The 68536-nt window shown below is 42.8% G+C and overlaps 8 protein-coding genes across 10 annotated transcripts; 6 read left to right on the top strand and 2 right to left on the bottom strand.

The window, feature by feature from the left end:
- Positions 1–17840: 17840 nt before the first annotated feature.
- On the top strand, positions 17841–20743 carry LOC125008429 (selenoprotein H-like). Its single transcript, XM_047585659.1, has 5 exons — positions 17841–18004; positions 18395–18515; positions 19145–19287; positions 19776–19890; positions 20462–20743. Exons 1-4 carry the CDS (start codon positions 17989–17991, stop codon positions 19886–19888), a joined length of 393 nt encoding a protein of 130 aa, XP_047441615.1. The 5' UTR covers positions 17841–17988; the 3' UTR covers positions 19889–19890; positions 20462–20743.
- A 925-nt stretch (positions 20744–21668) lies between these two features.
- On the top strand, positions 21669–23754 carry LOC125008430 (selenoprotein H-like). Its single transcript, XM_047585660.1, has 5 exons — positions 21669–21695; positions 21971–22091; positions 22278–22420; positions 22600–22714; positions 23359–23754. The coding sequence occupies exons 1-4, from the start codon at positions 21680–21682 to the stop codon at positions 22710–22712; spliced, it is 393 nt and encodes a 130-aa protein (XP_047441616.1). The 5' UTR covers positions 21669–21679; the 3' UTR covers positions 22713–22714; positions 23359–23754.
- A 146-nt stretch (positions 23755–23900) lies between these two features.
- On the top strand, positions 23901–27152 carry clp1 (cleavage factor polyribonucleotide kinase subunit 1). The gene is made up of 6 exons (XM_047585658.1): positions 23901–24057; positions 24778–25052; positions 25208–25315; positions 25425–25544; positions 25947–26084; positions 26188–27152. Exons 2-6 carry the CDS (start codon positions 24780–24782, stop codon positions 26872–26874), a joined length of 1326 nt encoding a protein of 441 aa, XP_047441614.1. The 5' UTR covers positions 23901–24057; positions 24778–24779; the 3' UTR covers positions 26875–27152.
- Positions 27153–28192: 1040 nt separating this feature from the next.
- On the top strand, positions 28193–39235 carry zdhhc5b (zinc finger DHHC-type palmitoyltransferase 5b). 2 transcript variants are annotated; one of them, XM_047584730.1, is made up of 12 exons: positions 28193–28320; positions 29760–31266; positions 31704–31825; positions 31958–32115; positions 32983–33155; positions 33258–33360; positions 33521–33612; positions 33872–34004; positions 34434–34542; positions 34719–34825; positions 35620–36548; positions 37021–39235. In XM_047584730.1, exons 2-12 carry the CDS (start codon positions 31118–31120, stop codon positions 37124–37126), a joined length of 2181 nt encoding a protein of 726 aa, XP_047440686.1. In that variant the 5' UTR covers positions 28193–28320; positions 29760–31117; the 3' UTR covers positions 37127–39235. The 2 variants fall into 2 exon arrangements, 1 of the variants encoding a protein (XP_047440686.1); XR_007112812.1 differs by lacking the exon at positions 28193–28320 and having other exon boundaries at positions 35620–36652.
- A 21-nt stretch (positions 39236–39256) lies between these two features.
- Positions 39257–43018, bottom strand: tmx2a (thioredoxin-related transmembrane protein 2a). Its single transcript, XM_047584731.1, has 8 exons — positions 42743–43018; positions 42550–42610; positions 42038–42151; positions 41178–41254; positions 40712–40818; positions 40364–40429; positions 39853–39982; positions 39257–39748 (listed from the first exon to the last, which is right to left on the bottom strand). Exons 1-8 carry the CDS (start codon positions 43016–43018, stop codon positions 39569–39571), a joined length of 1011 nt encoding a protein of 336 aa, XP_047440687.1. The 3' UTR covers positions 39257–39568.
- A 53-nt stretch (positions 43019–43071) lies between these two features.
- si:dkey-6i22.5 (polyamine-modulated factor 1) lies at positions 43072–45661 on the top strand. The gene is made up of 5 exons (XM_047584732.1): positions 43072–43310; positions 43968–44073; positions 44435–44535; positions 44743–44938; positions 45490–45661. The coding sequence occupies exons 1-5, from the start codon at positions 43072–43074 to the stop codon at positions 45553–45555; spliced, it is 708 nt and encodes a 235-aa protein (XP_047440688.1). The 3' UTR covers positions 45556–45661.
- An 82-nt stretch (positions 45662–45743) lies between these two features.
- Positions 45744–49402, top strand: med19a (mediator complex subunit 19a). The gene is made up of 6 exons (XM_047585009.1): positions 45744–46109; positions 46536–46658; positions 47431–47564; positions 47741–47837; positions 47924–48018; positions 49038–49402. Exons 1-6 carry the CDS (start codon positions 45890–45892, stop codon positions 49101–49103), a joined length of 735 nt encoding a protein of 244 aa, XP_047440965.1. The 5' UTR covers positions 45744–45889; the 3' UTR covers positions 49104–49402.
- A 71-nt stretch (positions 49403–49473) lies between these two features.
- On the bottom strand, positions 49474–68013 carry slc43a1a (solute carrier family 43 member 1a). Of its 2 annotated transcripts, none has more exons than XM_047585007.1 (15): positions 67682–68012; positions 63117–63278; positions 62307–62490; positions 61692–61747; positions 60696–60772; positions 55158–55250; positions 54835–54968; positions 54624–54745; positions 54046–54192; positions 53911–53946; positions 53689–53824; positions 53418–53547; positions 53254–53327; positions 52507–52630; positions 49474–51666 (listed from the first exon to the last, which is right to left on the bottom strand). In XM_047585007.1, exons 2-15 carry the CDS (start codon positions 63268–63270, stop codon positions 51478–51480), a joined length of 1656 nt encoding a protein of 551 aa, XP_047440963.1. In that variant the 5' UTR covers positions 63271–63278; positions 67682–68012; the 3' UTR covers positions 49474–51477. The 2 variants fall into 2 exon arrangements, with proteins under 2 accessions (XP_047440963.1, XP_047440964.1); XM_047585008.1 differs by having other exon boundaries at positions 51524–51666; positions 52426–52630; positions 67682–68013.
- Between the last annotated feature and the right edge of the window lie 523 nt (positions 68014–68536).

Below are 68536 nucleotides of genomic sequence, written 5' to 3'. Positions count from 1 at the left end.
TCCCTTTATGACCTACGTTACTGTGACGTCACAATGTTAACTGGAGGCAAAACAGAGGGAAGCTTGAGACAAACACTGTCACTTTCAACCATGAACCATTGCTGTATTTTTTGGTGCCAAAACCAAAAAATCAAAAATACTAACTTGAAGTTTTAAAAGAAAGGATTGGAGTGAGACAATCAGCAACGTGCACACACGTCAGGTTAATATGTAATGCATTATCAGTTTCAGTCTGGAAATTGTCAAGTGAGTTGAGATCTCAGCCGACCAACAGCTTAAGAACACGGTACTAAGTGTATGATCGGGACTTCGAATAAGAATATAATACTATGATTGAAGAATGATTCTGATTAAACCTGTTGATTTTCAGTGAAGTGATTATTATACACAGAATGTAAGACGAATGCTAGTTGAAACAATGTAACCAATGGTCGTGAAATCAGGAGCAGAGTAAGAAAAACAGGATACAGATGGCCTACAGCTTGAGTAGTGCTATCACTGAGTTCGGTTGGAGTAATACTCTGCTGACCTGAAGCCATAACCCTATATAAACGGAGAAGCTGTTTTACCTGTTACCTGTTCGGGGATCTAACAAAATGTTAAAGGTTAGACTAAATCATGACTGAAATTACTTAAATTAATGCTTATTTAGGATTCTTGTTACATGTTAATTCTAATACTAACCGCTAGGTAACGCAACGTTAGTTGAAGCAGAAGTTACATTTGCTACGTTACCCTCCACAGTTTTTCAACTTACCTCTTGTAATATCTTTGTTAGAGAGGCCTCAATTGATAAAGACAGACCAGACTTCATCCCCTTGGTGTCCTCCTTTGATCAAATCCGGTGAGTGAGAGTGTAGAAATACAGTCCCATTAGTAGTCCCATTATAGTCAACTTTTTAAAATGACACTCACGGTCTGAAGGAGTGAGTCTATTAGTATATTCTCTAAAATATGCGTTTCCCTCGCCCATTCTTGCCAATACAGTCCATTGAAATATGCTAACCACAAGCTACAGTATTTGAGAAGTCTTCAATCAGTTAAGCATCGCCCCTCAAAAAACATCACATTGTTTACAAACCGTAAACGGGTCTATTGGTTAGGGTCATATGAATTTATTAATTCACTGTGATTTTAATGTGAAAATGTTAAATATGAATGAAAGCCTTGATTCAAGATTAGGGTGCTGTGAGATATATGCTTTTTTCCCCGCAACATTTCTACCGTCTATGTCTATGTGTAGCTCAATAACTCAATTCATTGGTTTCTGAAACTTTCATGTTTCCCTTAATGCTATAATTAATGAAAAAAATCCCCAGTCAGAAATTTACCTACAGGCAATTACAACATATGTACTTTTCAACTGTGCATATAGACATTGGCCTAGTCAAAGAATAGTACATACATATTTTACAAACATTTTTAAGCTTATGTTATGTAAAATTATATTAACAGTGACTCATACTTTCACTGAGTTGTGGAGATAATGGCATTGGGCATCCCCGCTCAGTTTTTCATGCCACCTGCTGAAATGCACATCAAAAACTTTTATCGTGACCAATTTTGGTTACCCCTTCCCACGTTTCTGAGCTCCTTTTCTGTGGCGGAACTGTAGGCGTTTGCCCTCCGTGTCTGAATGTAGCAGCCTGGGTGGTCATGGGACATATTCAGTCCTTTTCCGGTGCAGGAACACAACCAAGCCATTAGCAGAAAGTATTTCTCTGAAGCCGTCACACTTTGATAATGCATAACCCACGCATTCTCCCACAACTCTCTGCCTTGTTTTAGTTCCCTCTTCTTCTCTTTTATGTGTTCGCTCGTCTTTTATTTGCTGTCACTAAGTCTTTGTCTGATCCCCTACCACTGCAGCACGTCTCTCTCCCGATCACAGTCTCCCCCACATGCTTATGCTTGTCTTGGCCAAGCCTGCGTGTTAGCTATGAGTTGGCGTGCTTCGATGTCTGCGTGTCGTTGGCGTGTTTACTGACGTTCACCAGACACGTGTTGTTTGAAAAGGGATGAACCGAGACTCACACCCTTACGTCAGAGAGCCCAGAAAGGAAATAAAAAGGCAGAGAGATTTTAAAAGGGATGAAATGGATATATTCCCTGCCAGAGCATGCTGAAGGAAGAGGGAGAACAGAATAGAGTAACGGACAGTGTAGTGGTGCAGTCAGTGTGACAACTGACCTATCACATTCATAATTGATGAACGTCATTTGCAGCACCGTTGCACTGGCCGGCATCCATTGTCCAGCATGAGAAAACCTGAGCCCCGGGGGCAGCGAACCTCTGCTTTTGATAACTCACCAAAGGGAAGAGAAAGGCCAAACAGAGAGATGAGGCGATCCTTGCACTATCTGAATAAATCATTCAGTGTGGAAACACTGACTATCCAAGGAAACAGTGAGACTTTGAGATGAGAAGCAATGCCCCTATTGCTTGTAAGACTGTCAGTAGTTGAAGCGCTACCAAAATGGTGAGATGGGCATCAGAGGGAAATCTCCCAAATAATTACTAAATGTCAAAAAGAGATGTTTATTGGGCAATTTTTCATACAACTTGGCTTTGAAATCTTTTTTTATAGGAGAAATTGTAGAGGCTCTGGGGGAGCACACAAAGAATGTAGCATTAAACTACATAAACTTAAAATTTATAGTTTCTAAAATGATTTTATTGATTATTTGAACATTACACTGAAGAGTTTCATCAAATCTTACTCTCTGTAGAAGTACAATAAGCAGACTAAGTTGTTAAACCTCTACAGAGACTCTTGTTGTGTTTGATGGCAGACAGCATGGAAACTTGCTGATTGCAAGTTTGCTGACTTGTTGATACATAAAATATGTGAAGAGCCTCTTCGTCCTAATCCTGGTACATAAGTGGCTCCTGTAGGAACAACGAAACGTAAGCAAAGTCAAGTGAGCAGAGTAATAAGAGAGACAGTAGTTTGGCCCCTTCAATTGAATCAGTTGAACCAGTGGAAGAGTGCATCCTTTAGGGAGATCACGGTGATTGACTCATAGCTCTCAGCCTGCTACGAGCTCTGTGGTTAGCAGTGATGCTTCCCAGCGAGAATGTCCGGGTTTGAGTCCGCCTCTGGCCTTTCTGTGTGTTTTTTCCGACTATTTTAAAGACATGCTCATTAGGTTAATTAGTGATTCAAAATTGACCCTAGGTGTGAGTGCTAACGGTCTCTGTATTAGCTCTGCGATTGACTGGCTATCTTTATGTTTTGGACTTGGTGGATACCACGTGAATGTCTTTACTTGGGGCCACGTCTTTACTTGTCTTTACTTGGGGCCACAGACAATCTAGGATTGCCGCTGCATGCTAGTTGGCCACTGTGATCAAGAGCAACTTTTTAGTTCATGGTATAGCAAAGTTTATGATGTACAGGTGGAAGGTCTAGTTTTCGTGTTTCTTGGTTGCTCCGAGGGGAGATTCAGGCTGGTTAATTTTTTTTCCCTACTCTATCTTTTTGTATGTATGCATGTAGGTACATGTAGCCTGTATGTTGTGTTTACATGGAGATAATATTCTGATTTTTGCAGTTGCAGTTGGTTTGTTTTTTCATTAATGTGTCGCATGTCGTATTCATTAGTTATGGACTGTAATGTAAAAGTAATACTAAAAAAAGTAATAGTAAATTTAAAAAAAAAAAAAAAAACTCACAGTATACCGTCATTAGCTGACTCATTACCCAAAGGATAAATTGCAGTAAACAGTAAGAATTCAGAAAAAAAAACAAAAAAAAAACAACAAACTGGATTTATGAATGAAGTATCTGTGTTGTGGTGATCCTCCTCTTCTCTCCATATGTATGCATGCACAGAAATATCCACATTTGTAATGTGTGGAGGCAGTCGCTCCGTGCTTCCGGCCTTGAGTCACAAAGAAGCAAAACTGGAGAGTGGGGTGAAAACGGGGCACATCTGTCCAACGGCCCATCTGCTCGTTGGAGGTTTACGCACACAGCTAAAAATACTCTGCAACAGACTGCATAGACAGACTAGCAGCCAAAGAAACACTAGAGATTTGATGTATCTTTGTGCTTGGTCTGATTCAGAAAGGGTAAAAGATTTAATCATGCAACAAAGACGACGAGAGTAAAAGTGACGACCAAGAAGTTTGTTGCTAACGTGAGAACAAAAGCACAGTGATTAGATGGGCGATTGTGAGTCAGTCACTCACACACACGCCTCGCTCTGGGAGGCTGTGTTGGCCGTCTTTTTTGGCACAGACGCAACTTGTGACGTTCTCTTGACAATTAGTATACTTTGAGTGCCCAAAAATATGACTTCCACATAAACACTGACAGACAAGATTATTGTGGCTATTTTGGTAACACCATATTTGCGCTTAACTTTGGATTACTCGAGAACATCCGTCTGTCACTCTACAGGGTTTTCTCTCACTTTCTTCTTGTTTGTTTTCGGATGCTATCTTTCAGCCGGGGATTATGTAAACCATTAGAGAATACGGGAGCTGCATTCATCTGTCCCACTGTTTGCTGAGGACAATAGACAGGTCCTTTTTTGGAAGTGCCAGAAGGAAGGATTCATCTATAAGTAGGATGACGCACATATGAGACCAAAAGTCTGTCAGATGTCCCAAATGCATGTCTTCAGTATGTTCAGTATGTGCAGCATTTGTGAAGGTTGTGACCCTATTCATTCAATACAAATATATAAATAAAAACAACAACAACAACGACAACAACAAAAAATCTGTTGGTTGGCTGAAGCTCACATCCATTCAACACCTCAACCTGTGGGTGTCACATCTGCTGTCTTCAGCTCCATGTTGGAACAGCAGCTGGCCTGACTTTCCATAAAAGACGCTCTGATGAAAACCCAGCTCAGGATCAAGTAGGATCTATTATTAATCTGTCCCAGCTGTCCATGTACTGTAGATGGAATTTCCATAAAATTCTCACTAGAAGTTGTAGCCGTGGAACTGTTTAATAAATAATAGTTATTAATAATAGTTATTAAATAGTTATTATAATAGTAATTATAATAATATAATCTATCAACAATCAAGCATCTCTTCAGTCTGATATATTATACAAGATATTGTACAAGACTATCTTAATAAATTAGTCAACCAACAAAACAAATCTGTATATTGAAAAACTCAAATCAAAACAAAAGCACCTTTAACTTCTATTTAAATCAGACATTAGATGTTTGATTCATATTCAAAATTCAAAGTGTTTTTTGTCACATGCACAATGTGGAATCATGTTTTCCTGTACAACTCGTTGTTTGCTGTCCACAATGAATACAGTATAAAGTATAAAATAGACAAATAATAATACAAAATCAAGGCAGTTTTAAAAATCACCATGTGAAAATGCAATAGAAATAGATTCGTCAGCTGTATGTGCAACAGTGGAAATGGGATCACAGCAATGTTTACAATAACTAAGAATGGAAATATAATGAGTTGAGATGTGAAAGAGAAATAAAATCTAGAGAACAAAGTACTGTTTTTTTTCTTTTTGTTTAATTTACAATGGAAAAACATTCGAATTCAAGAATGTGGAGGAAGGATGGATGTAAAACTCAAACCTGCTACTTTATTAGCAGGTGCACATCTTGCGTCTGTGTGAAGGCACTGTCTGACCTCTGGAGGCCTTCTGTCCTCTTCTGTTCCCATATATGATCACTCCCATGTTGTTTGTTGGTATTTCAATATTTTGGGATTCCCCTGTCCCCACAAAGACCAGCATGTGTCTGTGTCTGGGGGAACCTGAGAAATGTTTCGGGAACACAGACAGTTCTCGTGACTGTGGTGAGGTCCCCTTCCCTTGAACTCTGTCACCTCTTTCACATATAAAATGCACACAAACATGACATGCACATTCTCACAGTTTGAAGATTCCATAAAACAACAATTTTCCCTTATTTGACCCACACTGGCAGACCTACAATCCATCTGGATAGATACGGGTCAAATCTGACCCATAACAGCCTCAGTGTGCAAAAATGTGTAGCACCTATATAAAAGTATAAACCCTTGCATACTGTTCGGGTCAAATTTGACCCGTTACAGAAGTAAAAAATACCCTAAACATCATTCTTTTAGCCTGAAATTTGATGACTTTTCCTGAAGTGACCCAAAATACATACAAATAAAAATATTTAGTTAACAGATCCAAAATTACTAGAACACATTGTTTTTAAAAAACAACAGTAATTATAGTTCTACTCTAGACTACCCCTTTATTTTATTTATTCTGGCAAATTTATCATATTAATCTTACTTGTCAAAATATACATGAATACTTTCATTAAAGCGCAAATGTGATTCACACTGAAATATTGCAACACGCCAAAATGAAAACAAAAACGCAAAACTGAATGTTTCCAGAATAATAAACACATATTACATTGTAATCACACCTAAATCACTGTTTTGTTTTGTTTATTTTTTTATAATGCATAAACTTATGTATGTTTAGAATTTATTAAAAATATACATCGGTGTTGTTATGTCTAATATGTAGAAATGTTAGTATCTCGGAAAGTTGTTTGTTGTCAGCTGGTAATATCTATAGACATATATACGTAGATGCCGCATTGAGCAGGTTGGTCCATTGCTGCGATATGTCAACACGTCGCCATATTGGATGTGGCAGATCTGCACCGTAAAATAATAAGAGGAAATGGACTGAACTTCATAAATCATCTCCCCACACCACAGGTCAGGATAGTACAGTCAATCAGGGATCTAAACAAATATCAAGACAAGTAACCTTCCCGCCACCACAGCTAAAGGTTATCTCACACATCTGACCTCACCCATTCCAGGCTAGTCTTGTGGTAAATACTGAAAGACAGTACTGACAAACAGGACTCTAAACACCTGCCACCAATCCCTGGTAAGGGTCAGCCCAGACAACATCCACCTCTGAATTACCACACCATAGGCCGGGGTAGTACAGTCAAGCAGGGATCTAAAAATATACAAATATCAAGACAAGTGCACCTCCCAATCACCACAGCTAAAAGTCAGCTCACACATTTGATGTCACACAAGTCTAGTGGTAAAAGACAGTCAGGAGACAGGGCTGGATGTGGTGTGGGCTGAACTTTAGGGATTGGTGTGGGGTGTATATCTTAAGATTCCTATTTCTCTGTTCTGTCTTTCAGTATTTTACCACTTGACTGGCCTGGGATGGGTAGGGTCAGATGTGTGAGCTGACCTTTAGCTGTGGTGGTGGGGAGTCAAGGGTGGATGTGGTGTGGGCTGACCGTTACCAGGGATTGGTAGCAGGGGTTTGTGTATAGATTGCTGTTTGTCTGTACTGACTTTCAGTATTGTACCAGTAGACTGGCCTGGGATAGGTAGGGTCAGATGTGTGAGCTGACATTAAGCTGTGGTGGCTGGGAGTCAGGGGTGGATGTGGTGTGGGCTGAAACTTATCAGGGATTGGTGGCAGGTGTAAATGTTTAGATTCCTGTGTGTCTGCACCGTCTTTCAGTTTTTTACCAGTAGACCGGCCTGGGATGGGTGAGGTCACACGTGTGAGCTGACCTTTAGCTGTACAGTCAGGAAGGTTACTTGTCTTGATATTTGTTTAGATCCCTAATTGACTGTACTATTCTGACCTTTGGTGTGGGGAGACAGAGCTGGATGTGGTGTGGGCTGATACTTAGGGACTGGTTGCAGGTGTACATGTTTAGGTTCCTGTTTGTCTGTACTGTCTTTCAGTATTTTACCACTTGACTGGCCCTGGATGGGTAGGGTCAGATGTGTAAGATGACCTTTAGCTGTGGTGGTGGGGAGGTGTACTTCTCCTGATATTTGTTTACAACCTTAATTGACTGTACTACCCTGACCTATGATGTGGGGAGTCAGAGTTGGATGTGGTGTGGGCTGAACCTTACTAGGGATTGGTGGCAGGTGTTTAGATTCCTGTTTGTCTGTACTGTCTTTCAGTATTTTATCACCAGACAGGCCTGGGATAGGTGGGGTCAGAGGCACATGTGTGAGCTGACTTTTAGCTGTGGTGGTTGGGAGGGGTACTTGTCTTGATATTTGTTTAGAAATCTGCTTGATTGTATTATCCTGGCCTGTTGTGCAGGAAGTCAGAGGTGGATGTTGTCTGGGCTGACCCTTACCAGGGATTGGTGGCAGGTGTTGAGATTCCAGTTTGTCTGTACTGTCTCTCAGTATTTTACCACTAGACTGGCTTGGGATGGGTGAGGTCAGATGTGTGAGATGAACTTTAGCTGTGGTGGCGGGAAGGTTACTTGTCTTGATATTTGTTTAGATCCCTGATTGACTGTACTATCCTGACCTGTGGTGTGGGGAGACAGGTGAACATGTTTAGATTCTAGTTGGTCTGTACCGTCTTTCAGTATTTTGTCACTAGACTGACCTGGGATGGGTGACATCAGATATGTGAGCTGACTTTTAACTGTGGTGGTGGGGAGGCGTACTTATCTTGATATTTGTTTAGAAATCTGCTTGATTGTACTATCCTGGCCTGTTGTGCAGGAAGTAAGAGGTGGATGTTGTCTGGGCTGACCCTTACCAGGGATTGGTAGGTATTTAGATTCCTGTTTGTCTATACTATCTTTCAGTATTTCACCACAAAACTAGCCTGGGATGGGTGAGGTCAGATGTGTGAGATAAATGCCTGATTGACTGTACTATCCTGACCTTTGGTGTGGGGAGATAGAGCTGGATGTGGTGTGGGCTGAACCTTAGGGACTTGTTGTAGGTGTACATGTTTAGATTCCTGTTAGTCTGTACTGTCTTTCAGTATTTTACCACTACACTAGCCTGGGATGGGTGGGGTCAGATGTGTGAGCTGACTTTTAGCTGTGGTGGTGGGGAGTCAGGGGTGGATGCAGTGTGGGCTGACTCTTACCAGGGATTTGTAGCAGGTATACATGTTTAGATTCCAGTTTGTTTGTACTGTTTTTCAGTATTTTAACACTAGACTGGTCTGGGATGGGTGGAGTGAGATGTGTGAGCTGACTTTTAGCTGCATGGATGGGGAGGTGTACTTGTCTTGATATTTGTTTAGGTCCCTGCCTAACTGTACTATCCTGACCTGTGGTACAGTAAGTTTGAGGTTTGTGTTGTCTGGGCTGACCCTTACCAGGGATTGGTGGCAGGTGTTCATGTTTAGATTCCTGTTTGTTTGCACTGTCTTTCAGTATTTCACCATAAAACTAGCCTGGGATGGGTGAGGTCAGATGTGTAAGATGACCTTTAGCTGAGGTGGTGGGGAGGTATCCTTGTCTTGATATTTGTTTGGATCCCTGATTGACTGTACTATCCTGACCTGTGGTGTGGGGAGACACAGCTAGATGTGGTGTGGGCTGAAGCTTAGGGACTGGTTGCAGGTGTACATGTTTAGATTCCTGTTTGTCTGTACTGTCTTACAGTATTTTACCACTAGACTGGCCTGGGATAGGTGGGGTCAGATGTGTGAACTGACTTTTAGCTGTGGTGGTGGGGAGTCAGGGGTGGATGCGGTGTGGGCTGACTCTTACCAGGGATTGGTGGCAAGTGTACATGTTTAGATTCCAGTTTGTCTGTACTGTCTTTCAGTATTTTACCACTAGACTGGCCTGGGATGGGTCAGGTCAGATGTGTGAGCTGACTTTTAGCTGTGGTGGTGGAGAGGTGTACTTGTCTTGATATTTGTTTAGATCCCTGCCTAACTACTACCCTGACCTATGGTGAGGGGAGTCACAGGTGGATGTTTTCTGGGCTGATCCTTAACAGGGATCGGTGATAAGTGTATGTGTTGAGATTCCTGTTTAGTAAGTCACAAGAACTCACACCAGAACTCCAATTTTTGAAAAGTGACAGTCTAGTAATAAAAGACTGAAAGACAGTACAGACAAACAGCAATCTAAAATTGGCACACCTGCAAAAAATCCATGATAAGGGTCAGCCCACACCACATCCATCCCTGACTCCCCACCACCTCAGCTAAATGTCAGCTCACACATCTGCCACTGACCCCACCCATCCCAGGCTAGTCAAGTGATAAAATATTGAAAGACAGTACAGACAAACAGGAATCTAAACATTTACACCTGCCACCAATCCCTGATAAGTTTCAGGCCACACCACATCCACTCCTGACTCCCCACCACCACAACTTCTACCAATTCCTCAGGTTCAGCGCACACCACATCAACCTCTGACTCTAAACAAATATCAACAAGAGCACCTCCCCACCACCACAACTAAAAGTCATCTCACACATCTGACCACACCCATCCAAGGCCATAGTTGTAAAAGACTGACACAGTACAGACAAACAGGGATCTAAACATATACAACTGCCACCAATCCTTGGTGAGGGTTAGCCCACACCATATTCACCTCTGACTGCCCACACCACAGGACAGGATAGTACAGTCAAGCAGAGATCCAGACAAATATCAAGACAACTACACCTCCCCACCACCACAGCTAAAGGTCAGCTCACGCATCTGACCCCACCCATCCCAGGCCAATGTAGTGGTAAAATACTGAAAGACAGTACAGACAAACTGGAATCTAAACATGCACACCTGCCACCAATCCCTGGTAAGAGTCACCCAACACTGCATCCACCCCTGACTCCCCACCACCACAGGCCAGGATAGAACAGTCAAGCAGGGATCCAAACAAATATCAAAATAAGGATACCTCCCCACCACCACAGCTAAAGCTCAGCTCACACATCTGACCACACCACATCCACCCCTGACTCACAGAACAAGACAAGTACACCTCTCCACCACCACAGCTAAAGGTCATCTTACACATCTGACCCTACCCATCCCAGGCCAGTCTACTGGTAAAATACTGAAAGACAGTACAGACAAACTGGAATCTAAACATGTACACCTGCAACCAATCCCTAAGGTTCAGCCCACACCACATCCAGCTCTGTCTCCCCACCACCACAGTTAAATGTCAGCTCACACATCTGACCCCACCTATCCTAGGCCAGTCTACTGGTACAATACTGAAAGACAGTACAAACTAACAGCAATCTATACAGAAACCCCTGCTACCAATCCCTGGTAACGGTCAGCCCACACCACATCCACCCCTGACTCACACCACCACAGGTAAAGGTCATCTCACACATTTGACCCTACCCATCCCAGGCCAGTCTAGTGGTAAAATACTGAAAGACAGAACAGAGAAATAGGAATCTTAAGATATACACCCCACAGCAATCCCTAAGGTTCATCCCACACCACAGTCACCCCTGACTCCTGACTGTCTTTTACCACAAGACTTGCTTGGGATGGGTGGGGTCAGATGTGTGAGCTGACTTTTAGCTGTGGTGATTGGGAGTCGCACTTGTCCTGATATTTGTTTAGATCCCTGCTTGACTGTACTATCCTGACCTGTGGTGTGGAGAGTGGCAGGTGGATGTGGTGTGGGTCAAACCTTAGGGATTGGTGTGGGGTGTATATCACAAGATTCCTAATACTCTGTTCTGTCTTTCAGTATTTTAACCCCTAGACTTGCCTTGGATGGGTGAGGTCAGATGTGTGAGCTGACGTTTAGCTGCAATGGTTGAGACCCATACTTGTCTCGAACTTTGTTTAGATCCCTGCTTGACTGTACTATCTTGATCTGTGGTGTGGGGAGTCAGCGGTGGGTGTGGTGTGGGCTGACCTTTACCAGGAATTGTTGGTGGGTGTAAATGTTTAATTCCTGTTGTCTGTACTGTCTTTCAGCTTTTACCCTAGACTGCCTTGGATGGGTGGGTCAGATGTGTGAGCTGACTTTACTGTGTGTGAGGAGGTATACTTGTCTCGAACTTTGTTTAGATCCCTGCTTGACTGTACTATCTTGATCTGTGGTGTGGGGAGTCAGCGGTGGGTGTGGTGTGGGCTGACCTTTACCAGGAATTGTTGGTGGGTCTGTTAATTCCTGTTTGACTGTCTTTCATTACATGACTGCCGGGATGGGTTTGGTCATTAGCGACCTTTCTGTGGGGGGTATCTTGCTATATTTGTTGGCCCTGCTTGACTGTACTTCCTACCTGGGTGGGGAGTCACGGTGATGTGTGTGGCTGTTACCAGGATTGTGGTGTAAGTTAGATCCTGTGTGCTGTCTTTCATTACACTAACGGCGGATGGTGGGGTAGATGGTGGCGACTTAGCGGTGGGGGGGGCGTATGTTATATTTTTTAGATCCTTTACTGACTACCTTGGTTGGTGTGGGGTGATATACAAGATCCTTCCTGTTTGTTTTCAGTATTTACCCCAATTCTGGATGGTGAGTCATGTGTGTTTTACCATGGTTACTTGTCTCGAACTTTGTTTAGATCCCTGCTTGACTGTACTATCTTGATCTGTGGTGTGGGGAGTCAGCGGTGGGTGTGGTGTGGGCTGACCTTTACCAGGAATTGTTGGTGGGTGTACATGTTTAAATTCCTGTTTGTACTGTCTTTCATTCTTACCACTAGACTGGCCTGGGATGGGTTTGGTCAGATGTGTGAGCTGACCTTTACCCGTGGTGGTGGGGAGGTATTCTTGTCTTGATATTTGTTTGGATCCCTGCTTGACTGTACTATCCTGACCTGTGGTGGTGGGGAGTCACGGGTGGATGTAGTGTGGGCTGACCCTTACCAGGGATTGGTGATGGGTGTACATGTTTAGATTCCTGTTTGTGCTGTCTTTCATTCTTACCACTAGACTGGCCTGGGATGGGTGGGGTCAGATGTGTGAGCTGACTTTTAGCTGTGGTGGTGGGGAGGCGTACTTGTCTTGATATTTGTTTAGATCCCTGCTTTACTGTACTACCCTGGCCTGTGGTGCAGGAAAGACAGTACAGACAAACAGCAATCTAAAATTGGCACACCTGCCAAAAATCCATGATAAGGGTCAGCCCACACCACATCCATCCCTGACTCCCCACCACCACAGCTAAACGTCAGCTCACACATCTGCCTCAGACCCCACCCATCCCTGGCTAGTCAAGTGATAAAATATTGAAAGACATCCACCCCTGACTCCCCACCACCACACCTACTACCAATTTCTTAGGTTCAGCCCACACCACATCCACCTCTGACTTCCCACACCACAGATCAGGGTAGTAGTCAAGCAGGGCTCTAAACAAATATCAATACAAGAGCACCTCCCCACCACCACAACTAAAAGTCATCTCACACATCTGACCACACCCATCCCAGGCCATAGTTGTAAAAGACTGACACGGTACAGACAAACAGGAATCCAAAGGCCAGTCTACTGGTAAAATACTGAAAGACAGTACAAACAAACAGCAATCTATACACAAACACCTGCCACCAATCACTGGTAATGGTCAGCCCACACCACATCCACCCCTGACTCCCCACCACCACAGGCCAGGATAGTACAGTCAAGCAGGGATCCAAACAAATATCAAGACAAGGATACCTCCCCACCACCACAGCTAAAGGTCAGCTCACACATCTGACCAAACCCATCCCAGGCCAGTCTAGTGGTAAGAATGAAAGACAGCACAAACAGGAATCTAAACATGTACACCCATCACCAATCCCTGGTAAGGGTCAGCCCACACTACATCCACCCCTGACTCCCCACCACCACAGGTCAGGATAGTACAGTCAAGCAGGGATCCAAACAAATATCAAGACAAGAATACCTCCCCACCACCACAGGTAAAGGTCAGCTCACACATCTGACCAAACCCATCCCAGGCCAGTCTAGTGGTAGGAATGAAAGACAGTACAAACAGGAATCTAAACATGTACACCCACCAACAATTCCTGGTAAAGGTCAGCCCACACCACACCAACCACTGACTCCCCACACCACAGGTCAGGATAGTACAGTCAAGCAGGGATCTAAACAAAGTCCGAGACAAGTATGGCTCCCTACCACCACGGCCAGTACAGACAACAGGAATCTAAACATGTACACCTGCCACCAATCCCTGATAAGTTTCAGCCCACACCACATCCACCCCTGACTCCCCACCACCACAGGTAAAGGTCAGCTCACACATCTGACCCCACCTATCCCGGACCAGTCTACTGGTAAAATACTGAAAGACAGTACAGACAAACAGCAATCTATACACAAACACCTGCTACCAGTCCCTGGTAATGGTCAGCCCACACCACATCCACCGTTGACTCCCCAACACCACAGGCCAGGATAGTACAGTCAAGCAGGGACCTAAACAAATATCAAGACAAGTACACCTCCCCACCACCACAGCTAAAGGTCAACTCACACATCTGCCTCTGACCCCATCCATCCCAGACCAATCTAGTGATAAAATACTGATAGACAGTACAGACAAATAGGAATGTAAACACATACACCTGCCACCAATCCCTGATAAGTTTCAGCCCACACCATATCCACCCCTGACTCCCCACCACCACAGGTAAAGGTCAGCTCACACATCTGACCCCACCTATCCCGGGCCAGTCTAGGGGTTAAAATGCAGAAAGACAGTACAGACAACAGGAATCTAAACATTTACACCTGCCACCAATCACTGATAAGTTTCAGCCCACACCACATCCACCCTTGACTCCCCACCACCACAGGCCAGGATAGTACAGTCAAGCAGGGATCTAAATAAAGTTCAAGACAAGTACACCTCCCAACCACCACAGCTAAAAGTCACCTCACACATCTGACCCCACCCATCCCAGGCCAGTCTACTGGTAAAATACTGAAAGACAGTACAGACAAACAGCAATCTATACACAAACACCTGCCACCAATCACTGGTAATGGTCAGCCCACACCACATCCACCCCTGACTCCCCACCACCACAGGTAAAGGTCAGCTCACACATCTGACCAAACCCATCCCAGGTCAGTCTAGTGGTAAGAATGAAAGACAGTACAAACAGGAATCTAAACATGTACACCCACGATCAATCTCTGGTAGGGGTCAGCCCACACCACACCCACCCCTGACTCCCCACACCACAGGTCAGGATAGTACAGTCAAGCAGGGATCTAAACAGAATTCAAGACAACTACGTCTCTCCACCTAAAAGTCGCTCACACATCTGACGTCACCCATCCCAGGCTAGTCTAGTGGTAAAATACTGAAAGACAGTACAAACAAAGAGGAATCTAAACACACGCCCGCCACCAATCCCTGGTAATGGTCAGCCCACACCACATCCACCCTGACTCCCCACACCACAGGTCAGGATAGTACAGTCAAGCAGGGACCTAAACAAATATCAAGACAAGTACACCTCCCCACCACCACAGCTAAAGGTCAACTCACACATCTGCCTCTGACCCCATCCATCCCAGACCAATCTAGTGATAAAATACTGATAGACAGTACAGACAAATAGGAATGTAAACACATACACCTGCCACCAATCCCTGTTAAGGGTCAGTAGTAGCCCACACCACATCTACCCCTGACTCCCTGCACCATAGGCCAGGATAGTACAGTTAGACAGGAATCTAAAGAAAGATCGAGACAAGTACGACTCCCAACCATTGCAGCTAAAGGTCAGTTCACACATCTCACTCCACCCATCCCAGGCCAGTCTAGTGGTAAAAGACTGAAAGATGGTACAGACAAACAGGAATCTAAACATGTACACCTGCCACAAATCACTGGGAAGTGTCAGCCCACACCGAATCCACCATGACTCCCCACACCCCAGGTCAGGATAGTACAGTCAAGCAGGGATCTGAACTAATATCAAGACAACTACGTCTCTCCACCTAAAAGTCAGCTCACACATCTGACCCCACCCATCCCAGGCCAGTCTAGTGGTAAAATACTGCAAGACAGTATAGACAAAGAGGAATCTAAACATACACCTGCCACCAATCCCTGATAATGGTCAGCCCACACCGCATCCACCCTGACTCCCCTCACCACAAGTCAAGATAGTACAGTCAAGCAGGGACCTAAACTAATATCAAGACAAGTACACCTCTTCCCACCACAGCTAAAGGTCATGTCAGACATCTGAGCCCACCCATTCCAGGCCAGTCTACTGGTAAAATACTGAGAGACAGTACAGGCAAACAGGAATCTGAAACATGCACCTGCCACCAATTCCCGATAAGTTTCAGCCCACACCACATCCACCCCTGACTCCCACCACCACAGCTAAAGGCCAGCACACATATCTGACCCCACCCATCCCAGGCCAGTCTAGTGGTAAAATACTGAAAGACAGTACAGACAAACAGGAAACTTAAGAAGTACACCTGCCACAAATCCCTGATAACGATCAGCCCACATTACATCCACCCCTGACTCCCCACCACCACAGGCCAGGATAGTTCAGTCAAGAGGGGATCCAAACAAATATCAAGACAAGTACACCTCCTCACCACCACAGCTAAAGGTCATGTCACACATCTGACCCCACCCATCCCAGGCCAGTCTACTGGTAAAATACTGAAAGACGTATTTTACCAATAGATCTAAACATTTACACCTGCCACCAATCCCTGACAAATTTCAGCTAACACCACATACACCTCTGACTCCCCACACCCCAGCTAAAGGCCAGCTCACATGTCTGACCCCATCCATCCCAGGCCAGTCTAGTGGTAAAATACTGAAAGATAGTACAGACAAACAGGAATCTAAACATGTACACCTGCAACCAATCCCTAAGGTTCAGCCCACACCACATCCACCTCTGAGTTCAAGGCAGTGGACAGGAATGATACCTTTATTACATCCATGGTCACGGATATGAAGGAAACCAATCTAGTGACTGGGGATTCTAAAGGAAGAATTTATCTGTGGGGTATTTCCATTGTTGGTTTTAAAACAATAGTTGACAAAGGACCATTTTAAAAATACAAGCCTGGCCGGTGTCACTTTGTCCGCCTCCTCTGTTTAGCTTGTGAGCATGTGGCATTTCGGTTCTCAAATGCATTGGGGTAGAAGTGGCCCTAGTTTACATCATTAGTTGTAAAAACAGACAAAGTGCCTACTGCATGACCAAAGGAAAATATTGCTTTTTTGCCATTTTTTGCCATCTGATTGGCCGATGGGTGGAGCCTTTTATCGGAATCAGATCAATCCTGATAGTTAATCTGGCCCGACGCAGGTTTGCTGTTCAGAGTAAACTACCTCGATAAGAATGAATCCAATTTTGTGGTACCGGAAATCCAGGGTTAACCCTTTAGTTACCTCGCTAAATCCGTAATCCTGCTTTGTGATAGGCCTGTGTTTTTGTTGTAGCTGCAATATCACTTTATAACAAGCGTTTGTTCCTGGCACAATATCACTACTTACATACTTACTACTAAATACTTGCTTACTGATGTGTGAGACGATTCTACAGAATACTGTAAAATCGGGATATAAAACCCAGAGGACTATGAACTCTAATACTGGCTTTGATCATAATTTGGCTTTGATCTTAGCCAAACTCAGCAACGTTGCCTAGGAACAGACCCCACCCACTCCGTTACGTTGGCTGTGACGTCATCTACAGGTCACAGTAGTATAGTCAGTTAGCATAGGCACTAGATGCCGCATTCTGGCTGGTCAGACACGTCATCGCGGCCGCCATCTTGGGCAGGGGTTCTGTGATCAGTCTGACCGCTGACAGACTTTTGTGTTGTTTACGGATGTTCCCGTGAATGAAACACCAAAACCAAGGGAATACCATTTCACAAGTGAGAAGATGTTTTGATTTGTTAGTAAGAAGTCAGTAATATGATAAAAGTGAGGATTTGTCGGCCGGAATACGGGCGACATGGCTACTGTTAGTCAGGAGGACACTCATTAATACACAGGGTAAGATGTTACAATCATATACATATATACGTAGACGCCGCATTGAGGTGGATCCGTTGCTGCGATACGTCAACGCGTCCGCCATAATGAATGTGGCATGTCTGTCCTGTAAACTCATAGACATACAGAAATCTTTCTTATTAATGGTTTCGTCCGTCCATATGGAAACCCTTTCAACAACATAATGGTACGGTCGACGTACGCACGCGCGAAAGTTTTGTAACTGCAATGGCGTCCAAAGCAGGTGGGTGTGTTAGTGTGTTGTGGTGGAAATAATCACCACACAACTGTATTAAATAGATGAATTTTAAAGATGTACTTTTTTCCCCCGTTGATAAAACCAAATAGAGGCCGACATAGCACTTGTTTCACGGTTGTTATGTCGCTGCGTCCGGGTTAGACGGTGTAAAGTTAGCAAGCAACAGTGGAGCAGAGCATCCAACCCTGAAGGAATGAAGAAACAACTAGATTTATATCATCCACTTTCTAATTACATCCACCTAATTAAAAAAGTAGCACTGCATGGTCGACTGAATGACTTGCTGTCGTGTGCAACGTTATATTTTACACACCAACGAGTAGTTATTGAATCAGGTCTGTTATGAAACAACACAACAACACGTGTATCGCTCAGGTCGTCGAGGGACGAAGCGCAAAGCTGCGGAGGTGGAGCAACCATCCACAGAAGAGAAGAAGGACCGAGCAGGAGAGGAGGAGACCGGCCAGGAAGGTCCAAGGGTGGTTATTGAACACTGGTGAGCCCTGTTATCACATCAAAACACCAAAGGAAGCATTTAGAGGCTTTTAGTTCACTAAATGTTGTGGTGTAATTAAAAATAATAAGGCACAAGTCATCAAACCCTTATGAGTGTCTTATGTATTAAAAGTAATTATTTTAATGATGAAAAGGGGCCACATGTGTCCATACATTGTTACTAAATCAAGTATTATTCATTTAACTAAATACAGGCAGTAATTGTGGAGTTGATTCTAACTACTTCTTAACATTTTATAACCAGATCATGTTTTTTATGCAGTTAACATTTTTATTATTGATCAGATAAACTCACATTACAATATTGAAAGGAAATATTTCCACACATCCACTAGAACCAGACAATGAGCAGTGCTTTTAATTTTAAAAAAAATGACATAACTCATCATGCTAGTCAATCATTAAACTGTTATCTGACTTAGATATCTTTTTTTTTTAATTAAATACACAGTCCACTCTACCGTACCTGTTCAAATATTTAAACGTTTGGTAGCAGATATATAAAATGAAATTAGTTCTTATTCTTATTTTTTCACAGCTAGGGTTAATGTATATGTGTATGTATCTTAATTACCAGCCTTGATGACTTTCATCAATTTTCCATCGCAGTAAAAGCTGACGAGTGTATGGGCGTAATGCTGAGGAGGTGAAGTCAGCCCTCCTGGCAGCCCGCCCTGGACTGACTGTGGTCCTCAACCCTGAGAAACCACGCAGGAACAGCTTTGAGGTTACTCTGCTGGATGGAGGCAAAGGTGAGAAGGAGGAAATGGCAAATCCAAAAGTAACTCAACCATTTAATGTTTCTAGGGAATCACCATCATACTTATAAATGTTGCTGTCTCACTTTTTGTGGTTTTACCAACCGAAGTGGCTACTTAAATTTCTTGGCATCAAACCTCGTATGTTTAAAACCACTGCCTGTTATGCATGTAATATTAGCAAATGTTATGAGATATTCACCTCTAAGGCTTTTGGTGGAAGGAAACAATGTCCCAGTTACACCATTTTGATTGAAATGTTGAGGATTACTCAAAATAGAATTGAGCACATTTCATCTTGCCGTTCAGAGAAACCATGCCTCAAAGTTGTAATCTGCTTGAGCCCAGTTTGATTGAATCCTGCTTGCACAGTCAACAGAGAGCTGTGTGCACCAGGAATGCAAAGCTGACACGTGAATGCCACCCCCACACCCAATACATCCTGATGAATGACACAGATCTCGTATATCTAATACCTTAAGAAACATCCCTGTGGACTGGAATAAAGAAGGGTCCACCTCGTAAACTGAAGTTTCCTCAACCAGATGTTGTAGTTGCTGCCCTGCAAGAGGCTGTGGAGGTGGAGACCAAGTGAAGGTTTGTCTAAGCTGTTTGACAGAATAGTACAAAAATAAATGAAAGCAAGGGTTGTACAGTCTCAAAATGAGTAATCCATGTAACAAAAATTAGAACTGTAAAATAAAAGATTTCTGCTATTTTTCCCCCCTTACACCATACATGGAATAAAGACATGATAAATACAGTTTATGCTGATCTTGTTTTCAAAGTGCCACTGTTTGGAAATGTGTAGTTGATAGAAGTATGTGCTGAAATGGATTGTATTACAAGTAAAATTCAGTATTCATTCAGTATATAACTCTGCCTTCCTGCTTTTTACATATGAATTAACCTAAAAATAAGATACTGTACACCAGAACTGTACTTTAATTTTTTTTCTACTGATTCATAAAATCCTTTACAGCTTGTCTTCATATGTATATTCTCTGATTTTGTAGCATCCTTGAAATGATCATATCATTCTGTAATTGCATTGTTGGATGTACATATTTTAAAACCTAAAATTAAGTGACCTCGACATATTTAATCTGTTCTCATAGGTTATGAATTGTGTAATAGAACAGAGCCTTTCCTCCTGTCTTGTATGCAGCTGAGCTTTCAGGAGATGTGGCCAGTCGAAGCAGAATGATGAGGAGAGACCAAGGAGACAAGTTCTCAGTCCCTCCTCTGATGAGCCAGGCTTCAAGTGCTGACATCTTCTGGATACACGGCGCCACCTGGTGGAGCATCTCTGATATACATTCCTCAGATGCACAGTCTTGCGTCTTCGTTTCATTTGTTTTTTCCTCGGTTTCTCTCTCTCTTTTTTTTTTTTTGTTTTGTTTTGTTTGTGATATTATCACTGATTTGTTCAATAAAGACATTGAAAGTTTTTGTGTGGATGTTGTGTTTTTGCTTTTTTGGGCTGTAGTCCAACCAAAACATTTTGCTTTGAATGCATGACTTGATACAGCCACTACTGTATTGTAATGACACGTCTCAAATTGATGAAGAACTTACACGCGTTTGTTTAATGTTTAACACCATTATTAAACTTATCCATCAATCAGATCAGATTTACCACTGAAGCGCACGTTGCTACAACTGTTTCCTTTGGATGTGACGTCATATTTGAGCGACGAGCCCCGACAACCGTTCTTTAACGTTGAATTTATTTTCATTCTACAAAAAAAGCTTGAAAAAACTATGTAAGTATTAAACATTTAAAATAATCGCTTCGTAAATGTCCATCTAACGTAAAAATAAGCGTCCAAAGACTGATTTTGTAAAATGTTTGTCTCCACAAAAACAAAATAATTTGAAAACATTGTTATAAAAACTTAGTAATTACAGTTGTATTGTGATGACTACCCATTTATTCGTATCAAGTAAGTCCCAAGTCGAGGACGCGAAATATACATGAATATTTTCTTTAAAAATCAGACTGCCATTCACATTGAAATGTTGCAACAAACCAAAATGAAAAACGCACAGAATTTACAGTCGCTGATTGTTCCGAGATAAATATATTACAGGATAATAAACGCCTGTAGTGTCACAGTTCTGTCGTACTAGCAAAGTTATTTGTTTTCTATAATGACTGCATGGTAATTACAATTACCATAGAGAAACTGATTTATGTTTTGAATTTATTAAAATTATACTTTTATGTTGTTACGCATAGTGTCCCAAAATGTTAATATCCCAGGAAGTTGTTGTCAGGTGGTGAAATTTCAGAAGTCTTTCTTATTAATGGTTTCGTCCGTGCACCTGAAAACCCCTTCAACAAAAATAATGGTACGGTACGCCCAAAAGTTTTATAACTACAATGGCGCCCAAAGCAGGTGGGTGTGTTGTGGTGGCATAGGATCCACACGGCTGGACTCAACACATGAATTTTAAAGATGTACTTTTATTTTATTTTACTGTCGATAAAACAAAATCCAGTCTGTCGTAGTACTTGTTTCTTGGCTGTCGTGTCGCTGTGTCTGGGTTAGACGGTGTAAAGTTAGCAAGCAACAGTGGAACAAAGCATCCAACCCTGAAGGAATGAAAAAACTAACTAGTAGATTTATATCATCCACTTTCTAATCCACACAACCACGCGTGTGTCGTTCAGGTCGTCGGGGGACGAAGCGCAAAGCTGCAGAGGAGGAGCAACCATCCGTAGAGGAGAAGAAGGACCGAGCAGGAGAGGAGGAGACCGGCCAGGAAGGTCCAAGGGTGGTTATTGAACACTGGTGAGCCCTGTTATCACATCAAAACACCAAAGGAAGCATTTAGAGGCTGTTAGTTCACTAAATGTTGTGGTGTAATTAAAAAATAATAAGTCACAAGTCATCAAACCCTTATAATGACTGTCTTTAGAAGTAATTATTTTAATGAGCACGATATAGTGGTGGATTTTGATCAAATTCCCATTGCAGTAAAAGCTGCCGAGTGTATAGGTGTCATGCCGAGGGGGTGAAGTCAGCCCTCCTGGCAGCCCGCCCTGGACTGACCGTGGTCCTTAACCCTGAGAAACCACGCAAGAAAAGCTTTGAGGTTACTCTGCTGGATGGAGGCAAAGGTGAGAAGGAGGAAATGGCAAATCCGAGAATAGCCTGACCATTTAATGTTTCTAGGGAATCGCCATCATACTTACCAAAGTGTTGCTGTCTCAAGAATGCAAAGCTAGCACAGGAATGCAACCCCACACCCTATACATTCCTTTGAACGACATGGTTCTCTTATATCTAATCCCTTAAGAAACATCCCTGTGGACTGGAATAAAGAAGGGTCCACCTGCTCGGCTGAAGTTTCCTGAACCAAAGGTTGTAGTTGAGGTTCTTCAAGAGACTATGGAGGTGAAGACCCAGTGAAGGTTTGTCAAAGCTGGAATTAATTAATTAATTAAAGCAAGGGTTGTGCAGTCTTGAAATAAGCGATCCATGTAATAAAAATTAGAATTAAACTGTAAAATAAAACATTTCTGCTTTTTGCTAAAATGGATGGTATTACAAGTAAAATTCAGTATCATATAACCACATTAAAACCTAGTCATAACACATTTAATCTGTGCCCACGGGTTATTTTTAAAAGAATCCCTAAATATACAATGTAAAGTGCTAATACTGTTAAATATTTGACTGAAATTATCTTACCTTTACTGCATATATACTCTCACATTTACCATGAACGATGTGTTACAGTGCTGAGCTTATTACACTGTGTCAAGATTATGTCTTTGGACATGTTTGATAGATAGATAGATAGATAGATAGATAGATAGATAGATAGATAGATAGATAGATAGATAGATAGCTCAAAATGGCATGTGAATGTGAATGTCATGTGATGCATATTCTAATCATCCTTATTCAGCAGTTTCTAAACTATTTTGTGACTTGAATGCAGAAGGTGATAATATAGCTGACAGTGCACACGTTGCCAAATATTTTAAAAGTTGCATAAGCATGCTATGAAATGTGTAATTGAACAGAACTTTTCTTCCTGTCTTCTGTGCAGCTGGGCTTTCAGGAGATGTGGTTACTGGACGCAGAATGGTGAGGAGAGACCAAGGAGACAAGTTTTCAGTCCCTCCTCTGATGAGCCAGGCTTCAGCTGCTGACATCTTCTAGATCTTCTAGAGACAACTATTCATTCTCACCTATGGCAAATTTATAATCCCCATCTAATCCTAATGAGCATGTCTTTGGACCAGAACCTTCTTGCTGAGAGATCAGTACCAACCACTACACCACTGTGCCGCCCCCTAGTGGACCATCTTTAAGATAATACATGTCTCCGATGCACAGTCTGGCCAAGTTGTTAGTTCTTCCTGTATTTCTCAAACTCGTTTATGGCTTTATCTGTTTTTTGTTTGTTTGTTTTGTTTTTTTAAATAAAGACTTTTAACGTTAATATGTGGACGTTGTTTACTTGCTTATTTTGTTCTGTAGTTTAGGGAATGATGTTTAAGTCAAACCAATACGTTTTGCTTTACATATGTAAGTGCATGACTTGATACAGATATAACTGTATTTTAATATGGTTCAATTTGCTCATGATCTTACAGACATTTAATTTCACGGTGGTCAAGCTGAAGCACACGTTGAATACCATTGGATTTGAGGGAAGTGACGTCATTTTTGCGCGACGGGCTGGGAACCCGTGCTTGAATATTAAACTTATTTTCATTCTACAAAAAGGGCTTGAAATAAGCATGTGAGTATTAAACACATAAAGGAATCAGTTCGTTAACATTAGTCTGACGTAATGATATGCATCTAGTACCGTCTGGGGTCTTTGTATACAGTTATTCCGCCGTATATTAGTAAGGCTCGATTAGCCGCGGCCTGGTAACGTTTCGCTGGGCTGTTAGACCGCGGTGTGCCGAAGTCAGTTTCCCACTTGGATGTGTTTGTCATGGAAGCATCATTTGCCCAAATCTGGCCATATCTCCAACCCGTTGTTTACGTCGGTGTCTTGTTTTCTGTTTTACACATAATCCTAACTGTAGAGGTTGAGAAACACTGGAGGGAACAGTCCTGATCACATTTAATACTCGTGGTTCTTTGGGTGCGATTGAGTAAAATTTAAGTTCGTAAACAACATCCAAATACCACTTACAAATCTGGTGTTTAACTGTATAATGCGAAGCACTCTATATGTTATTTTGTTTCATCTTAATGTTGAAATTATGTTTATTTAGCTGTCTGTTTACTCCAACGTACTGGCACGGTGGTTGAATATAGGACTTGCTGGATGTTTTACATGCAATTGCACTTTATAAACTACATTATATCATTAGTAGTGTTTGATGCATTGTGATCATGTTTAGTGTGTTCTTGTTGCACTATAGTGGTTTATTATTGAATCTGTAACTGTTAAGTGTGCTGCTGCTGATCATGCCAATTATTTGTGACCTGGAGTTTTTCTTTTCAGTCATGGCAACAGAGGTTGTGGAAAAGACAAGTGAAGATGCTCCAGCAACTGGAAAGGTCAGCACCAGGTTCGACCTGGAAAAGGAGACTGAGCTTCGGTTTGAGGTGGAGGCAGGGGAGGCAGCAGAGCAGGTTGAGTTGGAGCTTCTCACGGGAATGGCAGAGGTGTTTGGATCGGAGCTGAACCGCAACAAGAAGTACACATTTGGACCGGGCTCCAAGATTGCAGTCTTCACCTGGCAGGGTTGCAGTGTGAATCTTTACGGGAAGCCAGAGGTGAGCAAGCACCTTACTGAAAATTTAAATACGCTTTTTCTGAATGTTTTTTTCTGTTAGAAAGTATATGCTTATCAGATTTAAAACTGTGCTTTTGAGAGTTTTGCATAATTGATAAAAGGCTCAAATAACCAACACCTCTGGCATCACCACAGGTGGCTTACGTGTCAAAGGATACTCCCATGCTGCTCTACCTGAACACACACGCTGCCCTGGAACAGATGAGAAAACAGGCAGAACGGGACAACGAGAGGGGGCCGAGGGTATGTTTTAATAAGGAAAAACTTCTTTCAGGCGCCAAGATGTGTTACAGTTGTCATATCCCAGTAAAAGCAATTTAAATGAAAACTGAGCGATTACTTGCCCCCTTAGGTGATGGTAGTAGGACCGACAGATGTGGGAAAGTCAACAGTGTGCCGGCTGCTCCTTAGCTATGCTGTGAGGGTTGGCAGGAGGCCCACACTGGTGGAACTGGATGTCGGACAGAGTGGGGTAAGATGAACTGGCTCTGTCATTATGAACATTTTTACTAGACTACAGAAATTAGGAGAGTAGCACAAGCTGACATTTAAATCATTAGCATCGCTGCCTGTGGCCTGAATTATCTTGGAGTTATGCAAAGCTATACCACATCATGCCCTTGCCAAGTTACAGCCCACATTTTTATTATCCTCTTGACTGCTGGTAAAGAATGTGATTACTGCAGACAGAAATTTCCTTTTGGTCCCGCACTGAATTATAATTGTCAGTTATAATTGGACACAGACGAAGTTTATGCGGAGCAACAGTGTTGGGCTCTACTGTTCATTTTTTTTGCTTTCAGAGTAGCTCTGCACACATTGATTATGCTATTCTTAAAAATAAAAGGTGCTAAAGAACATTGTGGTCCTTCAGGTGTCTGTACCCGGGACAGTGTCAGCACTGTGCATTGAGCGTCCAGCAGATGTGGAGGAGGGTTTCTCAGTCCAGGCTCCTTTGGTCTACCACTTTGGCTCCACAACTCCAGGGACCAACATCAAACTTTACAACAAGGTGCAAAGAAAACTTCTGGGCCATGTCTAGAAACAGTATAAACTGTGTTGACGTTAGTGACTTTGTTTTCCTGTGCACACTTTAATCTTCTTCTCTTGTGTAGCTGACGTCATGCCTGGCCGAAGTGTTTTCCCAGCGTTGTGAAGTCAACAGGAAGGCCAGTGTGGGAGGCTGTATCATCAACACTTGTGGCTGGGTGAAGGGCTCTGGATACCAGGCTCTGGTCCACTGTGCCTCTACCTTTCAGGTGGATGTCGTGCTAGTGTTGGACCATGAAAGGCTATACAATGAACTCAAACGAGACCTCCCTCACTTTGTGCGGGTTGTGCTCCTACCCAAGTCCGGGGGAGTGGTGGAGCGTTCCAAGGAGTGTCGGCGGGACACACGGGATGAGAAGATCCGCGAGTATTTCTATGGTTTCCGCGGAGTCTCCTACTACCCTTTTTCTTTTGAAGTCCGCTTCTCAGACGTCCGCATCTACAAGATCGGGGCTCCATCTATCCCGGACTCGTGCTTGCCACTGGGAATGTCTCAGGACGACACACAGCTAAAACTGGTGCCCGTGACACCTGGGAGGGACCTCACGTATCATGTACTGAGCGTGAGCAGTGTCGAAGATGGCGACGAGGGAGCTAGAAAAGGCATAGTGGAGAGCCCCGTGTGTGGCTTTATCGTGGTAACGTACGTGGACACTCAGACACAGGTTATGAAAGTGCTGTCGCCAGCACCCAGACCATTGCCCAGACATACTCTGCTTATCATGGACATTCGCTTCATGGATATGAAATGAATCAACACCTCGGGGAAGAGGACTCAGAAGTGGAGGTCATGTTCAGGACATGTCCTTTTGCAGACTGTCTCTGAGCTCTCCTATTTGATATTAGCAAGGTCTACAGATAAATGATTCAAGTTCTGGTGGCAGTTGTAACTATTTTCCATTTTATAGACCACTGTGTACAGTCATTTGTAGTAAGGGATGTTTTATCAGTACTGGAAGGATTTTCATGCTATTTTGTTTTTATAATTAATGTTTTTCTTTTCTTGGGCAATAAATGTTTAAATGGAAAATGTGTGTTTGTTTTAATTATAGTGAGTCCACAGTCGGTATAGTTTTGGATCAAAAAATAGTTTTAGGTGGGTTTTCCCAGTGTCAGGATGGCTGTTTAGGAGCACTACAATGGGAGCTCATTTAATGTCTGTTATGTAAACACTTGGCATCTCACACTAGAGCTCAGTGAGTACCCTTACACAGTGTTTTGCACATCATTAACACGCACATATCTTCCAAAGAGGTATGACACAACTTTATTGCAACATACAGTACATTTCTGTACACATTTCTTTCAGTTCTAGATTATTTTGAACTTTTAGTTTCTATTATTCTTGGGCCTTAAAGGCTGCTTTATTAAAAGATGTCACTCTTCTGTGTCCCAGTTGACACATTAACTGTGTTTTCATTACTCCCATTATCTGCTCTAAACACTATTTTTAATCAGCAGCGTGTGGTCTCCCTGTGGGCGGATCTGCTATGGGGGTTTGAAATGACCATCTGGGTTCTGTGGTGAAAGCTTCACAACGAAGAAACCGTCTGAGACACCAATAATAAATGATTAATGGTTTTTATACGTCTGATAACTGATAATCCTCGTATAAAATATATAAACAGGAAAACACTAAATCAAATCTGATGTTCTTTTTGAAATGTTTAGCAAGCAGTGTGTCTAAGCAATATAATGCACTTAAAAATGATAGATGGGTAATTAAATAAATTACACCTTTAATGGTTTATTAATAACCACCTCGTCCACTTGCCACGATGATGTCATTGCTCAAACACTGGCCTCGCTTATTGCTGCTTTTAGTTGCACAATAAAAGCACTTAAAAAAATAAATGTTATATGTTCTTCCTCATATTACCTGTTGCAAAATTAGCAATTCGAGGAAAATGTTAACTTTATATGTAAGTGTTTCCACGGTAATACGTGTGTTGCCTAAGGGGTCAACACAATTAGTTTCAATATTTGATCATCGTACGCAATGTTTGTGCCGTTCGAATAGACCACACCCCCTCGGTCTCTGATTGGCTATTCGTCCCACCTGAGACGCAACGGACTACTTCCGGGATTCCGATGTCGGCCTAGCAGCAAGCTAAGGAGTTTGCTGCTAGCGGCTAACTCAAGGAGGACCGAAAGTATCCACACCCTTCTGACAAGACGGCTCGCACGTTCAATATTAGGTACGTATTCTGCCCGTTTTTCGTAGCGAATATTTAGCCGAAACTAGTTACAGTTGTCTCACCAGTTATCAAGGAAAGCCAGCCCGTTAGTGTAAAGCTTCTCTGTTAGCCAGGTAACTAACGCTAGCTAACTATTTTAGCTGTGGAAATGGACCGAGCAGTGTCGCAAAAACTTTCCAAGCCAGGAGAAAGCTCGCCGCCTGATGTATGAGTATGAATCGCGTTTAAATCACACGCTGCTTCTCGCTTAAACTAAAGCATGCCAGTGTCTGATACTTTGAAACAGTGGTGTGTATTTTATCGATGGTGATGGTGATGGTGGTGGTGTGAGAATATACTGGTAACGTTACTTGTCTTGACTAAACCTAGCACTGCCCTGGCCTGCTGTCTTAGGCTCGGTCTGTTTTTACCTTATTATTTAAGAAATGAAATGGTCGTCGATCTGTGGGTCTGTTTTTAGGAGACATGCGTGAAAGCGATTGTTATGTGTCACGATTGCTCGGAGAATTGATTAATGTGACCCGACCTGCCACTTAACGGCGCAGCTTGCTAGGTGCAGATTGTTGCGGTGACATGACAGGCAAGGCTCGACACGGAGATTTGGGGATTAACATCCATTATAGTCGGTGGGGGGGGGGGGGGATTTGTTGTGGGGCAGATGAGATGATTAACAACCGGCCGTGTGACGCTCTGTCTCGGCGGCTACATGTCTTTATTTGACAGTATGGGTGATTGTTGAAGAGAGAGGGGTGTGTCCAAACTATCAGATTACACTGTTAGTCAGGATCTGTTTTCACGACGCACGGACTAGTTGTTCATCTGGAGATAAGGAGGAGGGGGGATTTCACATGTTGAGTGTGTCAAAGGCGTCCAGCCTCGTCACCGATCGTTGTCTCCGCGGTGTTTTGAATATCAGGTAGTGGGAGGTGTTTCGTTTTACCACCTGAGGGCAATGAGGTGACAGCTGCTCGTTAAACGACGGAGAGCAGTTGAACAACTCCACTCATGAGTAATGGTGACAAGTGCGTGCTCATACAGAGTAATGCAAGAAGTCAGTGTGATTGTTGTGAAATCGGTGTGAAACCTTTGCCTTTGTCAGATAACTCTGCCCTCAAGCATGACACGGAAATTGACTGTGGACTAAGACTGTACCTGTAATGTGAAACATCTCCGGCGTAGTGTAGTATGATTGTATATCCTTGTGTTCTTCATCATGTCACTGTACGTGAAGCAACAGCTTTTTATGTGGAAATGCTGCTGCTGATAAAATATACTAAACAACAGCAAAATGCTTTATGTTTCTATTTCACTATTTCACGAACAAACTACAAGGTCGTATTTGGTATTTGTCTAGTACTAATTTCAGCTATAATCAATTTTGAAACATCATTTTTTTCCTCTACTGTGATGTATTTTTCTTTTTTTCTTTTTTTTAACAGGGCCATCCAGCACCTTACCCACGGACTCGGTGGGTGAAAGAAGACAAGGAGCCAAAGAACAAGGACTAAAATGTATCAGACTACATAGCACCTATGCTGTACATGGATTTCTTTACAAGATGCAAAATGGGAAGGGAGGTCTATCTGCAGAGAATTTGGAGATGGGAGAGGTCGCTACATCCAGACTCAGCCAAGTGCAGTGACACTTCTGTGACAAACACAGGGCTTCTCTATGGAATGAGCTGATTTTGTCCCTGCGTCGTCACAAGGACTGAAGACGGGATTCAAGAGAAAAGATCCAGGGGACCTATTTGAACTATTTTACTTGCAAAGGCAAGGCTGAGCATCTTTTCTTTCTTTCTTTTTTTTTTTTTTTTTTAAAGAAACTTTTTAAAAATAAATTCCACCTGGACTTTGTTCACGCATGTCTCCTAAAAACAGACCCACAGCTTTCTACCAACAGTTTTAAAAGTGAATTTGTTTGTTTAGTTGCCCCCCCCCCCCACTGGCTTCGTTTTGAAATGCTGGAACTGTCCCTCCTGCCGCCATCCTCAGTTTCTTCCACCCACCCAGTGCCTAAATAAGCTCTCTTGGGACTATCACAGAAGTCATCAGCAGCTGCTGCACTCAATCCTCTGCCTGTTCTCCTCCATGTGCTTCTGCTTTCAGCCTGCTGGCTTTCCACCCACTACCTCTTTAATTTTCTGCTCTTTTCTTTTTATATTAATTTTCCCTGGGAAGGACAATCAGAACTCGAGCACAGTGATACACTTTAGTATAAACACAGAGTTTTCCGAGTGTAGAGTAACCTAGATTGCTTCGGTGTCGTGCATGCGTGCGTGCGAGTGTCTGTGGTATTGTGTATATGCGCAGGAGTGGTAGAAAAGTACTGGTGCCAGGGAGCAGCCTGAGATTAGATCTATTTATGTATATTTGTTGCACCAAATACACTTACATTTAAGCCATACAAAAATATTTATGAATTAACTACACATATTTTTGTATCATATTGCTCTTGCACAGTTTTTGCTTTTGTAAGATTATGCACACAAACTAAACAAGCCGTGCACATGTAAGTAGAGCTATATATTACGATATAAAAACATCCTCTGTTTGTTTGTTTTTTAGTGATTTAATTAGTGCCCGGAGATATTCGCTGTCGGGATACAGGGCGTCCCTCATGTTTCCATTCAGCTGCTGCTTTGCATAGTGTTGGTTTTCTTTTCCAGTCCGTAGTCATGGCACCTCCTCCTAAACACCTTTTTCACCATTTTGACCTGTGAGAGTCCGCTGAACTGTAGGTAGACAGTAGATTTCTACCTCTCTCTCTGTCTTCCTCCCCTCTTTCTCCGTCTCTGATGCCGGGCTTCAGTGGTGGGGGGGTTGGGGGGGGAGTAGGTGGCCCTGCTTCTGCTCCTCCCCGTCCGTTTCGACCCAGCCGATATGTCCCGGTGTCTGCAGCCACTACTTTCCTTGTGGGATCCACGACTCTGTTCTTCTGCTTCACGTGAGTGGTCTACATCAAATACACAAACACACTCGCGCACAATTGCCCGCATATCCGCAATGTGCACCGATAATATTCGTGCTAATATGTATTAGCTAAATGCCTGTTTAAGTGTCCACATAATTTATATTCTGTTTGAAGAAACGCAATTTTACTGTTGTTTCTCTAACTTTCAGATAATTTTATCTGAATGCAGAGCTCTTCTTTCAGGAACACTTGCCCACAGTTTCTCACAATCGCACCTGTGAGCTGCTCATTTACAATCACACTCTTCCATTCTGGCCGCGATTAGCTTCAGTGGAGTCTTGAACAAATGCTTATCAGCATTTGTTCATGGGGTGTGGAGTGATAATTTTTCCATGCGTGTCTCGCCGGCGAGAAGTGACCACGCTTGTGTGCGTTGTAATGTCGTTCCCTCCTCGTTTAATGCTCTCCAGGTGTCCGTGGTTATCGGAGTATTTCTCCTGTGTCATTCCCATCTACAATGCCGTGATCTTCCTCTTCACCCTCGCCAACTTCTGCATGGCCACTTTCATGGACCCCGGAGTCTTCCCCAGAGGTGAGCACACGTGTCGGTTGGTGCGAGACTTCGCCCCGCGCACTCGCTGCTTTGGATTTTACAGTCGGGCAGCGTAATCGGCTGTTGTGTCGCGGACACATTCTTAGTTTTCTTATCTGTGCGTGTGTTCAGCTGAGGAGGACGAGGATAAAGAGGATGATTTCCGCGCTCCACTCTATAAGACAGTGGAGATCAAAGGCATCCAGGTGCGCATGAAGTGGTGCTCGACCTGCCGCTTCTACCGCCCTCCGCGCTGCTCGCACTGCTCAGTCTGCGACAACTGTGTGGAGGTAAACACACACACACACATACAGACACAATGTAGTGGTGGACTAGGTGGACTGTGTCTCCAGATTAGAAATTGATATATATATATATAAAATGTAAATAAAAGTCATTTTTCCCGGATTGTTCTTGATATTACTGTAGCTATGTTTTTTGATAATTTATTTAATGTGAGCAGAACTCAATCTTGTCTTTGTAACCTGTTTACCAAAACATTAGGTACGATAATGAAAATGAAAGCGTTCTGATAAACCAGTCCTGCACTAAACCCTCCTTCACGATTGTTATAGTGCTCAGTTTATGTTTAAAGAACACCAGGAAGGTGGTAATTCAATCGTGTGTTCATTTTGGAGGATGTAGTCTGTGGACTCTAGCCCACTGACTAACATGGGGGCGTCAAAATAAATTCTGTAGAACTGCAAACTCTAGCCCTAAAAATGAAAACGCTGTTGAATCAACAGCTCTCTCAGTTATTTGAAACAAATGCTGGATACCATAACCTTAACGAGGGTAAGATTTAGTGCTAAACTGTTACATTGAATGCACTTTTATTTATTTATTTATTTATTTTTACACTAGTGTACCTAATGAATTGGCATATGAGTGTATATGTGAAAGTCCTGGGCTTGGCACCACTTAAACGGATGTTACATCTGTCTGTGTGATGTGCTTTAGATTTCACAGTGATCCTCTGTAAACTCCTGTGTGGCTTGACTGCTCAGCCCAGTTCTGGCCTATTCTTAGTTTTCCATGTGTGAACGTGGGAGGTGGAAACTGTGCGGACATCTGATTTGCTCCGTAGTAATCGCTGCTCGTCGTCCTCTCTCCCGTCTCCGCCAAATCTCATACCCTCTTGTCCTTTTCCCTCTCAGGATTTCGACCACCATTGTCCGTGGGTGAACAACTGCATTGGTCGTAGGAACTATCGATATTTCTTCCTCTTCTTACTCTCCCTAACCACCCACATCATAGACGTGTTCGGCTTCGGCTTGGTCTATGTGCTGCACCACCGGCAGCAGCTGGACACGCCACACGCCGCCGTTACGTATCCTTCGCCTGCCGCTCTGTCTTGTCTGTTCCAGTCTTAATCACATTATTACACGTACCTGAGGGTTTTTATTTGATCGCCTTGACCCCCTCTCCTCAGTATGGCTGTGATGTGCGTGGCTGGTCTGTTCTTTGTCCCAGTAGCCGGACTGACTGGGTTCCACATAGTGCTAGTGGCCCGTGGTAGGACCACAAATGAACAGGTATGTAACAAGAGCTGTTTGCATGCGTCACATCTTGCATCACTGAATCAGTTTAGACACATTTTACTCCCCTGTGTTGGTTACATTGGCGTCCATATGGGTCGAGAGGTATGTATAATTAAGCGTGGTTGTTTTTGTTTTTCCCTCCTTCCCACTGTAGGTGACAGGGAAGTTTCGGGGAGGCGTTAACCCTTTCACCAACGGCTGCCTGAGGAATATTTCACACGTGCTCTGCAGCTCCCAGGCCCCGAGGTCAGCCTCTCTCTCTCTCCTCTCTGCACTCATCTGTTTACTCTCCACCTTTAAGACTCTGCTCCGCAATCTTTTTCCACTGCCTCTTTCTTTCCACGGCGCCCTCTTCTTGTTCACTTTTCCAACTTCCTTTTTTTATTGTTCTCACTTGTCTTTTCTCAGTTAATGGAATGTGTGAGTGCGGGCCCTGTGCATTCTGGTGCAAGATTTTGTTTGCTTGCATCATTTTTTAAATTTTAAATCTATGGATGCTTTCTAGGTACATGGGCCGGTGGCGGAGCCGTCAGGCGGTGGAAGTGCAGCCGCCGTTTCTTAGACCAGCTCTGACTGAGGCCCAGCTAGAAGCCAAGATCCTGGACAACGGCATCCAGAATGACCGGCACAGCACCAGAGTGAGTGAAATGAAATAAAAAAAAAAAAAAAAAAAACATGAGGAAACATGGATTCGTAAAGAGACGAACTCATCATACTTAGGCATTTTGAAGCCTACTGGTATATACCGCTTGTTTGACTTTATATATTATTACTCTGAGATGAAATCATACACTCACACACAGTTGTCTATGAGTAGAAGAGTTTTCTGTTTCGACCATTCAACAGATGATGGAGAGCAGTAACGCATAAATCACGAAATTACACTGAAAAACTTTCACGTTTGAATCGGCTGATAAACTTTGTGTCGCAGCTGTTGCCATGGATACGGGTGCCAGTTGTAATTCTGTGAACCATTAAGTTAATAGAGATGCATTAAATCCCCAGTTCTGCTCTTCTTCTTTTTCAAAAAAACAAAACAAAAAAACATCGCATTTTTATTTTCCCAGTCCAAGAGCAGTCTAGACCAGATGGAGAGCCAGTCAGCTGATGCAGAGCCTCCACCGCCTCCAAAGCCAGAGCTTCGTTACCCTGGCCTGCCCCGTGCTGACACGGAGGGTAAGACACACACACAAATACGCGGTTTCAAGTGAATCTATGTACACAGGTATATCACCTGACAGGAGCGTTAACCGTTACGGCCGTGGAGTGTTTTTACCGCCTTCAGATGAGTGTTTGTTTTCTAATCACAAACACACCTTGTTCAAATGTCACTTTTGGTTTCTGTTACTCAGAGAGCAGCTTGTTGACCGAGGCTCCGCCCACACCTTCAATGTACAAGTACAGACCAGCATACAACAGTCCAGGAAGGAACCACACTGCCCTCACGCATCCCAACAAGGTACGTGTCCCCTCACAGCTGCACACGCTGAAGTGTACTGGGCATGACATACATACTGTGTATCGACGTAATACTGAGGGGTTAGTGAAGTTTATCGCTTGAAACGCAAGAAAATGTTTAGTAGTTAGAAATATTTTAGAGCAGAACAGACAGATGTGGTTAACTTAACAGCACGAAAAGGAGCAATGAAAGCAGAACAAAGAATGTCCTGTTGGTTACTGTGACAGGTGGACTGGTGGCTCCCATTTCTAATTTACTTTGTGGTTAATACATGCCCCTCTTTTTTTTGTTTTCACTTTAAATTGATCATTCAGTGGCCATCGGTTGATCAGTAAGTCTCAGTGTGTGTGTGTGTGTGTTAGGATGTGTGTGTGTGTGTGTGTGTCCCTCTTTGGCTGTTTTTGTGCGTCTGAGTGGGTCTGTCCTTCCCCCTGAGACTGCATTGACTGGAATGTGTATGTACCTTACGTGTATTTCCATTCATGTGTCGACACACACGGTCTTTGACATGCAGTGTCAGTGCTTGTTCGAACCAGTCCGTGTTTCCAGTCCAGTAGTGTGATGATGGAGTAGAGCACTGGTCAAGCATCCAATTCTCCCCACCACTTCTTTTTTTATGTCAGAATCTGTTCAGCTTTCTGTGTTACGTTTTCTGTTCCCGAGGTAAGATTGTAATTTGCGTCTTCTTTCCACTTCACTCCTGCTCTCATCTTTCATCATACTTTCCCTTATCCTCTCGCCTCTCTACTCTTTGGCCCGTCTCTGCTCTTGTGTCTCACCTTTCCTCTCCTCAGATGATGCGTGGGGAGAGTCTTGACTCTCCGTCTTCCTCCATCCTCCAGTCTAGCCGTCAGCCTAGCTATCGCTCGGAGCCGAGCAGCCTGGATGGGGCCACAGTGGTGGGGGGAGGTGTAGGGGTGCGCAGAGGGGGAGGGGAGAGGGGTGAGGGCCCCGGGGGCCCTGGCGGGACTGCTGGGGGGATGTCAGGGGGCATGTCGGGTTACTCCCTGACTGGGCGCTCCTACACCTCCTACCCGTCCTCTCTGGTCCTGTCCACTGGCGGCTCACGCTCCTCCAGCCTTCGCTCAGCACACACTGCACACAACCCGCTGGCCACGCTCCAGTCGGAGGGCACCACAGACACCAGCTACAAAAGCCTGGCCAATCAGACGCCTCGGAACGGCAGCCTGTCCTACGACAGCCTGCTGACGCCGTCCGAGAGCCCCGAGTTTGAGTCGGCCGCCCACGAGCTGTCGCCGCAGAAGCCCCGCGCTCCGTTTCCGTCGGCGATCATGACGGGCCGCCCCGAGATGGTGTCACCCAGCACCCCGCTGCAGGGCTACACGTCGCCCTTCCTCTCGGCTCAGATCGCCCAGCAGAGGGAGGGGCAGCTGCTCCAGGGCTCTGCCACTTTCTCCTCCCCCCATAGGGCCTACCTGCGTGCCGTCAGCCCGCCCCCCCACTCCTCCGCTAAGCTTCCCGAGCACTTGCTCCAGCATAATCAGGACTTCTCTTCCCGACCTCCTCGCAACCTTTCCTCCTCGTCCTCTTCCCCTGGGGCGCGCTCGCTAGAGCCCCCTGTCTCCCCGCCGCCCCGCGGCCTGTCTCTGGGCAAGTCCCCGTCTTACGCTGGGGAGGCGGGGCCTCAGCACAAGCCTCGGCCCGCAGGAGGAGGCGCTGTGCTGGGAGGGGGAGGAGTCGGAGGAGGGCACCAGGCTCCACAGTGAGTAGTGATCCGTCGCCCGGTCCGTCAGCCTCCTTCTCCCTTTCCTCCTCTTCTTCCCTCCCGGTTTGTGTCAGCCCTCTTCTTCTTCTTCCCTGATCTGTGTGAGTCTTCCTTTTCCTCTTCCAGTTTACGGCCTTGTTCAATATTCAAGAGTTGTGTATGCACGTGTGCACTCGAGTCATTTGAATCTGTTTTTACATTTAATGCATGCCTTTGTGTGTTAAGCTCTGGGACAGCATGAGTCACGGTGCTGCTGTTTACTTGTGCCCTAGGGCCTTTTTTTGTTAACCTCCTTTCCTTAAATGCCTTACAAGATCCAAGGTAGAGAAACGTTTGCTGTTTGTCGTTTTTTTTGAAGTAGAACCACTCACCGCCGCCTCCCCTCTCTCCTCTCTCCTCTCTCCTCATTCCTAATGTGTCTCCTCTCCTGCTCCCCATTTCCTCCCCTTCCGAATGGCTGTCCAACCAGATCCACCTCTCGCCCAGTCTTGGCCAATCACACCACATCCAAACCTGGGGGTGGAGTGAAGAAGGTGACCGGTGTCGGAGGGACCACCTATGAGATTTCGGTTTGAGCGACAAACATCCCACACGGTCTGTCACAAGGACGGGACGAAGTCACTGGACACCTTCCACTGTTCTCTTACCTGAGCTGGATATTATTCACGACTGCAGGCTCCTGAAAAAAATGACTGTTTTCTGCTGCAATGGACTCAAGGAGCCGACCTGTCTGGTACCCACTTTGTTATCTTTGTAACGCCACTGGCCGTTCTTCTCTGCCAGCCTTTCAGACATGAACAAAGAGTGAGTGAGGGACGCTGGTTCAGTTTAAACAAGGATCAACTGTCTCCATTTATCCACTTTGTGAGCCATAGACTGATGTGACTGTATCATCACGGTTGGGTACTGATGTGTCTATAAGCATAGCTATTCAATGATTTGCTATTTTACTTTTGGTACATTAGCACATAGAGTATTGACAACGGTGTTGAGGAACGGATGGACTTGATCCAGTGGATGAGTGAGGATTTAGGACTGCTGACCAATAGAAACGTTTGAACGGACCACACAGCCTGTATGTTGACGAAGAATCATGGAGGGAAGAGTCCGACCTATAAACACAGTATCCTTTTAGTTTTATAAATCTTTTTTTAAATATTGTTTTATATAAATGTATAAAAATCTTACAGATTATTATTGGGTCAAATTGTCAGGTATAGAAGATTATTGATGAGGGTGGCAGATGTACTGTATGTAATTATTCATGAAAGCGATTTCAAATCAGTTGCCTGTTTTGAATTGATGGCTGCATCAGCCACTCAACGAGCTCTTACTGGAAAACAGTTCATCATCCAGAGAGAATGATGATCTTTTGGACAACTTTAAGTCGCAAATTTATCGAGCTTAATTTCTGAAAAGCCACAAAGAAATTTTTGATCCTCACAATCGCAGCACAAGCATCTTTGTGGAATGTACGCTTGTAATGTTAATGCTAGAGACATTATGCAAAATCTGTTCGTAGCTTTAAGATCATAGTGCGTCTTTTGGTGTTTATTTTTTTTTTTCTTCCTTCTTTTCTGTAATGTTTTGTCTTGTCAGTCAGTCAGTCAAGATGCTAGCAACCTTATACCTTTAACGGATGGCCAGCCAAAATAGGGGCAGCGAGGGAAGGGCTTATTTATTTCACCAGACAAAACAACCTTGTAGCTCTGGAAACGATTTCAAACCAGTCTCTGTTCCTATTATGTAAGTTTTTTTTTTTTTTTTTTTTTAAAAAGAAGAGGAAGTATGAATATTTTTTATTGAAAAAAAAAGTATAAATGAAAGTGTAAATGCCACTAAATAGATTAATGAGGGACTGATTTGCAATGGTAGACTCTTGATTGGTTTTTGCCTTGAGACTATTCTTAGTGAAGCAAGCGTGTTTTTATTTTTTACACTTTTCTGAAAAAAAATTGTAAGGCAGATTTGATTTTTTTTTGATTGTTTGCTCATTTATTGTTAAATTTCTGTAAAGGTACAATTTGTTTTTGTTTTTTTTTGGTTTGTTTTTTTACCCACCGTCTTGTTGAGAAACGACTAATTAGAAGAAGGGAGGTGTTTTGTCTTTCAAAATTGGGCATTACAATAAAGGGTTTATTTATTTCTTCTTCTGTCGAGGCCCACAGCAGTGTTTGCAGCAGAATGTGAAAGCTGTCTGAGTGTGGCACATTTTCTTTGGCGCTTGAAGCACACGAGTATCATTCGTCAGACCCAAACAACTGCGTTGGGATTTGTCAACCTTACCAGGCTTTGTCTTCGGTGTGCATGTGATTTACGTTAGTTGTGCTGAATGCTTCACTGGCGTGCATTCTTGTGAGATTATTGTCAAACACCCGCCCAGTCTGCGTGTGGGTGGCATCAAGAGAAGAAGCATCATTAATGGCACAAGCGGCCGTCGTGCAGAGATAAAGAGTTCTTGTGTTATTTCTCTTCCAGCTCTGGCCAACGATGGTGGCCACTGATCAATCTGAAACTATGTGAGTATAGCAAGTATACATCTGCGTGAGATAAAATATCGCTATTGTGGGCTGTGTTGAATGGAACGAGTTTCACGAATATCTGTAACATGAAAAACATTTCCAAAATGGCCTTATAAAGAATTTTTAAAAAGATGTCTTCTCAGAATAAAAGGTCAAACTGTTGAAAAGTGAACGCGTCGTGAATCTGTTTGCACACAATCTTGTAATCACTTTTTACTTTGGCTTCAAAATATGACAAAAGTAAACACAATACTCGCAAAATACAGACAGAGTAGTCTTTTCATGAGAAGAAAAAAAAACTGAGTTATAAAATATCCCCAAATGAGCTGCATCGTAGCGGCAGGCAAATGTTTTCTGGCTTTTTGAGTATTCGTGTTTCACAGTAAATGTGACAATATCTTTTGGCTGCATATGTTTTCTCTCTCCATTCCATCATGTTCTGGACTTCTACAGTAATGTAAGGCATGGACATTTTGGGAACAGGTCTTCCCTCTCTCACTGATCTTTCTTGCTCTCTGTGGGATGCTCTTGGTTGTCGGTTTCAGAATGAAGCTCCCCGCTGCCCTCTTCTGGCTGAGTGCCGTTCGCCTCCTCTTCCTTCAAAGCGCGTGTTTTGTTCAGCTTCTTGGCTTTTTGGAAGAGCTCGTTGAGGTTAAACTCCCTGATGATGTTCTCCTAGGGGACAGCATTTATGATCAGCATAACTGTCTGCACGAGTAAGCAAGACACACATACTCCGTCCATCCTTGCTGTGTTAATTAGTAACGGAATAGACAAACCTCACTGAAAGTCCAAGACACTGCTCTCCCTTTATTGTCCACCATGGGACGTCTCATTATTTCCTTCCCTCCTTGAAACAGCATCAGGGAGGGCAGCTGCTTCGCCAGAGGAGACGTGCTAACTCTGTACCTGTATTGAAAGAACAAATTTTATCAATGGCAATGAGCTACAACGTCGCTAATCAGCAAGTACTCATTTGAGGACAGAAGACATTGCAATTCTGTCTGTGCACAGCCATGTTCAGGTATTTAAATAAACAGTTTTATATTTTGTTACACATTAGTGATGTTATTATAATATAAAAACAATTATAATATAAATAATGAAATAATACCAGTGTCCACGTATGAGGAAATGGTTTTCTTTTTCAAAAACTACTACTTCCTGTTCAAAGATGATGCTTAGTTTTTATGTATCTTAGGTCCTAGTAATCAAAAATTTAAAAAAGCAGACCATGTAAAAGATCTGGTCTCAGGAGGTTAAAGCTGAATCATGGAGACAATGACTGACCTCTGTGAAACTTCTCCATAGCGACCAATGTCCACCTTCCCAAAGCGGAGTCCAGCAGAGTTGTATCTGTTGCAAGCAAGGGAAGTTGCACAAAGACTAGTTCAGACATCTTAAATGTGGACTAGCAATGAACTCATACAGAACAAATGTCTGTGAGTGTATGTTCAATCATATATGAAATGATACTATGAAAAGAACAACCATACTTCATGGTTACTTACTAGTGCAACTGATTGCAGCAATTAAGCCAATCTTAACCACACATTAAACATGATGTTAACAGCTGAATGTAACATAGAAACCCCGACTAAGCCATAGTTGAGTAAAGACAGAAGACATAGTTCTCACTTGAGAGAAAGATCAGCGAAGACAGGAGCAAAAGACTGGCATTCAGAGGACCAGTTTGCGTAGAACTCGACGATCCAGGTGACACGACTGTCCTTCTGCAGCTCCTCCTAATGAACCAATAACATGAAATTGACTTAGAACATATAACACTGGTGTGGCTCTCCCAGCTAGCATTTACATTTACTGTAATGTGGGAAGTCATTAATTAAGGAGATCTAATATTTTTTTATTTCAGTTTCAAAGTCTGACACTTAACAGTTAATATATTAAATGGAAGACTCCCACTGTAATTGATGGAGACAAAATTAATGCAACAGTATCTTTATATGTTTATTATACTGTATATAAATTGTATGAGTAAAACTGTGATAAAAAGTCACAACAGGCTGAGCTGAAACTCCCAGCAGTTGTGTTTTCATTTAACATCAGAGGCCAAATGTTCCTCTCCTGCAACAAAAGGACTCACGTCTATTGTGGTGTCACTGAAGTACTTGATGTACTCTGGGCCCATGTAGACAGGTGGCTTACAGGTCATGACGAACGCTGGAGACAAAACACAGATAAACACAATGAGAAGTTTACATTAAATAACGTTAATAAGAACTTTTTCTGCATCTAAGCTGAAAATCCTTGTTATACTTGAATACATACTAAAAATCTTTTAGTTTTGTTTTAAGTTGAGGTTTGGATTCAGTTTGGCAAAGTGCACGTTATAAAACTAAAAGAAGAATATGAAAGAAAGGTTTAGTGATGATTTGCACAGACAGATCAATGATAATACAATATAACGCTCAATGTCACTAAATATGACAAAAAAGGAATATATATACACGTAGATATAAGTCAATATGTTGCTTTAACCAAGATCTGGATGAAATGGGCCGACTTGTTCGAACTTTTAAAATCTTAAAATCTCGTAGACACTAGGAATGTGTAGTGGATGAGTTATTTACTTGAAGCCGTTCCTTGCATTATATCAGTGCAAAGACTGAATGACTGAGTGGTGTGGCACAAAAGAAAAATCAACTGATGCCTCTAAGGGTGGTTTTACAACACTAGTGTACCTGAAACAATGATTAATGGCTAACTTAGCGTTGGAGATGGTTTACATGTTGCCGTAAGTCACAATGTTGGTGATTTTCATTGGTTTGGACAGTCATCGAATAACAAGAGCGCAGAGTTTACTACGTCTTCTGTACAATTTGCAATCTGGAGCACAGGTGGTTTGTACCACGCAGTTTACAAGGAACACTAAAGGTTTTTCTAAGCATCAATGACCATAACTCAGGTGTGTTCATGTGCGGGGGAAGGACTCTCAACACTGACCGAGACACAAGGCAACGTAGAGGATGCCGAGCCGGATGTCCAGCCTGAAGAAGAGGATGACGTTGGCCACTTTGCTGAATAAGAACAGGTTGCCTATGTGCTGCTCCAGCGTGACTGAAAAAGAGACGGGGGGGAGGGAGGAACAATGAATGGAAACCTTCTCCTTGTTCACCAAGGTCAGAAGAAGGTGGGATTGCACTGCAAATGTAATGTTTACACAACAACTTCCTGGATGTGGCTCACTATTGTGAACCGCAAATCAGACCACAAATTCCTATTTGGTTAAAGTTTAACATGCACACGTTAGGAAGACTCATACCTACTGATGTTGGATACGACTGAACACACAAAAAATCAGTTATATCTCATTAGGAAATATATTCATTCTGATGCTTTCTGTGGTTTATTGGGTGTTGTGACTGTTTACATAGTAAACAAACACATGGCATGAGTGGGTTTACACATAAACATGTGTGTGTGTCGGTGTGTGTGTTGGGGGGATGGTTACTTACTGGCTCTTCTGTTCTTCATCATCACTATTGCACTGAGAAACATGAGAATCTCCAGCTCCCTCTGTGGAATAAAAAAAGACACATGTCATGAAACAACTCCGAGAGACATGTGAGTAAGTTAGCAAACTAGTCTGTCCCACCACATTTAGCACCAGGCAGCACAGCAGCGCAACACTATCCCCACCACGCTCACCCAGTCAAAGTCGCAGGAGTTGCCGTCCTCTCTCTGGGTCGCCAGGTGCTCGCATAGACCTGGAGCCTTTCTGACCACCATAAAGGCTATGGTCATGAAGAAAGAGGTGATATAATACGGCTTCAGCAGCCATTTGTAAATCTGAGGTAAGTGGTACAAGAAGCCACAAAGTCCTGTGATTAAGCCCATGCTGGCAGCCAGAGACGACACCTCTCCAGGACGGGTTAGAGGAGAAATGACAGCTGCTGAACTGAGCGACCAAGTTACATCGCGCATGCGCACCTGACCTCAAATTTGTCCCTTTTGGCTAGCCGTAGATTTGGCGGGTAATGCAAAATATAAACAGGAAGTTGGAGATGGAGACGAACAAAGTAGCAATGAAAGAGGGTGAGAATAAAACATCTGCTAATGAAAAACTCAGTGATGAAACTCCAGGAGAAGCGTCTTCACAAATGTCGAACCAGGAGTCGGACGGTAAACCGTCGTCCGGAAAGTCTCAGTTCAACCGTTTAAAGTTGTTCGATAAAGTGATGCAGACGAGCCTGAACAAATACATCGAGCATGCCAGGTAACATCTTTGCATTTATTGTGTAAACCTGCCCTTAGACAATCGCCAATGAACTTGTTACTTTATTTTGTAAGGTAAATTACAATGTAATGGTGTTAATGTTGCGTGAGACAAAAACTGAAATTAAACAGCTGAGTTAGCATATGGAGAGTTGCATAGAGAAGATGGTGTAGGAATGAAATCTTCAGTGTGTATCTATTTCTATTTTTTTTTCTTTTTCCGTTTAGTAGCAAATACTTAAATTGAGTTATTGTAAAATCATGATATTTTGATTGAATTAATACGGAAAAACATCAGCCCTCCCTTATTTAGATTAAGTCCCTTGGATATTTAGGTTATTAAACAGTGCAATATTAAATCTATAAATTCTCTGGAAATAATAAGAAACCTGAGGCTGATGCCTTCATATTCCTTTTTTTAAATCCAACTGTGTTTATTTGAATAAATACATGATGTGTTATGATCACGTTAATGGAGAAAATCTTCACATTTGAGAAGCTGAAAACAGTGAATTGTTAGCATTTCTCTCAAGAAGTGACTCGACCCAGAGAAGAAAAGAATAGTCAGCTACTCATTTCAGTATTAGATCAATTAACTGAGAAAAAGTTTAAAGCCACACTTGATTGCATTTTATGTTAAGACTATTTTCACTTGCAGCTTCAACAGATTCGTCAGCATATTTCGCCCGCTGTACAAGAAGAACCCACAGAGGATGGAGAGCATTCACAAGCAGTTCATAGAGGAGTTGAAGAAGACTATACAGGTACACATCATATTAATACCATGTATAATAAAACTACAGATGGAAACTGCCTTTTTGCTCATATAATGTACAATTCACCCTGTATTTTTACTTCAGCACATTCAGTTCTAGTAAAAAAAAGATCACAATATGGCTCCAAAACATGTTCAATCTTTAAATAGTTAAATAAATGTGTGGAGAAAGAAATGAACAATTTCATGTCAGTGACCCTAGATATATTGGCAACACAACAAAAATAGGTTTAAGAGCCAGAATAACAAAAATGCCATATACCTACAGTTTGTGCATGCAGTGTGCACTGGTCTACATGCTTTTATTTTCACTTGTTTAAATGAGGATCTGTGTTTCCGTGTCTGTAAAGGAGGACATCAACAGACTGATTGAAGAAGGACGATTAGAGTTTAAACTGAATGAGCTGGACAAACTGGAGAGAGCCGCCAAGAACAATGCAGACCCTGCATGGTCAGTACACAGAGTTAAAAATGTCTCTTATAGCTTCTACTTTCATTTACTGCATATGCTCAGTTTCCCTGCAAAGCTCTGACATAGATCTATTTTAATCACCACTGCACATTCAGACCTTCAGATCACCCTTTAATATTTCCATTTTGCAACATAATTAAATGTCAGATCATTTTAAGCTTTTACCCATTTCAATTGTTCTTATAGGCGGCCAAGTGGGGTTCCTGAGCAGGACTTTTGCAGCTTTTTGATGCCATACTATCAGAAGCAGGAGGCCTACATGCGGCTGGAACTGAAAAAGATTCAACAAGAGAATGCTGCCTTGGCCCAGAAGGTTCAGGGTGGTAGAGAGAGGATAGCTCAGACTGAACATCTTATTTCTACAGCTGTTGACGAGTGGAAGGTGAGACAAACAATGGCAAAAGACATGTCAGTACAGGATAACTTCCACAAGAAGTCATATTCCCCATTGTTTTTACATATAAACTGTGTACAGTATGATGCAAGGAAATTCAACAGTTACCCGATACATACTGCATAAACATTATGTATCAGGTATATTTTCTTTGTCTTGTATTTACTTTTTAACATGATATCCACAATTATACACCAGCTATATATATATATTCTCATATTGTAAATCTTAATTTTTTTTGGGAACATTGTCATATTCTATGAGAGTGCTCAAAGGGAAGAGTAAGAAAAGCACTTAAAATAATCAGATTGTGTTATGTTACTACACACTAATTTAGCTTTTCGATTGCCAAAACATATATTTAGTTTGACAGATTTTAGGTGGTTATGTCATTGCTACTGTTGTCTCGGTATGGTATGGAAGGTATTTTGTGTAAGTTCAGTATTATTGGATTTATTTGGTAAAAACAGGAGTGTGGCATGAATAGACAACTAGAATAGTTTGTCTTGAATGATAATTATGTTTCTTGTGTTTTTCAGAGCACAGCGTCAGAGTTCCAAAGGCTGACATCTTCTCTTTGCCCTGCTGATGTCTTTGATGCGTGATCTTCAGTCTTTCTCGACGTGTCCACTAACTTAACTGTACATATACATTTTATTTGTTTACTCTTCCTGTCTGTCTTAAAATAAACGCGAAATGTTGGAACTCAAATTTGTTTCTCTGATTTTTGTTCGTGTATACACCGACCTTTACGGTATGTGTGCGCGCTTATGCCCGGTATTACGGTATGTGCGCCATGAAAATAAAGCCACAAAGAAGAGTCGAGTCGATTAGTTGACACTCGGATGGATTCACGGTGAAACCTTTGGTTACTAACAGGCCATAAGCTACAAGAACCCGGCTTTTTCTTTCTATATACATGTATTATTTGTGATAGATATGACGGAAATGTTTTCAACTCTGTTCGGGCAAAACGAAGCTCAGGGACCGCAAGGCTCGTCGTCTCTGGGTTTCGGACCAGGGAAACCTCCGCCGCCTATGCCGCAAAATCAAGTCTCCATGTCGGGGCAGATGCCACCTCAGCTCGGGGATGAGGGGCCTGCTCTGCGGAAACCCGGAGCCATGAATGAACCTTTCTACTTACTGCGAGAGCTTCCTGGTACAGTCGCATTATTATAACAGCTGGATACGTTTTGTGTGATTTGTCTTTTTAATTAACGAAATAGGCCAAAGGTTGCTAAGCAGTTTGTAAACAACACTAGCTAATCTTAGCTAACTAGATAACTTGACTTAAACATTGAGCAAGCTAATTGCTGTCATTAGCCTGCTAGCTTTTCATAAAAAGTTATGTTCTGTTGTCTTGGATTATAATATTTCCAATTAAGTTTCCCGTTAAAAAGATCGTCCTATATTTTAAAATAAACGTTACTTATATAACATTTATTTTACACATCACAGTACCGAGCATCCATGAAGTGTTAGTTGATTTATTGGTTAGTGGACCTGTTCCACCACTTTACATTACATTTTAATTAACCGTGTATTATGTGATCAGCCCAAATGTTAATCTCTGATTTGTGTTTAGTGGGAAACGAGTTAACAGGCAACACCAACCTCATCACCCACTACAACCTGGAACACGCCTACAACAAGTTCTGTGGGAAGAAGGTGAAGGAGAAACTCAGCAACTTTCTGCCAGAGTTACCAGGTGGGTAATGGAGTAAGCAGAAATATGGGAAACTGTTATTGATCAGGGTGACGCACTGTTTGTCAGAAACACACACAGAAAGTGTCTACAATGGACACATGATCGTCTGTACTGGACCTCAGTTGCCACGGGGATGTGAATGATGTGCAATAATGTGGACCATGTCAAGTAACATCCACATAATGTGCTAGGTTAGCGAGGTTTCCCAGAATAGCATTTAATCACAATGAGATGGTCAATATTACTTTAATTAACTGGTTAGTGGTTTCACTGTTGTGGCTGATGTATATCAAGTGTGTGACACGATTTGTCCAGGTCACTCGTTTATTATTTTTGGTGACCGTCTAGTCTCTCCATTCTTTGTGAGGATTAAAGCTGCAGCATCAGTAACAGACGTACAAAACTCAGTGTTATTGAGAGAATAATATTTTGGGTTATGGCCTTTGTCTGAGTCAGCAGAAATACATCGTTCTCTCTTCTGGTGTCTAAACTATCCTAGAGATCAAATGACAACTAGAGGACACAGGGAAAAATAAAGGGGTGTTACCTTTACAGAGTATCCTGTTAGTGTTTCCATACCATATTTATCTTCTTAAGATGTTGAGAGTTGAGAGATCTAAACTCGCACAGTAGAAAATACATTAATGAAATTTTTATCAGCCCACTGTAACTAAATGTGGCATGCTGCTGCTGTTTCTCCAGACATATCCTTGTATTTTGATTTCTGTCCCGCTTTTGCAATCCTTCATGCCCCTTCTCTTTTGTGCATCAGGTATGATTGACTGTCCGGGAACTCAGGACGGCAGCTCATTGCGCTCCCTGATCGATAAACCTCCAGTGTGTGGGAACTCCTTCAGCCCGCTAACTGGTGCTCTGCTCACAGGCTTCAGACTACACACAGGACCGGTACTTACAACACAATACACAAGACATGCACTCACAAGTTCCAAAGGCACACAATTTCAGCAAGCTGATTACTCAAGATACTATGAGTAAAAGTATTATAAAAGAATTCATTTATTTATTAGTTTACCATATTGTTTAGTTGTTCCTTACATGCGTTCTTGTGTTTGTTTTTCTAGCTCCCAGAACAGTACAGACTGATGCACATACAGCCTCCAAAGAAGAAGAGTAAACACAAGCACAAGCATCATCGACCACAGGACCCATTACCACAAGGTTTGATATAAACCGTCCATACGTACAAATGCAAAGGAATGTAACTCGCTTGCGGGTCACTTACTAACTTGTTTTTGATATAACAGAAACTCCTTCCGACACTGATCCTAAGAAGAAGAAGAAAAAGAGAGACGACGATCCCGACCGCAAGAAAAAGAAGAAAGACAAGAAAAAGAAGAAGGTAAGAAAAACTATCAAAACCCCAGAACATTTCCAGCTTGTCATTATTTAGGGATCCTGATGTAGTCATCAACCAAAAAATCAAACCTCTCTCTGTTTATCGTCTTAATACTTTGAGCTAATGTTTAACCAAATACAAAAACTAGTTTTAAGCTCATTCACTTCATTCATTCATTCAATATTAAATCATTTTGAGATATTTCAGTTTTGAAATAATTTAGTTAAGTTATTGAATGAGATATTCGTAGACGATTGTTTTTGTTTTTGAAGATTTGCGTCGTTTCAACAATATTTTATCTCTAGTTTGCATATTATACATGGGTCTTTACTTTTGTTTTAAATCCTAAATCCCACCACGTGTTAGATTTCCGGCCCCACGGTGTCGTCAGACGTATAGATTCCTTCTAATCACGCTCTAAAACTCTCTAATCACGTTGTGGGTCTCATGAGGTTTCACATGCAAAGTCACTCTCACAAGACTGCAGCAAGATTTCAGATGAAGGGATGCAGGAAATAGGCTGTATTTAAAAGCATTTTATGAGTTAATACTGAAGATTGATTTGAGGTCCTCGTCTGATTGTGTACTGCAGTGTAAAGATAATTGTGTTGGATGTGGACTCCAGGAGGAATAGCAATGACTTAGCCAAAGCTAACAGAGATCCAAATAATTAAAATGAAAGGAAAGGCTACCTTGCTGCCATACAGTTGTGAGGCATATATCAGAATGAGAAGATAAAACATTTCTGAACCTCTGAGTGTTGTTTCATGAATTCTGATGGAAGACATTATCCCCAGGACACTTAAAAGGATCGGCCGTCCAGACAAACTGAGACATGCAGCTGAATAATGACGTAATATAATGAAGCACATGAATTTGATTCTCTTCTGTGTCATTCTGGCTCCAGAATGTGATGTGTGGGTTGTGAACGCTCGACGAGAGACACAAAAGCAGCACATGGCATCATTAAATAAATATAAACCAGCGCTCTGTCTCTCTGTCTGTCTGTCCTTCTCCTCCAGAACCGACACAGTCCCGACCACCCGGGCCTCGCTGGATCACAACCGAACAGCAACAGCCTCAGATAGACAGGAGCCCACTGTGTGCATGCCTGAATGTGTGGTTTTGTAAGCGGATGCGTGTGTGTTTTACAGATAATTGTAATATTGAAGAGTGCATTTTATGAGAGAAGCAAATGGGCGTATGGTGTGTGAGAATGCGCGGCGACACAGTGGACGTGGACCGACATGTTACAGAACAGTGTACAAGGCAAATGAGCTGTGTGGTGATGCGGGTGTCTGAGGGGACACCGTGTGTATGTCTCTCTTTAATTTCCTTGTGATATCTTTTGACCACAATGCCAAAATCAAATAAACTTTGGTTATTATCTTTGTTTGCATCTCCTCCTAAGACATATGCATGATATTGTTTAAAAAAGAATGGCCAAACAATACTAAATACATTTCAATTCATAGATTTATTTGTTCATCAAACGCACACATATATTGATTGAGAACAGGAAAAAAAAAAAAAAAGATGTACATTTAGCACTGCATACCAACACACTTTAGCCCCAGAAGATGAAAATACGACTGAACAAGCCCCTGTAGGTGACACAGACATAAAACACTGATGAAACAAATAAAGTTCCACGTTGTAGAAACCGTCCCCAGTTCTTAAATGAACTTAATACACTAATTTCAGCCAACAACTTATGTGAATCCCAACTACAAAAGTAACAGCACTCCAATAGCTTTAAACCATTTGTCAGCTTTAAAAGAAACCATTTAAAACAGTGGGTATGATAAACTTGCCACCGACTGAAATGCACTTAAAATACCAGTCGAAGCCGAATCAACAGCCATGACGGTCAAAAACAGACGTGACGTTTCACTGCAGGGTCAATGCATAGTGTTTTAAAACCTTGCTGCTCTTTTATTCCTGTTTGCTCTCCTGAGGAGGGAAAGTGCTGCACCGCGGCTTTGGTTTACGGAGAAAAGTCGTTCAGCAGAGGCGTACATCTTGTATTCGCTTCTAATGCGATAAAAATCAACGTGGCAGTAAAGGCACATGGCACATGTGAAACACTGAATCGCCTTCAGTGGGAGAGTGCAAAGAGTCAAGAACATGTTTCATATATGAAGAAAACTAGATAAGGAAAGAGAGAGATCAGATCAATTTACTAAAACCTGTGACGGCACAGACGATGATACAGTGGAAAAAAAAAAAAAAAACACTAAAAACATACAATGAAATTCACAAGTTTCCATGACGCTGTTCACAGGACAAACATGAAAAAAATATATCTGTTGCTGTCACTTCGCCCTCATTTAATAAACTGTGATACACTGTACAGATCCATACATAGTAAAGCAAGAATATTTAATAAAATACAAGCCATGCCTTGGTTCTATTTACAAACAAACAAAAAAAATCTATGAAGCAGATCAATACACGACAAAAGGAAGAAGCAGAATACACAATAAAATCACCTGAGCTTCATTAATAATAAGCCCCACTACATGGTAACGCGTCCCTTTTTTATGCAACTAGAGTATCAAAAAAATACACTTAAATACATATTTTATACACACACTAGGTCATTTCTGTGCATAAAGCAGTACAAAGTGTTCCATGACGCCGACACACGCTGTGTGTTCGAATTAAAATCAGTCACGTTGGTTTTCTTTGTGTAGTTTTTTTTTTAAAACCTTTTTTTCTGTTCATGTAAAAATTCCAGAAATGTAAGGGCCAAATGAACTCCACCTCGGAAGACTGAGAACGTGCATATTTCCTCATGTGAAAAAAAAAACATGGAGACATGAATCAGTTGTAGAGAGACAGTACAAAAAAAAAAAAGTTAACAGGAGGTAGTTGTGGTGCCTCTACAACCAGCCTAAATCTGTGCTTGTATGTATGTACATGTGTGTGTGTTTGTGTAACCCTTCATACGTACCAGAAGTCCTCTCGACAGATTGTGTTTGATAGCTTGAATGTCTGTAATAGTGTTGTATGTATTTCGAGCTTTTACTGGGGAAGTACAGTAGAAGTAGCACAATGAATCAACTAATAGTTTGCCTCATCATCACACTGATAACACAACACTGCTTTCCTAGTATCTTCAAGCGGTTCTTTGGTGTTAGCAAGGGTTGTGATGTGTATCTTAGCATAACGGTATTTCAAGTACATTGTCCGTGAAATCTATGGCTTTTAAATCGCACTAATTTGGCTTTCAGACTTTAACCAAAATAAATAAACAGCAACAAACGCTGATGACACATCTCCTCTTGAAATTACACTCTGACGTGGTTTGTGGTGAGCAAAAGTGGCACCAGCAAGGTCCAAAGTTGAACAACTGAACAAAAAAGAAAAAATGAAAATAAAATATGACTGGAAGAGTGGATCGCTGGCGCTTGTTTGTGAAGGCGCGTACAAAAATACGTCCTACAGCCCCGGTGTCGTCTAAGGTTCCACGGCAGAGAAGCCGTTGGTGTGAGGTTTGTGTCCGTTGGTCTCGGTGTGGTTGAGCGCCTGCATCTCCCGGCTCTTGTCTCTGGCGTCCTTTTGACTCTGCAGACACCTGCAGTGGTAGAACAGGTAACCTGGCAACAAGAAGCCAGCCAAGGAGAAGATCAGCAGGCCGAGGTTGATCTGAAAGAGGGGGGCAGAGTCACGGTTTAATAAGAATCAACGGAAATGTAGCGCTAGCACTTCAGCTGGAAACCCACAACACGTTTTCGTTTGCAGGCACGGGGTTTGTGACATTCGCCATCAAGTTAAACATGCTAACGCTTGCTAATTGGCCAAAACATTAACTTTCACAAGCCCTTTCGGTGCTTGTTGAGATATTTCCATTGTGATCAAAGTCACAACCAAGTCCAAGTCCTTCAATCGGATCACAGCTAAGGATTATTAGTTATTATATGATTATAGTTATTGTTACAGGGTGAAAGAGAGGGGAATGAGGAAATTGAGTAAACTACTAAAGGGTATTAATGTGAGCTTACGTGGATAAAACCTTAGCTGACATGCTCCCTATTATTTTCGTTTTTTAACAATAACAATTCAGCCATTCTTCTCGTAATGGACTTAAGACTTAGATGGACTTTAATGATCCACAAGGGAAACTGCTTGGTCACAGTAGCTTAGTTGCGCATAGAAACAAACAAACAAACAAACAAACAAAACAACAACCAAAAAAAAACACTTCTGAAGGCCACAAGTAAAAAGATAACCTAAAATAAATGAGAAATAAAATATAAGTCTAGTAAAATAAATTTACAGAATTAGCACATGAACATCATATCATATCATATCATATCATATCATATCATATCATATCATATCATATCATATCATATCATATCATATCATATCACAGAATACAGATCAGAATACAACTCCACACACTTGGTAGCTCACTGAACAGTGCTCCAAGTCTGTGTCTGTGTCTCAGTGTGCAGGCATGAAGAAATAAGTGAGCTTCTTCACCCAGTAGGGGTCTCCCTTGAGTGGTCCGACCATGGCGATGAAGAGCGGCTGCTGCAGCAGAGCGACCACGGCGCTGATCATGGACTGGAGGCCTGTCAGCGTGCCAAAGTGGTTGGACGGGTAGCTGTGGGGAGACATTAGGCGGTTAGAGATTAAAATCCCAAATGTCATTAGACTGACCTGCGGAACAACCAGGGACACACTGAACACAATAAAATGGATGATTTACTTCCGAAATTACAGCCTATTTTCTGTTCTAGACCTAAGTTTCATAATGGAGAGTAGTAATTATTGCCAGAGACAGCTTGTTTTCATGCTGATGTGGCTGTGGGGCTTGTGTGATAACGGCGTAACACAGACTTGATCATGTTCACTGGGTCTCATCTGCGCACACCGCACTGTTCAAAATTAGATTCAGTGTCGTCAATAATAAACTGAATTTTTGTTTTCAAGAATTTGCCGAATGCTTGCAGAGCTGTGGTTTCTGAACGCATTATAGCAGCATCCCCTGCTTCAGTCGCCACATCTGGTTGCTTTTATCACACTGTAAAGAACGGCTTTGTTTCTGCCGTTTATATGGTGCTAGGAAATAAACATAAATGGCTCAGAAAAGAGTGTATTGTCTCACTGCAGAGAGTCAAATCACACAGTTATTAAGCTAAGCGTTTAAAATCATATTGTTTAAAGGAAACACGGCACAATTTAAATGATTTCTCGGTCACAACAAATTAAAAGTGCAGCACTCACACAGCAGCGTAAAGGCCCCCACAGCAGGAGTGGATGAAGCCTCGGACCATGGTGTGGAGGATGAAGGTCAAGATCTAAGGTGGAAAGGAAGCAAGAAGTTTACTGACACTTCACTGTGTACATATTTTGTGAGGTCTGTGTGTGTTTGTTTGTGTGCGCGCTACCTGTACAGGCAGATTGTTTATGAGGTTGCAGCATCCAAACATGAGCAGCAGAAAGTTGGTGAGGATGAAGGCCCTCATGGCGTTGGTCACCTTCTGGATCTTCCGGTCTCTTTTGGATGCGCTTGTCACGCTGATTGTGGACACAGGTGAAGGCGCGGGGACAGTTATTACAATGACATTTATGTACGTGTTCATCAAATACCAGGACACGGGTGGTTCATCCCTCTCTGTCACCACAATCCCAGAAAGATTCCCTGTCACGTCTCACTACCTCTGCTCTATGCCTGATGCGACAGTCTTCTCCTCTTTACACTCCTTCATCTTCCAGTCCATGATGTAGCCAATCAGGGGGCATGTGAGCAGACACAGCAGCTGCAGCGTACCAAAGATGGCCGAGTAGAAATCCACTGAAAGAGGATATATCAATTAGATGAAGCCAGGCTTTTTCTATGGAGCATGCAAATTTACAGCCGTATCATGACATGTTGCTCACCGTTCTCCTTTGCCTCAAGCTTGAGCTCCTCAGAAGCTAAAACACACACAAAAAAGAGTGACCCGTTATTTTAGTACGGCTCAAAGGTTGTTGATAAATCAGTGTTTGCCAGTGTTTGACGGTGCTGACACTTACGGTGTTCGTTACCATTTGTGACCATGAACTCCAGCATTTTGTTCATCGCCCCCATAAAGAAGATGATCCTCAGCTGGGTCATTCCCATCGTAACCAGACTCCACAGGAAGATGGGAGAGAAGACGGAGCGGCGGAAAGGGACAGTGGCTGAACAAGAAGCAGAGATACATATATACATTTCTACAGTCTGCCAGGTAGGACATGCATATAAATCAGTGTTTCTCAGCTTGGGGTATTAAAGCCACCAAGAGGAACATGTAAATAATCTCGTGATCTGAGCGGTTGCCAGATATCTAACAGGATCGGAAAGCAGGAAGATGAAGGAAGAATCCCTTTTTTTGGTTGAAATTATCCCGCGCCGTTGATAAGCAACCGGTGAAAGGGGGCTCTAAATTAAACAAGGTTTTGTTTGAAGGGGTCACAAACTAAACAGATTGGGAAGCAGTGGTGTGTAAAGTAAATAACTCAATGTACAGTGGTTGTAAATCATTCATTTTCAGCTGTAGATTAGGTTTAATGTCAGGTTAAGCCCCCAGGATGTAGACCCAAGTTAGTGCAGTATTCCCTTGTTGACGTACCTGGTGCAGCGTCTGAACCGTTAGGAAGCTTCTCTGAGGAGTGGCTGATGTCCCCGTTTTTCAGCTTCTCTCCAACAGCCTTCTCGTCAGACGAGGGCAGCGCTTGCTGCGTGAGGATCTTACTGGTATATGCGCACAGGAGGGTTCAAATCGTTAGTGCTGCGGACATTAAACATTTTCACACCTCGCGTAACCGGAAAGAGACACTGACCTGTAGTCCACCTCGTCGGGCGTCGGGAAGCCTTCCGTGGGCCAGTTGAAGAAGCAGTTCAAAAAGACGAACCCGGCGAGACCGGCCCACATCCACATGATCACGTCGAAGGAGACGCCGGCGTCGTAGATCAGCTGGGTGGAGGGAGGGAGGGAGGAAGAGGGTAGTTTGTTAGTTTACTCAATATTAAAGTTTTTCCACACGGTGGCAACAGAACAAGCTATAAACGCAACACTGACATATTATCACCTTGTAAAGAGCAGAGACACTTATGTCATCTCCATCCATTACATGGTTTATTTGTAACCTTTTTTTTTATTTACCTTGACTCCAGGGAAGGTGACAGCAGAGGAGGCGTAGGAGCCGATCATCAGAGACATGATGGTGGAGCTCAGGGCGCCAAACATGTTGGGAAGCTGCAGGCACAGACACATTACACGTCACAGATGCCATTTATTTACACCAGTCAAACAAGGCGAAGCTTTGTGTGTTCGTCCTGAGTTGCGTAACTTTGCCAGCAGGGGGCAGACAGCGACGTTGCCTCGTTCCCGTTGCGCACCCAGTAACACTTCTCTCTCCCTCTCACACCAGACTCATTAAAAAATTATTAGTTTCCATGTCATGGAAAATAAGAAACAAAGGCTTGACCCAGTTTGCGTCCTGACCCCGTGGTTCAAACGCAGACTAAGCGATACTTAGACGCGGCTCGTGGCCTTTATTCTTGCAAGTTCAACGAATTCCTCGAGGCAGGATTAAAAATGTGGAAGCCAATTTATGGCCGGACGCTCGTGAACCCCGCTGGGTTCTTTGGGCCCAGCGCGAGGGCAAGCATGACACACGGTAAAACGGACAAGGAGGTGGGCACCAGGCACTGACACATCATATATCAGGTCGCCCTATTTACAGTAGTAAGCAGCTTAGCGAACATAACAATGACCTATTGTGCTGGCAGGTCACTCAGTGTGCTTTGATTAGAGATTAAAATGGGTCAATCACGATTCCAAAAATCACATGTGCGGGATTTCGGTTGTGGGGCATGACAAGCTCGCTATTCTCTCCCGGCACTGACCAGGTTGTTGGTTTCTCTTTTACCAAACCGGCGTCACCTAATCCCCCCGCTGTGTCAGAGCACCCACAGTGCTTTCCACACCCTGACACCAGGAGAGAGGCAGACCCGAGGCAGACCTTGTGCATTAGACATTCAAGAGTTCAATGCTGAGTCTGATGTCTGTATGAAAAGACGGGATGATGTTCGTCTTATATGATACGGCTTATTTATTTCCAAAGAATTTACACCTCCAGGTGAATCCCGAGTATCGCTGGCACTTATTTGGGGTCAAGCTTTTCAACAACGACCAATTTAAGTCCTCCGTTCACTCTCTGTTTACGCCTGTTTTGGTCTCCAGCCGTGTATTGGCTGTAAATATGTCACTGTGAGGGCGTGCTTCACAATTACAAAAGTAACACAAAACGATTCGCATGAACGCCTTCATGCGAATCATGCCTTCACCGAAAGATTACGACACTGAGACAGATTACGGCTAAGACTGCTGTATGTGCTTGTGTCGCGGGGGGAAGCATGAGGTCATTTGCGGAGTTGAGGCCGAGCAGTTCGCAGGTTAACGGGAAGAAAAAAAGCCTTCCTGAGGATGCTCAGGGGGAGAGCCTGGCTGTCTGACCAGAATGAAAAAAAAAAACACCCCAGAGAACACCAGCCTTCATTCAGAGCTTCTGAGAATCTAAAAACTTCACATCCCTCCACGGCCTCTGCAAGATCCGCAGTGCTGGACTCGCCCGGCCGTGGAGGTTTGTGGAATGCGGGCAGAAGGACCCTCTGTGCACACAGGGGAGTTTGCATCTCTTGCTAATGTCAAAGCAAAGAAATTCCAGCCGCGTCAGCTAACCGATGTTTGCTTTCTGACGACGATGTAGGTACGCCTGAAATCATTGGTGCGTTACACGGAAAGAAGAAATGTGCATGAAATGCGGGTGCACGTGCCGGCAGTGGGTGTGATTCACATCCGTGTGTCCTGGCAGCTCTCATAAAATGCATATTTCACATAGAGCCTTGCAACACATGTCATGCATTCTGCCAGCAGGGTATGTGGTTAGAAACACGTGAACGTATGGAGGCACACGGGGGTCAACTCATGTCAAGAGAGTCACGACCAAATGGAGCCGTGCCCACCCGCTTGTCACGACTAATCGGCCCCCGGCTCTGCTCCTGCCGTGCTCACTGGCTTGGGTGTTGAAGGACTTTGGCAGTGGGTTTAATTAAGAGCTGAAGGGGCCAAATGGCAGATAAATTAGCTCAGAAACTCTGATTCAGCTCAAGAAAGGGAGGCGAGGGGACGGAAGAGGAAGCAGGAACAGGGGGCGTGAGAGGACAGCGGAGCATGAAGTGAGTACGAAATTTATGAAAAATTATAAGTAGCGGGTGTGACATTTTCTTTCTTTCTTTTTTTTTTTGCGGTTTCACTGTTTCACTCTCCAAGCCGCAGCTGCAGCTCCTCTCTCTGCGGAGATCCCAGCATGAATCATTAAACCGCAGCTGATTAGCAACCGGCTTCTCTCCTTCCACCTCGTCGTTCTCTCTCAGCGTTCATATTCTCTCAAGCCCCCCCCTCTCGCAGCACTGACACAGCGGCCTTATCCAGCTGCACTGGACTTATATAACACAAAAAGCATGTTTTGTGTCAACAACAGTACGAGTCTCACTTTATGTGTCTCACTGCATTTGACTCCGAGTCGCGTTGGGCTCCCGTGTGAGGGCATCTATTTGTTGAAGTCGCACTTGTGTTTGTAAGCAAGAGGCCGACAGCACAACTCAACACCCCCTCTGTTAACAGCATGTGATCAGACCGGCCTCCACGCGCAGCCAATTCGTTTTAAGGCCAGTCACACATGGCTGGCGGCACAGGGCGACTGTTGTCATTCCTTGAACGTTGATATAACGCAGGTGAACCCGGACGCGCTGAAGGTCGTGTATTACTGGCAAAGAAGTGACACAGAGGGAGGGAAGGCGTGACTGAATTACGACACTGTCATTAGGCCGTGCCTTCCAGTGATCGTCAAGGGTTTACTATGTTTAATGAGGGCAGTGATCAGTCCGCTGGAAGAAGAAGAATAAGAATAAGAAAACCAGTTGAGGCAAGTTTTTTGCCTTCCTGTAAATCAAAGGCAGATCCATTGCAAATATGTAAATAAATATTATCTTAAGCTACGTAACCGTCACGCTCTACATATGTAGCAGATCTTTAATAAGTCAATATGAAATCTCATTAACAATTCTTGAGCTTCTTGTTTACAGGCTTCCCTGTCATGTTTTATTGGCAACATGCCTGCATATTTATTACAGGTGTGATAACTACTAACAGAAAATGTGAACGCGAGTACAAATAGTGTTTGCGCTGTTCAATCAGCCAACGTGCAAAACATACATATATGGAGAACGGTGCTGCTGCCTGACCACAAGACTCTTAATTCGCCATGTAACAGCTAAGGTTAGGGATGAACTGCTTGTTTTATAATCTGAGCTGTTGCCCTCAAGCACATGGTTTCAATCACGATGGCATCTGCGTCTCTCAGGCCTTGTGCCGTTCCATCATTCGCCACAGAACAACAGCGTGGACGCCAGTTAGTGACAAACACGGCCAAGTTAGAAGTTCAGACGGAGGTCAGACAGGGAAAAACAAATTACTCAAATACGTTACTCAAGCGTGTGTGTGTGATAATATTCTTTGTTTGTGTGACCAACAGAACATTATGTCAGTGTGCCGGGTTAAACACTTAGAGGAGTTTCCGTGATGCTGCCCAGCTTCTGTACTAGTTGCTAATAATGTTTATTTCAAGTGTTAACAGCTAATGAACTCATCCAGCTCTGCTCCCACCGTGAACGACATCATTCATACGAACTCATCACTCATTGTTATTCATGCTACACTTTATAATTTTATGTATGTGCTGTATATTTATTTATTTATCTTGTAGGTTTGTACATACAAATCCTGTAAAGGTTTCGCTTATTTTATTTTTGTAACTATCTTACAATATATTTGTTTTTACTAGTGGTTATAAAGAGTGTTTTTTTTTGTTTTTATGTACAACTGACCTACTGTGACCAAGCAATTTCCCTTGTGGATCAATAAAGTCAAAGTCTATGTTAAAATCATGAGTACCTTCCTACACTGGGAAAGTTTATTCGTTCAGTTTCTGTGTCAAAGGGAGAGAACCTCATACATTTATGGAAGAAGAGACATGTGATGTCTCATAGCGTAAATCATTTTTATCTCTTACCATTTCTGTAGCTAGTAGATATAGTAGATTATTTAAATCATCATATATATGTTCCAATTGTTTCCATTATTATACATGGATTTACCCTAAATTCATATTTTGTCATCTTTTAGCACAAGAACGAGTTTCACTCTGTCCTTGCAATAATTTGTGCTGCTCTGTTAACACTCATCTAAAACCACATTTATGTGGGTGATACTTGGCCGTGTTTCTGCATCTTCAGCCGTTTTCAATAAAAGGCAGATTAATTAACCTGAGGTGTTCTGTTCAACAAAGTCGGACCGAAACACATGGAGAAAAGGTTTTTAGGACAAGGTCAAACCTTCATTATTCAAACATCTGTTTCGAGCTCGCCACCGGCACGCGTGCACAGTCGTGCAGAGGTGAAAAGGTTGTGTATTGATTTTCTGCAGGCCGCCGGACCGAGCGGAGAAACGGGAGACAGCCGGAGGCGAGAGGGAAGGGACAGGTTGAAAACATGTCCTTGAGTATTTTAGGTAGAGGTGAGCGGGGCAGAGCCACGGGGAGGGTGTGTGGTCAGCCGTGGGCCGTTATTGGTGCAACACAAAAGGGGAGACTTTCCCCCTGGGGGAAGTCATGTGAAGCATTGGTGGAGAGCTGCCACACCAACACATAGCACGAACCCTCCCAGGAGGCGATACCAGCTGACGCTTCACACGGAAATACATACGCCTGACGTGAATGTCAACAAACAACTGTGGGCCATTACGCACACGGTTCCCCAGCTGAGACAAACAGAGGCCACAGCCACGCTGAGACCGGCAGCTACCACAACGTTTCACTCAAGGAACAAAACCCTTCATCTGTACTTTTTTGTTTTAGAATTTGAATTATGCAACCACAGAGGGATTTTTATTGGTAGTTTCAGCATCATAATTAGGAACAGGCTGTCAGTCTTATTCTAGAGGACAGCACCTAACGTGAGCCTGAGAATGAAGAAAGAGGCTGAGATGTAGCTTGTTGGCAACCGTCAATCTTCACATTAACATTGTGCAATCGATTGTACATGAGAACACGTACGCATAGGGAACATAGTGTGAAGGCAGAGGCAGCCTCTGTGACACAGATAACTACACAATCAGATTTCATTGTTATCATTTGGGTTACATGAGGTTTTACGTATAGAAATTGAAAGCTGACATGAGCTCCAGACGGGTGGGACCTTTGTCGCCCAAACACTGAGAACAGGGAAGAAGATTTACAACAGATCTGATAACAAGCAATAAAATACCAGTCAGTGAGAAGCAGGCTTAAAAACAACTACAGGCCCAACCGGTACAGTACACACTGCCTTTGCATTCACACTATGTGCTGTATGTACGCATTGTTTGTTGTATTGTACTGTACTCTCTTCTTTCTTGGTCTTTACCAGCGTGAATTTTACAGGTATTATCATCTTTTTTTTTTTTTTTTTAAATAGCATAGGGCATAGGGGATTCAATATCACTATAATAAAAGGTGCAAACAGGAGCACTAAATACACGTACTGCACGCTATGTTAATCAGCCAGAATGTGCTGCTTTTTGTTTTGTCGTGTGTCTCACCGTGAGAGAGGTGAAGGTCAAGCAGATTCCTCCAAAGCCGTTCAGGGAGAGAGCCAAGAAGATGAGCGCTGACAGAGCTGCAGAAAAAAAAAAAAAGAGAGACACAGAAGGAGGATGAAGTGGGAAGCAGGTTGTCAACGACAGGATGAAGCGACATTATTTAGAGTATGATGAGTGATGGAAACCTTTGTGGCCTGCGGTAGTTACACAGCCCTGCTTACACGCACCTGCAGTTCAGCCCTTTGACTGATTGAGACAGTTTCTGTTTTAGTTAAATCAGTTACCTTAGGTTAGGTCACAAACTTATCCATCATCAGTCACTCATCACCTCCCACTTTGGTTTGGTCTTTGCTTGATGTTTTTAAACTTGTGCATTTGGTAAAATCATTACGGGAAATGACCTGTCACGATGCAGGGTGGGGGAGGTTTAACTGATCCAAAAGGAACATTATATGAAGCACTTTCAGGGAGGGAATGACATTTAACGCAAAAAAAGTGTTTCCATTGCACTTTTGTATCGATCCGTCTTAAAAACCACCTGATGAGAGCGTAGAAGTGTTTTAGCTTCAGATATTTGAGAAGTTTTTCAAAATGTAGGCATTTCCTTTACCAGTTTTTTTATTGCAATATTCAGGTTTGATATTTAGGATAATAGAAACACAGCACAGGGCATGTACCAGTCTGATTGCACCTGCAGCTTTTTAGTTGTCTGTGTGGCTTATATTGGCAACACAGACCGCATGACCCCATCGCTGGGTCGCCTGAAAGGGGCTTTTGGACTTTTACAAACTTAATATCCAAGGTTCTGCCCTTTGCATATATCGGCCTCAGGCTAATGTTGCAACACAAAGAATGACGCTGCTCCTTTTCGCTTCACATCACAACCTCTCCAACTGAACAATCAAGCGTGACCACATGTATAAAGTGGTCCAGATTTAGAGGCTTTGATAAATTGATATCATGCGCATCTTTCATTACACGTTGGCTTGCACTCACCCTCTGGGTTGTAGCTGGACGCAGCCATGATGACACAAGACAGGCTGAAACATAAACTGCAACAAGAGAAAAGTAATGAATTCAAATGAGGCAAAGCATGTAGAAACTCTGTTTAGGGTTAAAAATACCACCAGATGACTAGCTGTTGGTGACTCAGCGTCTGAGTCATGCTACAGTGTCACTACTAAGAGAGAGTGCCGTCCAATAGAGTTGCCTCTAAAACATATGTTCACACCTAAATAAACTAAACTATAGGTCGGGTTAAGTTATTATTGGGTGAACGGTGTCTCTTTCCATGTGAACATCTTACACTATTATGACAAATGACTACACACAACTTTATGAAAAAGTCAAGCAGTTTAACACCCCCACACCCACTGAGAAGAGGCACTCTGCCAGAATATTCACACAAGTGCCCCACCTTCATTGACAGATTTCCTCAAACAAAAGGTGCTACTTCTCTCTCCCTATCTAGGAATGTGATCCACCTACTTTTTTTTTAAATACTATAACCTTGGTATAGTGGTAGTAGAAGTGAATGGGGTCAAGCCACGCCGTGATTAAACATAAATACACATACACAAAACATTTCTGTGGCTTTCTAACAACTATTACCTGCCCGTCAACCGAATTGGACGCGGGCCGAATCGGTCCATGAGGATACCGAGCGGCAGGGTCGTGGCGCTGAGCAAGAAGGAGCCAATGGTGAAGCCCAGATTCAGCATCTCCTCCTGGTCCACGCAGTCGGGCCACACTTTCCTCCCACTGTCAGACAAGTTGGCCACTATGGAGTCATTCTCTGTGGAGCAGGAGGTAGAGAAGATAAAGAACCGACTGAGGACGAAGATGGGTGGACGCCACCCGTGATTAACATGCTTCCACTCGGACACGTCTTCTTTGACCTTTTGTTTTCTCTCATCTACCCAACTTTCTTCAACACCTGTGGATCTATCCTACTCGGAGTAAATACAAATGCCAACACATGCCAAAGTACCAAACAGCTCCGGGTCACAGCTGGTACACATCTGCTCTGTATCTGATCTGTAACAATGAGCACAAAAGTACATCGCTTTAAGCTAAAAATAAGTTTGGTTGGTCCTCTTAAAACCCAGTATGTAGAATAGTAAATGGAGTAATTATACAGTTTGTCATCTTACATTGGCATGTTGGCAAGTTTTCAGTCTAAATCCCAAAGTTACAAAATGAAATGAACTCTTTAAATAGATATGTTAGACACTTTAGAGGGGTAGTGACGCATAGAAAGTGCATATTTTATTCTATCTGTAGTCTCTGAGAACCCATGCAGAATTACTGGCTCAATTTCTAAGGCAAACTTTACATGTAATCGATTTAAACTCATCCTCATTAATTTTCGAGCCTTTAAAGAGGCAGCGTGTCTGCAGGACCCCCAGCATTAGAGTTTACCTGAACACAGGTAGGAATAAAAGCCCTCCCTCTTCAGCATAATGAGCAAAGATGCCCAACCCAGCAGCACAGCCGAACACAGCAGGTTTTCGATCACCGCCGTCACCGCCATCCACCAGCGCCTCCTGTAGGCCTGGAGGAGAGAGGGCGCCATCGCTGCAGCTGCAGGAAAGAACAGAACAGGAGAGAACAGAATTAAAGTCAGTCAGTTTACTCAAAAGATACTTGCTGGGTCCAGATGTGAGGAGTTCACTGTAGTCTGGATTCAAACTTCAAACATTACTCCAAAAGAAATGAAATCAAAATAGTTTCATCTGAGAAGTTTAACAAAATGTTAGTTACTGCATAACATTAGTTTGAATTAGCCGATGTTATTGGACGATTTTTCCCATTTTAACATTTTTGGTGTTTCGTCGACTTATCAGAATCAGAATCAGGGTTATTATTCGCAATAAAATCACAAAAAGGTTAATAATGTTAATTACTCTTTGAAGAGCTTCAAAATAATCCCATTCGTTTGAGTTCTGAGCAAAGCGTTTCAAATGCGGAACAGAGAAACCAATCTGTCCTTCCTCCACTCCATTTACTTCCACTAAAAAAGAAATTTCAAGCTACGTGTCAGTTCCAGTCATGTTGTTTGTTTTGTTCGTGCCCTGTCCTGTGTCTTTGCGCTTTGTGTACAGCTGACTGTGGACTCCTTTGTGCCAGTTTCACCACTTTATCCAACCATTTATCCATTTCATAAACAAAGGAGTCCCTCGAGGCGTGTCCACACATTGTCCTCATGAATCTTCCCGCTGTGCTATCAACAGGGAATCTATTTTACCCCTGTTCTTGAATATCAGAAACAATGTTGAGCACCCAGTCGCTCTGCTTTTGTTCTGGAAACAGGGACAGCAACTTAACAGGCTGGCATTTCCATGTCAAGGCAGCTCAGATTTGTTGTGAGCGACCAGGTGCCAGTTAAGGTCTGGGACAATAAGGTCAAAAGTGAATGTCAGCACACAAACAAAAAGACAGTAACTTCTTTATTTGACCAAATAAAGTCGCGACCACCTGGAACACACACACACACAGACACACAGGGCAGGTCACCGGTCACTATAACATGTGACCATCACAGAAAGAGACTCCACAACAAACCTGATGAGATGAACATCTGCAAAACATCTCAACAAAGATCCAAATATAACTGGCTGTTCCATCTGGCAGCAAACCAGAAAAGGAGTGGAGGGCAACAGAGGAGTGGCAGGAGGCGGCCTCACACCGGAAACACTTCCAGCCCTTTTAAACGAGGGCATCTTTTCAACACGTGTGCGTCGCACTGGACAAAGAGAGGGGCTCTAATGAGACGCACTCTTCTGCGCGTGCACATGTGTCTGCCTGTGTGCTCCTGCGACATGCGTGTAATGTCATTATTCATAGGTCAGAGAGCCGCCTTTGTGCTGAAAAGAGAGCTTGAAAAGGGGGATTTCTTTGTAACTGACACCCCACGGTGAAAAACCACTTCAGTGCCTGCACACGCACGCACACGACTCTCAGCAACGAGGCGACGGAGCAAGACTGAGCTCATTCACAAAGTCATGTAAATGTGCAGCCCCCCACTTAACTTCTCAATTAAGTCAGAATAAAGAGACAGAAAAGAGCCTTTAAACTGTCTTTAAATGCTTGAGTATCAACTTTTCCTCTCGATAAATCACCCAAACCCTTTTTCAGTTGAGAAGTTTGGTCAGTAAAAGCCCCATCACAATTTCTTAGACCCCAAATCTTCGTATAACTTATTTCTTCTGTCCCATGATCCAAAAACAAACATTCACTTCACCACTACAGAAGAAAACTAGTACACGTGAGCATTGTCTGAGACACTTTTACTTTTAAAAAAAATATTCAAAGCATCAATGATTTGGAAATAAATTACCTAATCAAACCATCATTCTGCTTGTGGTTAGTATTACATTACTTGCTGTTATAGCTTCTGTATTGTGCTGTTGTTATACTGTCTTCCTCAGATGCCGTGACCTGCTCATGAATTACATTTTTTCAGAAGTGAGCTGTATCATATTCCCATTATTACTCCGGGAAACGAAGCAGTCCTCCCCCTCATCGTGTATATAAACACTATGACTCACTACAATAGTACTAAAGTGACCTTTGGAAACAACGTGTTACAGTGCCGAAATAACAAAGAGGATGATGCAAAACTTCTCACTTTTTCCAGTGAGCTTTCGAGATTGTTAAACCACCTCAGCATCTAGACACGGCATAATTGTAAAAGGCTTTGTCCAGTGCAAGCTTAGAGAATAAACTTTTATACCTGAGCAGTGTCTCACTTTGAAATTCATCAAACCATCTCTCAAACAGAGTTTTGTGTCTCCTTTAACAAGTTCAGAACGGCCATTAATGCAGGAACCGAGACTTGGGGGCTACTTGTTCTTGCACTTGCTACAATAGAAGGACAGGACAGACGCGGGCCTTTAAAAGGCCTAAGTATAGCGGCCACTGTCACATGTGTTGGATTTGTGTCGCTGGCTGCATCACGAGTACCAACACGCACAGTCCCATACAGAATGCCACTCACTGCCAATCACTGCTCAGGAGACAATGCTCGCTAATGAAAGACGCAGTCATGGTGGAAGCGCCACGGTATTGGTTACCATCGTGTGTGTTAACGGCCACGTGGACTGATACAAGACACGCAGGTCACACCCGTTCACAGTTTGGCTCTCTGCCTCCGCTTACCACACGCGCTTCCCGCCTGTTTTATCACCACGGTTACACAGAAACTGTGTTGTGATACAGGAAGGTCATTGCACAACAACAAGGTAAACATTAGAGCATGAGGTGTCTTTGGCGTTGGCAAGCAGTTGTGAGTCCCTGCCACAACACCGTGAAGTGTGTGTGGGACGAACACGTGGGACAACTAACACCATATAAGGAAGCTGTTTCCTGAAATACCTGAGCAGCTGATGCAACGTTGCCACAACGTCCCTGCTTTCATGTTTTAGTAGACTGTTTATACTGGGTTATGAATTGATGATTGTGGATTATTATTATCACTGAAAACATTCTGCCTCTGCATCAGACTCTGAGCTGACACATTTGCTTCAACACGTGTCCTGCTCTCTTTCAAGTCTTTCTGCTGCTGCTCACATCCAGCCCTGCTCTTTTTTCCCCGCAGGGATATCGCTGACCTTTACCAACCTCTGCAGGACACAAAGAACCGCACCGCAAACTCTTTATCCTCACAAGTTTCCGAGAAAATAAACCGCACGCTCAGGGCGCCTCTGTTCCCCCGCAGAGTCCAAAAATGCAACCCTCGAAGCTGCGAGGCCGGCAAGCAGCTGTCTCTCCCCGAGCATGACCTCAGCCTGGGTCCTGTTACTTTCACGGCAGGGCGGCCGCTGGAAAGGCAAGGTCCGGACTCAGACCGGCGCAACGTTCACCTGCTGCTCAAAAATATTGAAGTTTCTCGCGATACCTTTTTACCCACAAAGACTGGCACGGCTAGAGATTGCGTTTGATAAAGAGTTGATTGTTTACCTGATGTGTATCAACAGCCAAGTCTAACATAAATAAATTAGCAGACTAACAACTGTGTGAGTATGAGGGAAGCTTTGAATTGTCTTTTTTGAAGAAAACACATATATACACGTATCTGTTAATTACTAATGTGCTGTTTAAGGTCATGTTACTGTTATTTTGGCTGTTTTATTAAATATTGTGTCTGAACTTGATCAGACACTGACTGCTGCCATGGGCATCTTTATCCACCGACTCTTTCCTGGTAAATACAATAAAATCTTTAAATCATTTAACAGCAAATGTTATTTTACTATAGGCATGTCATATTTGCATAGAGTAGACTGTACACATCATCACCTGCGCACAAAGTTTGGCTGAGTGACATACTACGATTGAGCATTTCTTACAGGCCTATATGTACTTCATTTACTTTCACTGCTTATTTAAAAGTTGGTTTGAATCCAATCATATAAATTTATATGTTTCTTTTAAATATCTGACTGTGCGGGGAGCCAGTGAACACACCATGTGTTTTCTCTTCTTCCTTCAAACGCGCCTGCGACCGCAGCTTCAGACCAAAAGTGTAATAAACTTGAAATTACAGTTCGATAAAACTAATGTGTGTGGTTGTGCACAACCTTTGTGGCTATAGACTTACAGGAGTATTTACTAAGGCAAAAGTTTACAATGAAATGAAGGATGAGTGTAGACATGAAGTAAACGCATGGGGGTTATTGATTAGTCTACTCCAGCCCAACTTATTCACATTTATTTCTCTCCCCCCACTTCATCTCTCAAAGTTTTTACCTCTCTTCCTAAACTCACACTCGCTTTGCGCCTTTTTTATCCATTACGCACACATTCGCGGGTTTAATGGAAAGCGCCTTTTAGACAAAAGATGTCAGTTCGTTGCCACGTGTGAGTAGCTGCTCTACCACTTCCTGATTCCAATACGTTAAATCAATGATACAAATACTTTACGCTTTTACATGTAGTAAAAACATAGCGGAGAGGCTAATTAAGTAAAAACGTATTTTACTTACATGTGTTGTGCGTCTTCTTGGAAACGAAACGGGCTGAAACAAAGGTTTAAACTCTTAATCGCTACTTGACTAAATAAGGATTAAAAACGTTCACTGCTGTTTTTTTTTTTCTTGGGTATCGTGAGGTGAAAGCCCGAACCCCTAAGTTGAGCCCTCTCCTGTTTCTGCTTCCCCTCTCCCTTGTTGAAGACTAGTTCCTAAAGACTCTTAAGTTGCATTACAACTCCCCCCCTCTTGTGTGATGACGAGGTGGAAGTCACTCTTTATTCTCCACTCACAGCAACGATTCCTTTTCTGCTCTCTTCAATGCAAATGTCCCCAACGGATGGAGGCTGCAGCTGGAAACTTTAACTTTATTATAGCTCGAGCAAACGCGTCATTTCCCTGACGTTGGAAGCCTCATACCACTCACACAAGTTGTGAGAAGCAACACATACCGTTCTAGTCCTCCACAGGTAATATACTCAAAGGTATTAGACTATGTATCTTTAAATTTGTTTAACAACTACGTGCTGCTGTGATTCCTCATTTCCACACAGTTCGCAATAACAAACACGTTTGTTTCGTATGTAGTAAAGTTAAGAGCAGTTCATTATTCATTGGGATATTTATTTCACTGAGCTTTAATCTGCAGATAATAACTACAGTTGTACAACATTACTGACATCTGAAAGCATCAACTGGGAGACAGCAGAAAAATAGACCTTGTGTAATCTTATATATTTGTAAAGAAATCATATTTTTGTGGATAATCACACTGTATTTTTTTTTTTTTTTTTTTTTATCGGAAAAGATAAGACTCGGCTCAAAATGTGAATTAAAACTAGTTTAATTCATAATAGCTACAAAAGGGTA

This window comes from Mugil cephalus, chromosome 5, assembly GCF_022458985.1.
Source record: "Mugil cephalus isolate CIBA_MC_2020 chromosome 5, CIBA_Mcephalus_1.1, whole genome shotgun sequence".
Taxonomy (NCBI): domain Eukaryota; kingdom Metazoa; phylum Chordata; class Actinopteri; order Mugiliformes; family Mugilidae; genus Mugil; species Mugil cephalus.
The sequence above is the reverse complement of the archived record's forward strand: the minus strand, read 5'-3'. Positions and strand labels throughout refer to the sequence as shown.

What these genes read in the sequence shown, in the direction of transcription:
- LOC125008430 (XM_047585660.1), top strand. An exon ending in AGGGTGGTTATTGAACACTG is followed by an intron (nt 22,092 to 22,277) that starts GTGAGCCCTGTT and finishes TTCCCATTGCAG; the next exon opens with TAAAAGCTGCCGAGTGTATA. An exon ending in TCTGCTGGATGGAGGCAAAG is followed by an intron (nt 22,421 to 22,599) that starts GTGAGAAGGAGG and finishes TAATCCCTTAAG; the next exon opens with AAACATCCCTGTGGACTGGA.
- clp1 (XM_047585658.1), top strand. Translation starts at nt 24,780, where the DNA reads ATGGCAACAGAGGTTGTGGAAAAGACAAGTGAAGATGCTCCAGCAACT. An exon ending in TGGATGTCGGACAGAGTGGG is followed by an intron (nt 25,545 to 25,946) that starts GTAAGATGAACT and finishes GTGGTCCTTCAG; the next exon opens with GTGTCTGTACCCGGGACAGT. An exon ending in ACATCAAACTTTACAACAAG is followed by an intron (nt 26,085 to 26,187) that starts GTGCAAAGAAAA and finishes TCTCTTGTGTAG; the next exon opens with CTGACGTCATGCCTGGCCGA.
- zdhhc5b (XM_047584730.1), top strand. Translation starts at nt 31,118, where the DNA reads ATGCCGGGCTTCAGTGGTGGGGGGGTTGGGGGGGGAGTAGGTGGCCCT. An exon ending in ACTCTGTTCTTCTGCTTCAC is followed by an intron (nt 31,267 to 31,703) that starts GTGAGTGGTCTA and finishes AATGCTCTCCAG; the next exon opens with GTGTCCGTGGTTATCGGAGT. An exon ending in ACGCCACACGCCGCCGTTAC is followed by an intron (nt 33,156 to 33,257) that starts GTATCCTTCGCC and finishes CCCTCTCCTCAG; the next exon opens with TATGGCTGTGATGTGCGTGG.
- tmx2a (XM_047584731.1), bottom strand. Translation starts at nt 43,018, where the DNA reads ATGCGCGATGTAACTTGGTCGCTCAGTTCAGCAGCTGTCATTTCTCCT. An exon ending in GATGAAGAACAGAAGAGCCA is followed by an intron (nt 42,152 to 42,549) that starts GTAAGTAACCAT and finishes TCTCTTTTTCAG; the next exon opens with TCACGCTGGAGCAGCACATA. An exon ending in TCAGTGACACCACAATAGAC is followed by an intron (nt 40,819 to 41,177) that starts GTGAGTCCTTTT and finishes TTGGTTCATTAG; the next exon opens with GAGGAGCTGCAGAAGGACAG.
- si:dkey-6i22.5 (XM_047584732.1), top strand. Translation starts at nt 43,072, where the DNA reads ATGCAAAATATAAACAGGAAGTTGGAGATGGAGACGAACAAAGTAGCA. An exon ending in AAATACATCGAGCATGCCAG is followed by an intron (nt 43,311 to 43,967) that starts GTAACATCTTTG and finishes TTTCACTTGCAG; the next exon opens with CTTCAACAGATTCGTCAGCA. An exon ending in AACAATGCAGACCCTGCATG is followed by an intron (nt 44,536 to 44,742) that starts GTCAGTACACAG and finishes TTGTTCTTATAG; the next exon opens with GCGGCCAAGTGGGGTTCCTG.
- med19a (XM_047585009.1), top strand. Translation starts at nt 45,890, where the DNA reads ATGACGGAAATGTTTTCAACTCTGTTCGGGCAAAACGAAGCTCAGGGA. An exon ending in CTTACTGCGAGAGCTTCCTG is followed by an intron (nt 46,110 to 46,535) that starts GTACAGTCGCAT and finishes ATTTGTGTTTAG; the next exon opens with TGGGAAACGAGTTAACAGGC. An exon ending in TCAGACTACACACAGGACCG is followed by an intron (nt 47,565 to 47,740) that starts GTACTTACAACA and finishes TTGTTTTTCTAG; the next exon opens with CTCCCAGAACAGTACAGACT.
- slc43a1a (XM_047585007.1), bottom strand. Translation starts at nt 63,270, where the DNA reads ATGGCGCCCTCTCTCCTCCAGGCCTACAGGAGGCGCTGGTGGATGGCG. An exon ending in CACAAATGGTAACGAACACC is followed by an intron (nt 53,947 to 54,045) that starts GTAAGTGTCAGC and finishes TGTGTGTTTTAG; the next exon opens with CTTCTGAGGAGCTCAAGCTT. An exon ending in TCAAGGGAGACCCCTACTGG is followed by an intron (nt 51,667 to 52,506) that starts GTGAAGAAGCTC and finishes CCCCTCTTTCAG; the next exon opens with ATCAACCTCGGCCTGCTGAT.